General features: G+C 36.8%; 3 protein-coding genes, 1 non-coding gene and 1 pseudogene across 8 annotated transcripts; 4 read left to right on the top strand and 1 right to left on the bottom strand.

Moving 5' to 3' along the window:
* Nucleotides 1-22,475: 22,475 nt before the first annotated feature.
* LOC141675687 (small nucleolar RNA R71) lies at nucleotides 22,476-22,582 on the top strand. The gene has a single exon (XR_012556328.1). It is a non-coding gene; the product is annotated as a small nucleolar RNA R71 (small nucleolar RNA).
* Nucleotides 22,583-46,130: 23,548 nt separating this feature from the next.
* LOC141672327 (uncharacterized) lies at nucleotides 46,131-50,724 on the top strand. 5 transcript variants are annotated; one of them, XM_074478900.1, is made up of 6 exons: nucleotides 46,131-46,239; nucleotides 46,531-46,663; nucleotides 46,746-46,858; nucleotides 47,577-47,898; nucleotides 48,759-48,856; nucleotides 48,931-48,996. In XM_074478900.1, exons 1-5 carry the CDS (start codon nucleotides 46,207-46,209, stop codon nucleotides 48,776-48,778), a joined length of 621 nt encoding a protein of 206 aa, XP_074335001.1. In that variant the 5' UTR covers nucleotides 46,131-46,206; the 3' UTR covers nucleotides 48,779-48,856; nucleotides 48,931-48,996. The 5 variants fall into 5 exon arrangements, with proteins under 5 accessions (XP_074335001.1, XP_074335000.1, XP_074334999.1 ...); XM_074478899.1 differs by lacking the exon at nucleotides 48,931-48,996 and having other exon boundaries at nucleotides 47,577-47,960; XM_074478898.1 differs by lacking the exons at nucleotides 48,759-48,856; nucleotides 48,931-48,996 and having other exon boundaries at nucleotides 47,577-48,251.
* A 1,285-nt stretch (nucleotides 50,725-52,009) lies between these two features.
* Nucleotides 52,010-52,729, top strand: LOC141673946 (uncharacterized). Its single transcript, XM_074480673.1, has 2 exons — nucleotides 52,010-52,124; nucleotides 52,218-52,729. The coding sequence occupies exons 1-2, from the start codon at nucleotides 52,010-52,012 to the stop codon at nucleotides 52,727-52,729; spliced, it is 627 nt and encodes a 208-aa protein (XP_074336774.1).
* A 15-nt stretch (nucleotides 52,730-52,744) lies between these two features.
* On the top strand, nucleotides 52,745-68,840 carry LOC141673945 (uncharacterized). The gene is made up of 5 exons (XM_074480672.1): nucleotides 52,745-53,078; nucleotides 67,586-67,725; nucleotides 67,815-68,228; nucleotides 68,313-68,573; nucleotides 68,676-68,840. Exons 1-5 carry the CDS (start codon nucleotides 52,745-52,747, stop codon nucleotides 68,838-68,840), a joined length of 1,314 nt encoding a protein of 437 aa, XP_074336773.1.
* Nucleotides 68,841-69,428: 588 nt separating this feature from the next.
* On the bottom strand, nucleotides 69,429-71,254 carry LOC141673944 (uncharacterized; annotated as a pseudogene).
* Nucleotides 71,255-72,089: the final 835 nt, after the last annotated feature.

Below are 72,089 nucleotides of genomic sequence, written 5' to 3'. Positions count from 1 at the left end.
CGTACATGAACCTATGCTAGCATGGCAAGTTCTAAATCTCGAGATCCACCGTCGCTTCACAAGAGATTGACACCCTATCTTATATGTTCGCGACGTACATAAGACGAATACGCACAACCAATACTAGATATCATACAATCATCACACACTAAGGTATTAAACAAGTAACTAAAGAATTCTATAGTAAATCCGTTACGACCGCATGATCACAATTAGCCCATGTTAGCACTTATCGTCATCATGGGTTCATATGAAAACATGATAAATAAACACAAAAGAATAATAACTAAACTAATTATATTAAACCAGAGTACGTCACAAGAGTAAATAGGTCCAAAGTAAGAAAACTAGCATCCAACGTTACAACGAAATAAAGAATCACAAGAAAATATGCTTCCTCTTCATTGCGGTGTGCTAAAACGGTCTTCTTCCTTATCTCCTTTGCTCCTTGATTAATACAACGATCCAACACACGTGAAACATCTCTGAAATCTACTTATATAGGAGTCCCATAAAACTCAGATTACTCAGAAGTTGGAAGCCAAACAGAATTAGAAGTCTAAAATATTTATTCTGAATTCACGACCCTGCGCGGCCGCTCAGCATAGCTGAGCGGGCGCTCAGCTTCCTGCGCGGCCCGCTCAGCTCCCGCTCAGCATAGCTGAGCGGGCGCTCAGACCCCTACTGGAAAATGGTCTGTTTTTGCTCCGTTTCTTCGCTGTAATCTGCTCCTCTCTTCCTTCTTGCAATGCTAGACACATGCCAAGGCTGATTATTGATGAATTCTCCCCCGAAATGCAACTAATACCCTGAAATGCCAAACACTAGAAAAACGCATCAAATACACAAAATACTTGATTTCAAGACACCAATTTAAGCTATTATAAGACGTTCTAAGTGGTATAAAATGCCACTTATCACACCCCCAAACTTAAATCGATGTTTGTCCTCAAGCGTCACAGACTCAAAAACAAAATAAAAACATGCATGAATGCAATCTATATGAAATGCAGCGATCCCCCTTACTACGACCAAACCAACCAACTTACGACATCTCAACAAATGCAATTAAGCGACTAAAGATCAATCAAATCATGCAAACTAACATACAGCCATAAATGTGGTGTGTGCAGATGCTTAACAGATATACTTCGGAACTAGATCAATTATTATGACTCAACTATCATCAAGGCAATCACATGATTATACATAGAAAAAAAATTCTAGGCATAAAGTGACTTATAACACTACAAGAATCCTGGAGCTTATTACGGAATCATGCTTTTTATTCATAACAATAATACTTATTTGACCGTGCAATGAGTGAGGTCCACAAAAGACTTATACAATGGTATCCATGTAGCGAGCGTTAGGTTAGCGGATCCCAGACTCTAAAAGCCTTAGGTCACTAGGCACAAAGTCCCCTAAGAACTTAATAACTCGAATACCAAAGAGCCCACTCGTGATCAATTATGCATAAACACATACTTTTTTCTTTCTTTTTTTTTCTCTTTTTTCTCTTTTTTTTTTCTTTTTTTTTTCAAAACTTCTGAGCAAGTGCGTTTCGCTCCATCTTGCTCAACCCTAGACTACTCGCATAAACATACGAGCCGACTACTAGCAATTTGACGCCTAGCCACAATTAGCAACGAATTCCATTTTTTTACTCCATTTTTTTCCTTTTCATGCCTTTATCACTAAGAACCTATTATAAAATTCTAAGCATAATAAATAGATTGTCCTCGAAAACAATCAGGCCATAACAACAATCTAGTCCTTAAGCATTCTCTAAGATTTAGTGAAAATACAAGTGTTTCTAGCATGCATATCGACCTACACGACTCAACATCACTTTAATGCTATCACTACACTCGCATCAACATCACAAATCAGTCGGCAAATCATCACAAAAGGGATCATGACATATGCATGAGCTACATGACATGATAAACAAATAAAACTATAAAATAAAAAAAAAACTATATGGCAAAAATTATGCAATTATATGAACTAAACTATCATGAATATACAACTATATGACACACACACAAAATATTCCTTAACTACCACCCCCAAACTTAAAATCTTCACTGTCCCTAGTGAAGGTAGTAGAAAGGAACACATGGTATACCTACTCGGAGAGATCATCATCATCATCACCCTCAGTGGGTGGTGTATCAGGAGGCGGATATGCAGAGTCCTCACTAAAAACTGGCCACTGGATGTCGGCTCCAAGGCCTCGAAAAGCGGTCCTTAGCGCAAGGGTGAGCTCCTGAGCAAACCTGCTCTGCGTCTCGTACATCGCATCCATCCTCCGTGACAGCCTCCTATACTGGGTATCAGCCATCCCAGCACCCTCCTGAGCTCTAGAAGAACCAGCCTCATCACGCCTCGGTCTCGCCATAGTAGCTCCTCGTGCTGGACGCCCTCCTGGAAGACGATAACCCAGCCCATGCTCCTAAGGCTCACCACCGGTCCACTCCTGCATCGTATTCAGAGTCCCGGAATCAATAGGAGCGGCCGGCAACTGCAACTGCTCATGAGACGGCCACTGAACTCCCACCGCTCGATAAAGCTTAGTAACCGTGGATGCATAGGAGATGTTCATGTGCTTAGCTCCCCTCAAAAACTTCAGAATTCCTTGGTAGATGAACTCACCAAGGTCCACATAGTACTCCTCATTCAAAATTCCCCACAACAACTGTGCTCTCTCAACTGTGACCTCATGTGCATGCGAAGAAGGCAGAATATTAGCACAAATAAACGCATTCCATGCACGGGCATACATGTTCATCGCGATCGCCGGAAAGTTACGATACTCATTAGTTCCAGTCTTGAAAGTCCATACTGTGTCTGGCCTACAGAGAGTAGCACAAATCAAATCCAAGTCAAAATCCTCAGCAGTCTTCTCGTTCCAGTTCTCCTCCGTGGGCTTCCTCTGTCTCTGCCCAATCACTCGGCGAATCGCCGCTGGGTGATAATCAACCGTCATCCCCCGGACCACAGAAAACCCATTCTTCTCGGCCTTCGCGTTCGCATAGAACTTGCGAACCACGCTCATCGGCACTGCTTCAGGCGACTCACAAAAAGCTATCCACCCCTTCTCAGCAATCATAGGCAACAACTCACCATCCCTCCCTGATGGTAAAAATCCCCTCTCCTTCAGAATCGGCTTCCCCAGAAGCCTAGTGTATTCCTCCTCAGTAGCCCTATCATTCAAACGAGGCCTCGCAGCAGTACCCCTCGAAGAATCAGCAGTAGGGACAGTGCTGCTGCTATCAATAGTCCTTGCTCTCTTGGGTGCCATCGAATCTGAATAAAAGTGCTTGAGATTTGTGTTTTTGTGTTTGGGAGAGAGTTGAAGTGTAGAAAGTGTATGGGAGATATATGGGATATGTGTATGTATATATAGGGTATGGATTAGGGTAGAATTTGATTAGGAGTGGGTTTAAGGGTTGAAATCATGGGATAATGGGGAATAGGTCGTGGGTTTATGGGATGTATTTTGTTTTATATTTTTCTGATTTTTTTTTTTGGATTTTTATTGAACTAAAAAAAAAATTTCTCCCAGTCGACCCCTGAGCAGTCGCTCAGCAAAGCTGAGCGGGCGCTCAGCAGGCTACTGGAAAAAATAAATTTAGCCCGGTTTTTCTGATTTTTTTGTGGTTTTGGATAGGTTATTAACTTCTAAGGGTTCCTGTAACAACAAATCATGGGTTGCCTCCCACGAAGCGCTTCTTTTTTGTCATTAGCTTGACGTTGCGTACCTTCCTCAAGTTGACAATAAAACGGCACTAACCACTTCTCGGTTTGCCGTGTCCCTATAGTAGTGCTTCAAACGATGACCATTAACCTTGAATGCTTGGTCCGGATCATTCTCAAAAATCTCCACCGCTCCATGTGGAAACACAGTTTTGACAATAAAAGGTCCAGACCACCTTGATTTCAACTTCCCAGGAAAAAGTCGGAGACGAGAGTTGAATAAGAGAACTTGTTGCCCCGACACGAATAACTTAGGATGTAGCTTCCAATCGTGCCACCTTTTCACCTTTTCCTTGTACATTTTGTTGTTCTCGTACGCTTGGAGTCGAAATTCATCAAGTTCATTAAGCTGAAGCATTCGCTTCTTTCTAGCTGCATCTAGATCCAGGTTCAACTTTTTCAATGCCCAATAGGCCTTATGCTCAACCTCCACTGTAATAACCCCAATTTTTGAGAAATTTTGAAACCCTTATGAATAGTGTTTTTGCTGAACAAGAAAACTTTTCATGCCACGCTATGTAGGGGTTCTGTTATTGATCTTATGGGATATTATTAGTACTCTATGTGGTATATAAGTGTATGTAAAGATCGTCAGAATCCAATTCCGAACACTTTGATTTTTCCCGGAAATTCACAAGATACGGAGAGAATTGAGTATAAGGTAACAGGATAAAAAGGATTTAAATTAAAGGATTATAGGAGGGGATCATAGAAGGAATACAATATATTGAGAAAGGTTAAGGGAACCTAAGTAATAAGATCCCGGGTATGATCCCTCAAACGATAAACGAGAACGAAAGATAAGCGAACCGTAAAACAAATAAGTGACCAAGAGACAAGCTTGTACAAGAAGCCAGGGATTGTGACATCATCAAACCACAAGGTGTGGACAAGTGGGAGCATTATGACATGTGCAAGGTGACATAAGCATGACATGGGAAGGAAGGAGGTGTGGTGGCTTTGTAACCACACAAATTCAAGGGCAAGAAGGTAATTGACTAAAGCAAGCACAAAAACCAAGCAACCAAGCCAAGCAAAAATCATTTTCATCAAAAATCAAAAAGCAACCAAGGCTTTGTTCTTGAAGCTCTCGGCTTTTTACTATTCATAAGGCAAGAACAATTCAAAACTCAAGATCCAAGCTTCCTAAATTGGTAAGATAATTCCCTAATCATCTTCATGCTTAGTTAGGACTATATCATGAGTTTAAGCCATTAATTCCTTCTCAATCTTCTTCATTTAATCAAAGAAGAAGACTATGAATAGTGTTTTCAAGTTTTTTTAACTTGAAGTTTTCTTGTTTTTCTTGAAGATCCAAGCTTTCCTAAGACTTCTCAAAGCTTCTTAAGGCTTCCTAGCTCATCCCACCACTTCAAGGAAGGTATACCATCTCCAAACCCTAGATCCCTATGTATTATAAGATGATTTTAATTGGTAGGATGATATTGTAGCTTGTTGTTGTGATTTAGAGTTTGGGATTTGGAATGGTAGTGAAATGGAATGGTAAATGTTGTGGTTTTGATTAAAAGAACTTAATTATGATTAAAGTTAAGTTTAGGCATAAGTATGATGATTAAATTGAATTGGTTGGGGTTGTTATGATGTGATGAGGATGGATGTTGGTTGTATGTTGGATTTGAGGTTGGTTTGTGGTTGGTTTTGAATGGTTAAAAATTGGGAAATCGCGTAAACATAGCCGTCGTAACGTCCGATTTTCTTTGGACTGTTTTTGTGCATAGCATTAGGACCCGAGAACCCCCTGATAGATTATGACCACTGCCATGTTTAGATATCTCATGTTACGAGCTTCGTTTTGATATGTAGTTCGTTCGATTCCGATGCACGGTTTAGGAGAAACGACCGTTTCAAGTAACGGCGTTTCGCGAACGAAACTTTTCCCCTCGCCTTACTTTGAAACATAGGTTAAAGACCAAAAAGGGTTAATTAATGTATGAAACATTTATGGTAAGTGTGTTAGGTAGTTGGTAAGACACTCGCGAAGGAATCGCTTTAAAACTCGTAAAGGTTAAATTATTAAAAATGGTGGAGCCGAGGGTACCCGAGTGACTTAAGCGAATCAGTGAGCGCAAAACAAGCGTTAGAGTCTAAGTTAGTTAAAGTATAGATTTACAAGTGACTTTGGTTTAATTCCAACTTACTTGTTGCTTATAGGTTACCAGACTCGTCCTGAGCCATTCGTAACCCCCAGTCGCTCAGGCAAGTATTCTATCCGTTATACTGTTGTTGTGATGTATACACTTGTATATGCATTATCTTGCGATAGATGCATGTTGGTTATTTAGCAAATTCTTGCGATATATTGTAGCATGTGATATGGTATATATGCATGCCTGTTTCATATTCTTGAAATATATATCTGTTGGTTCAGTTGATAATACCTATGCTAGAGGATAGCGGTATCTTGCATATACCCTTAGTATAGGGACCCAAAGGTGAAAATATTTTCTAAAACCGGGAGTCGAGGATCCCGAGTAGATTTTGTATATATATGGATATGGATATATATATATATATATATATATTTATATATATATGGTTATAGTTTTCCAAACTATTAATCGAATAAGGTTTATTCGATAACTTTAAACTTTATTTATTATTGAATATTATTTCGAATATTATTCGAAGGCGTATGACTCCTTTTATTTATTTATTGAATATTATTTGAATATTCATTCGAGGGCTTATGACTCTTTTATATTATTAGTGAATATTATTGAATATTCATTTGAGGATCTATGACTCCGATTATTTGCTGAAATATATTCTTTATTTTATTAAAGAATAAGGTGTTAATAATCAAACTTATTTTCGATTATTCAAATAAAGATAATACTTTCATATAAGTATATCTTTGGTTATTTAATACTCGTTTCAAGTATAAATTTTAATACTTCTACTTCAATTATTTTTATAAAGACTATTCTTTATGGGAATATTATTTAAATAATAATATTCGGTCATTTTCTAAATATTCTGGGGACTGATTTACTTCATTAAATCAGCTTTACTCCAAACACTCTTTAAAGTGTTTTCGAGTCTTCAAAATGATTTTTAAAAGTCAGAGTGGATCCCAAAACTCTTTTTTTATATTTAAGATCTTCCTTTTAAGGGGATTTAAATACTCGCTCAAAACCTGGGGAATCCGGCTCTGTGGTGTATTTTATATTCGCAACGAGGTTGCAGTTTTGGTAAATGAATTGATTACTTGCCCAACGTTCGGGAAGTAAGCCCATCTAATTGAGTCGGCATAAGCGACAGGCCGGGGTACGGTCTATTATTGTGTAAGTGGCTGGGTGGCAGTCCATCAACGCGTGAGGGGCCGGGTAACGGTCTAGCGCGAGGTCCTAATGCGGCCAGGGTGATGACCGGTGAGGAATTCATCCATCTACAGTAGAAAAGGTTACTTATTGGTATCTTTGCCTGATCAGCAAGATATCTGGTTTATGCCAAAATTCTTTTCCTTTCCAAAATTCATTGGATGTTTCAAACTCTGTTCATACTTTACATAACAGAGGTTCCAGGAAATGTTTAAAGAGATATATATATGTGGATATATGTATATCGGGACTAAATAAAGTATCTCATAACTTTTTCATTCAATAATATTTCAAAGATTGAATCTATTCAAATCTTGTCTTGTAGTCTCATCTATGTGATGAACTTTTGAAACTGATTATAACTTGAACGGTGGTAGTTCAAGTAGTATTGGGAAAGATATAAGTATATTGGGGTATTTGGTAACCTCATCTTTTAAACTTATATCTAATTAATAATTATCTTATGTATGACAAAGATTTTCAGAAAAACGTTGAGACAAGGTTAGATATATTAGATCACCTTGCAACGATATTTTTATACAGTTATAAACTGGGACTTTGTGTATATTATGCATGGAAGAGGACTTCCAATATTTTGAAAAGTATATATGTATATATACTGAATATTTTGCGACTTCATCGCATTAAGATATCAAACTTGGTTCATTTCTTTTGACCAAGACTTTCATGAGTACTATGAGAAGGCTCATATATTGTTAATCAGTATACATATTATTTTGGTGGGCTTGCTGCTCACCCTTGCTTTCTTCTTTCATCACACAACATCAGATAGACAAGATGAACAGAACCAAGCTCCCGATTCGCAAGCGAGTAGGAGACGTTCCGCAGTTTTCTAGAAGCATTGATGCCGCCGTAGCCGGGGTAGGAACTACCAATAGGCTAGGCTTTCAACTTTTGATGTACCAGATTTATTTATATTTATGAATTGTAATAATGGCAAAGAAATGTAAATTTATTCAGAAAACCTTTTAAGGTGTATTGGCAGATAATTATGGAATAAAATGACTTGTGGTTATTTTTTTGGATGTTCATCTCTGAGACTATAACGTGTGGTGTGTGTGTTTATTGTGGGGTCACAGTACAGAGGAGTTGAGTAGTTATTAAGATTGGGTGTTATTAAGGGAAATGGAACTCGTGACGACCCGGATCCCCGACCCCGGATCTGGGGGTGTTACAGAAATGGTATCAGAGCCAAGCGTTATAAACCTCAGAGATGATGGGACGTTAAGATAATAAGTTCACTAAGATAATAAGAACTCTTGCCAAGTTCATAGTCGGGCTACCTAACGTAGCACTGACAGATAAAACCCTTACGGGAACCCTTATAAGTATCGTGATAGTAACATAGTTCGTTCTCGTATAGGGCAGCGGAGCACTAAACCTTGAGGTTCAGGAGCATCAGCATGAAGATGTTTTATTACAAGTTGGAGATCAAATTGTGAATCCGATGGAGTACCCTAATGAGGGACCGGATGAGGTTCAGATAGAGAATGCTGCGGTTGAGGATGTTATTCCGGAAAGGATTGTGGCTGAGGAGAATCTCATGGACGATCCTGATGAGAATGAAGAGAGGACCGTTGAGGAACGGATGACCGTAGTCAGGGCGACTACCAGAGCAAGAATGGCCGCGAGGGTGGCACTAGAGGATGAAGAGTTACCAAGGGCACAAAGGTTAATGAGGGCAGAAGGAGTGGGGCCTTCCGCGACCCCAATTATACCAGTATCAGACCCTCTTCCAGAGGCTCCTGTAGACATCCATGAGGTTCCACCAATTCCTGTTCCCCCCCCTATACAGAGCCCAACACATACTGAGGAAATGCCACCTTTATCCCCTGCACCATTCTCACCTGATACCGTGCTTGGTTATCCATTTGGATCTCCTGGGTCTGCACCACCTGCCCCCCATGGACTGCTAGATGCTACCACTCAGGCTTCTCTTATCGCTGATTATCATATGACTTTGGGTGGCCTGTCAGAGGCCCGAAATGTTAGGAGTGATCTGTTGGATCGACTTACTGCACCAAGGATTGAGGGTGAGATACTTCCGGCAGGATTAGCGTATAGCATGGAAAGGATTGAGGCTACCACCCGTGTTACAGCTAGGGGCCATCTTGAGGGTCAGGTTGATCCAGCTCTACTTGCGACTATCTTAGACCTCATCACCTCTGTGATGGAGCAGGTTAGGGATGTCGTGCGTGCTCGCATCTCTTAATCCATGGTAGTGTGTAGAGCCAGAGCAATCAAACAAGGGTCTCATGTAGCACCGCTTTTGGAGGATTAGCCTAAATTATGAATGATTAGTTTTAATGACGAGATGACTATCTATGGTAGTACTTTTGGGATAGGAGCGATAAGTTCATATGATGTAATCCTCTTTAATATGTTCAGTTGTTGTACCCTCGAACAAATGGTTATGTATATATTCGTTAATTTCAGTTCAGATCAGTTTGTTTGTGATAAAATCACATTGTTAATTGCTCTATTAACACTTAAGACAGTGTCATGAAGTTTATCGAACTTGAGAATTCACAATTTGCAATCGTGCAAGGACTAAACGAGGGGAAGACTTAAGCAAAGTAAGTGAGACAAATATCCGGAGATTCTCAAAATTTTCCAAGTAATATGCCCCCACAAGGAATAAGATTAGGGGCAAACCTTGAATGTGATAATCAGGGAGGTCGCGATTAAGATATAAAGAATCCGGAATATAATAAAGTGGAAAATGAAGATTTTAAATTAAAAGATGACCCCAGTTATGGGGAGTAGGAAGAAATATTTAGACTAAGACAACAGAAGTCGAGCGAGATAAGGAGACCCGAGACGGTACTCCTATACGGAAATCCATGAACCTGTCTAAACAGAATTTATATTTTATTCCCAACCACCACCTTGAGGAAACAATGTGGTGTGAAATTCTTTCAGGACCTTTAAGTCGCTAAGCTCTCAGAGTTCCATGGAACAAGCTGACCCAGCCGAGGCAAGAGCCTGGCTAAAGGAAATATAGGAATCATTTGAGATTCTAAATGATTGACGAATCTCAAAAGGACTGTTTTTGTCACTTACCCTCCCAAGAGAGAGACCACCCGTTGGTGAAAGACCAAGAAAGGCACGGAGCCAGAGGTTAGAATAAAACTGATTTAAGTCCAGTCAATTGTTTTCGGGAAAGTAATTCCCAAAGATAAGGAGATAGTGTAAAAGCTTTAGAGCCAGAACAAAGGCAGACAAGTATGATAAATTATGAATCTAAGTTGTAAAAGTTGTCAAGATTCGTTCTGAGGACACGAATCCAGAATGACGGGATGTTTGAAATCAATGCTTATATTGTGATTGGTTTGTGAAATAACGATAAGAGAAAGGAAAATAAAAAGAAACTGAAGTGGAAAGGAATATAAAGGCAATAGAGTTTGAGGAATGATAAAGGAATTGGGTATGAGGAAACCCTAAAGACTCTAGCAATAGAAATAGAAAAGTATGTAATCGTCAGGATGAGGGTGATTCACCATGAGTTAAAATTGCTGGGTGAAGGCATAAGAGATACATATATTTTATCCCTAGTAAGTTGGGAGGATTCGAGGAAACCTTGAGATAATTCGAAGGATAAATAATGAGACGCGGATAGACTAAGGGGATAAGGAAGTAAGAAATTAGGAAAAATTGGATGAAGGAAGTGACCTTCAAGAAGGTGAAATGTAAGACCGGTGGCTTGATACCCAGAAAGGGAGACGCCAGGTATGAAAGATATCCCAACATTGAGGTGACTGTTGAGATAAACAACAAAAGTAAACACGGAATTATTAAGAAGAAGTTCACGTTGAACACGACCAATATCTTCCAGAACATCCTTGTTATCGTTACCAAATTAGGCAAGAAAAGCGGATAACCGTTGTTATCTTTTGGGAGGCCATATTGATTGACCTCATGTTGTATACAGATGATATTGTGAAATTAGGCATATACTATCGAGGTGGGAATGATTGAATAAGATACCCATATCAGGGATATATGACTTTATTTATCCATGGAAGGATGCTTGTACCTTTTTAAAGGTGGAATTAAGGATAGAACATCGGTAACTTAAAACGAATCCTAGGGGAATGCATAAAGGTTGGCATTTCACCCTTGATAGGGATAGTATGAGTTTTGACAGTATGAATTGGAAAGCATTAAGGTAATAATAACCTTTAAGGATCAGTGGAGAAATTTTTCAGAAGTATATAGACAATGGTTCTAGTAATAGTGAATGGTATTTTGATATGCCCTGTATCTAGGGAATACAGGAGGAACGATTCAAGGATAACCTTAGAGGTTTTATAAGGAAAAAGGTAATATTCAAAATTTTCAAGAATAGAAATGTTGATAAAGGAAATATGACGTAATTATATTGATGCCAAGTGAGGCACGTGTTAAACCACGAGAAGGTATGGATCGAACCAGTAATGGTCAAAATTGTTCAGGGCAATTAGGACTTAAGGTAGAAGATGCTCCAAGTATAATTGAGAGTCAGTCATGACAGTGATTAACCTCTAAAGACTGAGGCAACAACTTATGGAAAAAAATGGTGATTTTTTTTTTACTTATCAGATGTTAAGGAAAACATCTTCACATAAGCTGTGATTGAAATGAGGTAGAAAATTTAGTTGAAGGTGGTTAAAAGACATTGATTATAAGGAACTATTACTATCAGGGAAGGCCAAAGAGGTGGCCAACACTTTAAAGGTAAGAGGATAATTATAGGCGCGTGTGCCAAAAGAATACAGTGATGATGGTTAAAAATGTGAAGGTTGAATTATGGTTAGGAAGATTGACATTCCTTCTGATGACCGTGCAATACCCAACCGTAATAGTAGTTGGTAAAGGTTTAATTCGTGTAATCGCCATGAACGGGCTATCTATCTTAGAAGGTCCTATCTTGAGATAAGCCAGAACCATGTTTCAAAAAGGACTAGATGAACCCTTGAGTTAATTCTTCTATTTAGGGCGTATGATTAAGAATGGTATTAACCTGCTATCGTTGCTTTGATTGAAACTCTTCTGCACTTTTATCTGCTTCATGTCATGAAAGTACGTCAGAGTTTGGAGTGTTCTTTATGAATTGTGATTGGTGGTTAAGTTAACTCCTTAGGAGAATTAGATACGAGATGTATGGACTCCGTATGGTTAGCTATTAAGACTTCATGGAAAATGAATGACTACAGTAGGTCAGTGGTGGACCATAGTAAGGCAGCAATGATTCTGCGAGTAATGAGCTGATTACAACCGTGAGAGTTGTATTGGAATGGGTGTTGAGATTGAGTACCACTAATCGGGTCGTGGTAGTGTATAAGTTATCATTGATAGACTAATTAAGTAGAGTATCTACCTAGTGAATTATTATTCTTTCTTATCAATAGAGAGTCGTATTATTATACGAGGAAGGTTGCGGTGCAAGCATAGAATTCTAGTAACGATGATGTATAGAATGAGATCCCAGATTCGATTTTCGATGTCGAGGGAGTTTCATAGGTGATTGTGTATAAGCTCGAGGAAGAGCATGGGTCCATAGAATGATGGACGGGATAGCGAAAATATTTAGGCACGTGAAATGCGATGCTATAATACTTGATGCTGATATAAATACGTATATGTTTTGTTCTCCTATGACAAACCTCTATAGTTCAGAGGTAGGTTCCAAGCCAGATATTTTGTGGCAGTATATTTTTTTTCATATATACAATTCTCTTCAATTCATTCTTTTCTCTTCTTTTCATTTCATGTAAGCTGAGAAGAACAACCCTTCCAGAAAGGGGAGGTATTGCCGAATGACTATCTATCTGTGTGATAGAAGCCTAGTAGGATACCAGCTATTGTTTAATTGCTTGTCAAGTGCTAAAGGCTGGCCACCTTCTGTACTAACTATGCGATATAACAAGTGTTCATGATCTTAGTGATCTCTCAACAAATTCCTTTACTTCTATTTGATTGATCAAATCTTGGAAAATAGGAACAACTGAAAAAGGAGTAATAAAGTGGTGGTAGTATGCGGAATGGGAACATATTCGTGATACTAAGGTTGACGTGGTTATTAAAAGGTTATAGAACGCTAACGAGCAAAAGTATAACCAGTATAATATTAGGAACGGAAGGTAGTAGCGATTACGAACTGGAAAAGAATGGGTATTGAGAAGCAGAAGCTCTAATGTTAAAAGCAATAATGAGAGTCTGTGCAATAGACTTGAAAGAATTTGGAATGATCATTTAACGCGGATTAAGTTATCTTACGACAATAGATCATATGTCAGTATTGAGGTATCGCCTTATGAGATCCTTGAGGGAAGACAATGTCGATCTCCCTTATGTTAGGATGAAGTTGTAGAGCGCAAGATGCTCGGACCCGCAGTAGTCCAAAGGACCAAGGATATGATAGATCTAATCAAAGGACGGCTGGTAGTAGCCCAAGATGGACATGATAAGTATGTTGATTTGACACGAAAGGATAAAGAGTATGAAATAGGGGACCTAGTAATGATATAGGTATCCCTTGGAAAGGATTGATGAGGTTCGGAAAGAAAGGAAAGCTAAGTCTACAATTTGTTGGACCCTTGGATATATTAAGACGTTTGGGAAGTTAGCATATGAGCTAGCCCTAACCCCGAACATGTAGCAGGTCGTAACGTGTTCCAAGTATCAATGTTAAGGAAGTGTAATTCGGATGCCAGTCAAATAGGGGCATATGAGCGCATAGACATGCAACCAGACGTAACCTATATGGACCAACCAGGAAGGGTATAGATTAAGAAGGAACGAGTGCTTAGGAGAAGGGTTATCAAACTAGTAAGAGTTTGATGGTAGAACCACAATGTGGGAAAATTTACTCGAGAGTTAGAAAGTGTAATGCTAAGAAAGTATCCCCATTTGTTTTCTATTTGATTCCGGAACGGAATCCTTTTAAGGAGGGGAGACTGTAATAACCCCAATTTTTGAGAAATTTTGAAACCCTTATGAATAGTGTTTTTGCTGAACGAGAAAACTTTTCATGCCACGCTATGTAGGGGTTCTGTTATTGATCTTATGGGATATTATTAGTACTCTATGTGGTATATAAGTGTATGTAAAGATCGTCAGAATCCAATTCCGAACACTTTGATTTTTCCCGGAAATTCACAAGATACAGAGAGAATTGAGTATAAGGTAACAGGATAAAAAGGATTTAAATTAAAGGATTATAGGAGGGGATCATAGAAGGAATACAATATATTGAGAAAGGTTAAGGGAACCTAAGTAATAAGATCTCGGGTATGATCCCTCAAACGATAAACGAGAACGAAAGATAAGCGAACCGTAAAACAAATAAGTGACCAAGAGACAAGCTTGTACAAGAAGCCAGGGATTGTGACATCATCAAACCACAAGGTGTGGACAAGTGGGAGCATTATGACATGTGCAAGGTGACATAAGCATGACATGGGAAGGAAGGAGGTGTGGTGGCTTTGTAACCACACAAATTCAAGGGCAAGAAGGTAATTGACTAAAGCAAGCACAAAAACCAAGCAACCAAGCCAAGCAAAAATCATTTTCATCAAAAATCAAAAAGCAACCAAGGCTTTGTTCTTGAAGCTCTCGGCTTTTTACTATTCATAAGGCAAGAACAATTCAAAACTCAAGATCCAAGCTTCCTAAATTGGTAAGATAATTCCCTAATCATCTTCATGCTTAGTTAGGACTATATCATGAGCTTAAGCCATTAATTCCTTCTCAATCTTCTTCATTTAATCAAAGAAGAAGACTATGAATAGTGTTTTCAAGTTTTTTTAACTTGAAGTTTTCTTGTTTTTCTTGAAGATCCAAGCTTTCCTAAGACTTCTCAAAGCTTCTTAAGGCTTCCTAGCTCATCCCACCACTTCAAGGAAGGTATACCATCTCCAAACCCTAGATCCCTATGTATTATAAGATGATTTTAATTGGTAGGATGATATTGTAGCTTGTTGTTATGATTTAGAGTTTGGGATTTGGAATGGTAGTGAAATGGAATGGTAAATGTTGTGGTTTTGATTAAAAGAACTTAATTATGATTAAAGTTAAGTTTAGGCATAAGTATGATGATTAAATTGAATTGGTTGGGGTTGTTATGATGTGATGAGGATGGATGTTGGTTGTATGTTGGATTTGAGGTTGGTTTGTAGTTGGTTTTGAATGGTTAAAAATTGGGAAATCGCGTAAACATAGCCGTCGTAACGTCCGATTTTCTTTGGACTGTTTTTGTGCATAGCATTAGGACCCGAGAACCCCCTGCTAGATTATGACCACTGCCATGTTTAGATAGCTCATGTTACGAGCTTCATTTTGATATGTAGTTCGTTCGATTCCGATGCACGGTTTAGGAGAAACGACCGTTTCAAGTAATGACGTTTCGCGAACGAAACTTTTCCCCTCGCCTTACTTTGAAACATAGGTTAAAGACCAAAAAGGGTTAATTAATGTATGAAACATTTATGGTAAGTGTGTTAGGCAGTTGGTAAGACACTCGCGAAGGAATCGCTTTAAAACTCGTAAAGGTTAAATTATTAAAAATGGTGGAGCCGAGGGTACCCGAGTGACTTAAGCGAATCAGTGAGCGCAAAACAAGCGTTAGAGTCTAAGTTAGTTAAAGTATAGATTTACAAGTGACTTTGGTTTAATTCCAACTTACTTGTTGCTTATAGGTTACCAGACTCGTCCCGAGCCATTCGTAACCCCCAGTCGCTCAGGCAAGTATTCTATCCGTTATACTGTTGTTGTGATGTATACACTTGTATATGCATTATCTTGCGATAGATGCATGTTGGTTATTTAGGAAATTCTTGCGATATATTGTAGCATGTGATATGGTATATATGCATGCCTGTTTCATATTCTTGAAATATATATCTGTTGGTTCAGTTGATAATACCTATGCTAGAGGATAGCGGTATCTTGCATATACCCTTAGTATAGGGACCCAAAGGTGAAAATATTTTCTAAAACCGGGAGTCGAGGATCCCGAGTAGATTTTGTATATATATGGATATGGATATATATATATATATTTATATATATATATGGTTATAGTTTTCCAAACTATTAATCGAATAAGGTTTATTCGATAACTTTAAACTTTATTTATTATTGAATATTATTTCGAATATTATTCGAAGGCGTATGACTCCTTTTATTTATTTATTGAATATTATTTGAATATTCATTCGAGGGCTTATGACTCTTTTATATTATTAGTGAATATTATTGAATATTCATTTGAGGATCTATGACTCCGATTATTTGCTGAAATATATTCTTTATTTTATTAAAGAATAAGGTGTTAATAATCAAACTTATTTTCGATTATTCAAATAAAGATAATACTTTCATATAAGTATATCTTTGGTTATTTAATACTCGTTTCAAGTATAAATTTTAATACTTCTACTTCAATTATTTTTATAAAGACTATTCTTTATGGGAATATTATTTAAATAATAATATTCGGTCATTTTCTAAATATTCTGGGGACTGATTTACTTCATTAAATCAGCTTTACTCCAAACACTCTTTAAAGTGTTTTCGAGTCTTCAAAATGATTTTTAAAAGTCAGAGTGGATCCCAAAACTCTTTTTTTTATATTTAAGATCTTCCTTTTAAGGGGATTTAAATACTCGCTCAAAACCTGGGGAATCCGGCTCTGTGGTGTATTTTATATTCGCAACGAGGTTGCAGTTTTGGTAAATGAATTGATTACTTGCCCAACGTTCGGGAAGTAAGCCCATCTAATTGAGTTGGCATAAGCGACAGGCCGGGGTACGGTCTATTATTGTGTAAGTGGCTGGGTGGCAGTCCATCAACGCGTGAGGGGCCGGGTAACGGTCTAGCGCGAGGTCCTAATGCGGCCAGGGTGATGACCGGTGAGGAATTCATCCATCTACAGTAGAAAAGGTTACTTATTGGTATCTTTGCCTGATCAGCAAGATATCTGGTTTATGCCAAAAAAATTTTCCTTTCCAAAATTCATTGGATGTTTCAAACTCTGTTCATACTTTACATAACAGAGGTTCCAGGAAATGTTTAAAGAGATATATATATGTGGATATATGTATATCGGGACTAAATAAAGTATCTCATAACTTTTTCATTCAATAATATTTCAAAGATTGAATCTATTCAAATCTTGTCTTGTAGTCTCATCTATGTGATGAACTTTTAAAACTGATTATAACTTGAACGGTGGTAGTTCAAGTAGTATTGGGAAAGATATAAGTATATTGGGGTATTTGGTAACCTCATCTTTTAAACTTATATCTAATTAATAATTGTCTTATGTATGACAAAGATTTTCAGAAAAACGTTGAGACAAGGTTAGATATATTAGATCACCTTGCAACGATATTTTTATACAGTTATAAACTGGGACTTTGTGTATATTATGCATGGAAGAGGACTTCCAATATTTTGAAAAGTATATATGTATATATACTGAATATTTTGCGACTTCATCGCATTAAGATATCAAACTTGGTTCATTTCTTTTGACCAAGACTTTCATGAGTACTATGAGAAGGCTCATATATTGTTAATCATTATACATATTATTTTGGTGGGCTTGCTGCTCACCCTTGCTTTCTTCTTTCATCACACAACATCAGATAGACAAGATGAACAGAACCAAGCTCCCGATTCGCAAGCGAGTAGGAGACGTTCCGCAGTTTTCTAGAAGCATTGATGCCGCCGTAGCCGGGGTAGGAACTACCAATAGGCTAGGCTTTCAACTTTTGATGTACCAGATTTATTTATATTTATGAATTGTAATAATGGCAAAGAAATGTAAATTTATTCAGAAAACCTTTTAAGGTGTATTGGCAGATAATTATGGAATAAAATGACTTGTGGTTATTTTTTTGGATGTTCATCTCTGAGACTATAACGTGTGGTGTGTGTGTTTATTGTGGGGTCACAGTACAGAGGAGTTGAGTAGTTATTAAGATTGGGTGTTATTAAGGGAAATGGAACTCGTGACGACCCGGATCCCCGACCCCGGATTTGGGGGTGTTACATCCACAGGTAAATGACATCCCTTACCATACACCAGTTAAAACGGGGACATACCAAGTGGAGTTTTGTATGCTGTTCTGTAAGCCCAAACAGCTTCATCGAGCTTTAAAGACCAATCCTTCCTTGACGGACAAACAACATTTTCTAGAATGCGCTTGATCTCTCTGTTAGACACTTCCGCTTGACCATTTGTTTGCGGATGATAGGCAGTAGCAACTCGATGATTCACATTATAACGCAGCATCATAGAAGTGAACTTACGGTTGCAGAAATGTGACCCTTCATCACTTATGATTACTCGTGGCATTCCAAACCTTGTGAAAATCTGCTTATGGAAAAAACTCAACACTACCTTTGCATCATTTGTCGGTAGAGCTTTGAACTCTACCCATTTTGAGATATAATCGACTACCAGCAAGATGTACTGATTGTTGCAGGATGAGACAAAAGGGCCCATGAAATCGATTCCCCAAACATCAAAGACCTCGACTTCAAGCATCACGTTTAACGACATCTCATCCTTTCTCGTCAAATTTCTCACTCTTTGGAAATGATCACACCTTAAAACAAACTGATGAGCATCCTTAAATAAGGTAGGCCAGAAAAAACCTGCTTGCAGAATACGAGCTGCCGTCTTCTCACCACCATAGTGTCCTCCATAAACTGTGGAGTGGCAGTCTCGTAATATCCCCTCCGTCTCACAGAATGGGATACATCTCCTGATGATCTGGTCAGCTCCCTGTCTAAACAAATACGGTTCATCCCACATATACCACTTCACCTCATACAAAAACTTCTTTTGAGCTGTGGTCAAATTAGGAGGCATTATATTGCTAACAAGATAATTCACAATATCTGTGAACCATGGCTCTTCCTCCTGTACTGCGAACAACTGCTCATCCGGAAAAGATTCGTTGATCAATGTCTTATCATGTGAAGTAGACTCGGGATTCTCCAATCTAGAGAGATGGTCAGCTACTTGATTCTCAGTACCTTTTCGATCCTTGATCTCTAACTCAAATTCCTATAGTAAGAGCACCCAACGAATGAGTCTCGGCTTCGAATCTTTCTTGGAAACCAAATAGCGAATGGCCGCATGATCAGTGAATACTATCCCTTTTGTCCCAAGCAGATAAGATCGAAATTTCTCGAAACCAAAGACTATAGGCAAGAGCTCCTTCTCAGTAGTGGTGTAGTTCATTTGGGCCCCATTTAAGGTCTTGCTCGCATAGTATACCACATGAAAGAGATTATTCTTGCGCTGCCCAAGAACTGCACCTACTGCATAATCACTCGCATCACACATCATCTCAAAAGGCTATGTCCAATCCGGTGTTGTAATAACTGGTGCAGTGATTAAACTCTTCTTAAGAGTCTCGAATGCCGTCAAACATTCATCATCAAATTTGAAAGGCACATCCTTCTCAAGCAAGTTGCACAACGGCTTAGATATCTTCGAAAAGTCATTGATGAAACGCCGATAAAAACCCGCATGACCAAGAAAACTACGGATTCCTTTCACAGAAATAGGTGGTGGAAGATTTTCAATGACTCCCACCTTGGCTTTGTCCACCTCAAGACCCTTGCTAGAGACCTTATGCCCAAGAATAATGCCTTCACGCACCATAAAATGACATTTTTCCCAATTGAGCACCAAATTAGTTTCCACACACCTTTTGAGCACAACACGAAGATTATTCAAACATTCATCATACGAGTGTCCAAAGACGGAGAAGTCATCCATGAACACCTCGACATTATTTCCAATCATGTCAGAGAATATAGCCATCATACATCTCTGAAAAGTGGCCGGTGCGCCACATAACCAAACGAAACTCTGCGAAAAGCAAACGTGCCAAATGGACAAGTGAAAGTAGTCTTTTTTTGATCCTCTGGTGCAATACAAATAAAATTATACCCCGAGTAGCCATCCAGAAGACAATAATACTGATGACCAGCCAACCTGTCAAGCATCTGATCAATAAACGGAAGAGGGAAGTGATCCTTCCTCGTGGCCTTGTTCAACTTTCGGTAGTCCATGCATACTCTCCATCCTGTGACTGTTCGAGTGGGGATGAGCTCGTTCTTCTCATTTTCTACCATGGTAATACCACCTTTCTTAGGCACACATTGCACGGGGCTCATCTAAGAACTGTCAGAAATAGGATAAATGATTCCTGCATCTAGCCACTTCAAAATTTCTTTCTTCACCACCTCTTTCATGATAGGATTAAGGCTGCGCTGTTGCTCAACAGTTGGCTTACTACCCTCCTCTAGCAGAATCTTATGCATGCAATATGAAGGGCTAATCCCCTTGATGTCTGCTATGGTCCATCCAATAGCCGATTTGAATTCTCTAAAAATCCTTAAGAGTTTGTCCTCCTCACTACCTGAAAGGTCAGATGCAATAATAACAGGTAAAGTAGATGCATCACCTAAAAAAGCATACCTCAAATATTCAGGCAATGGCTTAAACTCCAAGGTGGGTGCTTCCTCAATTGATGGTTTGAGCTTTCCTTCAGCATTTTTGAGGTCAGATGTACCAAGAGATTCAAACGGCATGTCCAGCTTTCGCCTCCAGGAAGAAGCATTAAGATATTGTAATTGCTCATTATCATCCTCATCATCACTGTCAAAATCCCCCACTAAGGCCTTTCCTAATGCATCAGACATTAGCATATGATCGAGTTCCGAAGTAACCGTAGAATCAATCAAATCCACTTTTAAGCACTCCTCATCTTTTGTAGGGAATTTCATTGCTTTGAATACATTGAAGGTCACATCCTGATCCTGCACCCGCATAGTAAGTTCACCTTTCTGCACATTTATCAAGGTACGGCCAGTAGCCAAGAAAGGTCTTCCCAAGATTATAGGAATCTTCTTATCTTCCTCGAAATCCAGAATAATAAAGTCTGCAGGAAAGAAGAGCTTATCCACCTTGACTAGCACATCCTCCACTATGCCTCTTGGGTAAGTAATAGAACGATCAGCCAATTATAGAGACATGTAAGTGGGCTTCAGATCAGGCAAATCCAACTTTTTAAAGATCGAAAACGGCATCAGATTTATGCTTGCTCCCAAATCGTAAAGGCACTTGTCAAAAGACAACTTGCCAATGGTGCAAGAAATGGTGAAGCTACCTGGATCTTTAAGTTTTGGAGGTAACTTTTGTTGCAGCACAACACTGCATTCTTCCGTTAGAGCAACGGTCTCAAGGTCATCCAGTTTCACCTTCCTTGAAAGAATACTCTTCATAAACTTCGCATAACAAGGAATTTGCTCCAGAGCCTCAACGAAAGGTATATTGATGTGAAGTTTCTTGAACACCTCCAGAAACTTACCGAACTGCTTATCCAACTTTTGTTGTTGCAATCTCTTAGGGAAAGGTGGTGGAGGATAAAGCTGTTTCTCCCCTGTATTACCCTCAGGCAGAGTGTGTTCAACAGTAGTCTTCCTTGGTTCCGCCGCTTTCTCCTTTTGCTTAGCTTCTTCATCTCGAACTTCAGCTTCTCCTTCTTTCGCCTTTTCAGCATCAACAACTTTCCCAGACCTTAAGGTAATAGCCTTTACTTGCTCTTTAGCTTCCTTCCTACCTGGCACTTCCGTGTCACTGGGAAGTGTGCCAGGTTGACGATTGAGCACTGCATTGGCTATTTGACCGATTTGATTTTCCAAGGTCTTGATCGACACCGCCTGACTCTTGCACAAAAGCTTAAGTTCCTCAAAATCAGCACTAGTGGGTGTAGCTGCACCTCTCTGTTGAGGATATGATTGCCTTTGAGGATACTGTTGTGGTTGCTGGAATCCAGGTGGATTGAACTGTTTACTCACACCTTGCTGATATGGTGGCTGAATAGCATTCTGATTATTACTTCAGCTGAAATTTGGATGATTTCTGTTGTTAGGATGATAAGTAGCTGGCACCGACTGCTGTTGTCGCTGATAATTGTTCACATACTGAACAGATTCGTTAATAAGAGAACACTGCTCTGTAGCATGAGAACCTGAACAAAGCTCACAGACCATAGCTATTTGATTGACTCCATAGGTAGCTAGAGAATCGACCTTCATAGACAGCGCTTGGAGCTGCGCTGCAATAGCGGTGGCTGCATCGACTTCCAGAATACCTGCTACCTTCCCATGCATCATCCTTTGAGTTAGGTTTTGATGCTCATTTGCAGCCATAGTCTCAATAAGATTATAAGCCTCAGTATAGCTTTTGGCCCATAAGGCGCCTCCAGCTGCTGCATCGAGCATGGGCCGAGATTGGGCCCCTAAACCATTATAGAAACCAGTGATCACATCCAATCGGGTATTCCATGATGTGAACACTTTCTCAACATTTCCTTGTAGCGCTCCCAAGCTTCGCACATAGATTCTATAGGTTGCTGCGCAAACTGAGTAAGAGCACTCCTCATAGCAGCAGTCTTTTCCATTGGATAAAACATCACCAGAAACTTTTGCGCAAGATCTTGCCAAGTAGTGATGGACCCAGCTGGTTCAGCATGTAACCAGTCCTTAGCTTTATCCCTCAGTGAGAATGGGAAAAGCCTCAGCTTGATAGCCTCATCAGTCACACCATTATATTTGAAAGTACTGCAGATCTCAACAAAATTCCTTATATGCATGTTGGGGTCTTCAGTCGCAGCTCCTCCGAAAGAAACAGAGTTCTGCACCATCTGAATAGTGCCCGGCTTGATTTCAAAGGTGTTAGCTTGGATAGCCGGATGAAGAATGCTTGACTGAATGCCATCAATTTTAGGCCGAGAAAAGTCCATAAGAGCTGGATCTGCCGGAACAATACGAGTACCCATGATTACTGGCTCTTTCTGATCACTTCCTGAATCCGAATCTTCAAAATCTATCTTCTCCGGAATATCAAGAACTTCGTATGTCTCCTCAGCTATATCTAAAGTCCTCTTGCGAGTACGAGAACGAGTTTGCATAAATTCTCGCTAAAGTACCTGAAACACAACCGAAAATAATAAGTAACACGTCTTAATCACTGAGTCCTAACGACCAATTATGGTAATTACATAAACTAAACAAATACGCCGAGTCCCCGGTAGCGGCGCCAAAAACTTGTTAGGGCGAAAACACGCGCTAATATTCACGCAAGTATACGCGTTCGCAAGTAATATAGAATACTTTCTAGTTCGTTCCCACAGAGACTCAGACTAATTATGTTCAATTAAACTCACTCACCAATGTATGATTACTTCTCAATGCTAAGACAATAACACTTAGATTTGATTAACTAATTATTAACTATAATTAACTACTAAAATTAACCACTTAATTAATACTTCGAATTAACAATATTAAAACACTCATGAGATCACAACTTCATTACTACTTCCTTCAATAGTCATTGTTATTACCCTTAGCATGCAACAGTGATGATATTAATCGAATAACACGAAACTGATAAAAGCCAACTTTCATTGTACTAATACCATTCTACCAAACATCCACAATTAAGATAGAAGTTGAATAGGCATCAATTATGTTGAGTCCCTATATATCTACAGAAATTGACAACATAATGATTTAAGAACAAGTTATTCCTTTTGATTACACAGGGCGAATAAAATGGTTAGAGTTACCCACTAATCATGCAGACTCGTACATGAACCTATGCTAGTATGGCAAGTTCTAAATCTCGAGATCCACCGTCGCTTCACAAGAGATTAACACCCTATCTTATATGTTCGCGATGCACATAAGACGAATACGCACAACCAATACTAGATATCATACAATCATCACATACTAAGGTATTAAACAACTAACTAAAGAATTCCATAGTAAATCCGTTACGACCCCATGATCACGATTAGCCCATGTTAGCACTTATCGTCATCATGGGTTCATATGAAAACATGATAAATAAACACAAAAGAATAATAACTAAACTAATTATATTAAACCAGAGTACGTCACAAGAGTAAATAGGTCCAAAGTAAGAAAACTAGCATCCAAAGTTACAACGAAATAAAGAATCACAAGAAATTATGCTTCCTCTTCGTTGCGGTGTGCTAAAACGGTCTTCTTCCTTATCTCCTTCGCTCCTTGATTAATACAACGATCCAACACACGTGAAACATCTCTGAAATCTACTTATATAGGAGTCCCATAAAACTCAGATTACTCAGAAGTTGGAAGCCAAACAGAATTAGAAGTCTAAAATATTTATTCTGAATTCACGACCCTGCGCGGCCGCTCAGCATAGCTGAGCGGGTGCTCAGCTTCCTGCGCGGCCGCTCAGCATAGCTGAGCGGGCGCTCAGACCCCTACTGGAAAATGGTCTGTTTTTGCTCCGTTTCTTCGCTGTAATCTGCTCCTCTCTTCCTTCTTGCAATGCTAGACACATGCCAAGGCTGATTATTGATGAATTCTCCCCCGAAATGTAACTAATACCCTGAAATGCACAAACACTAGAAAAACGCATCAAATACACAAAATACTTGATTTCAAGACACCAATTTAAGCTATTATAAGACGTTCTAAGTGGTATAAATTGCCATTTATCAATTAATCAATTACATTCTGTAAAGTTTATAAAACATTAGAAAATAACATATTCTAAAAAATAAAACGTACTCATGGCATTTGTATACATCTTCTCAATATTAGGACCACGTAATCTAAATTTCTTATCTGCAACAAAATACAACAATGGAAATTAATTGTTTTCCCATTAAAACAAACATAAAATCTTATAATTTTATTAATAGGTAACGCACACATGGTACTGTTAATATCTGAAGGCGTGGAAGATGGTGTAACACCCCCAGATCCGGGGTCGGGGATCCGGGTTGTCACGGTCTTTCTTTCCACAATATCACTTCACTTAATTAATAATAATAACCTTATGCTGTGACCCCACACTAACACACACCACAACCCGTTATAGTCTCAGAGATGAAATTTAAATAAGTACAAGTCTTTGAATCCACAATTTAAAAGTTATTACAACCCAAAATGATTACTTGATAAATTTACAGTTAATTGCCATTATCTGCCACAAGTTATAATTATACATAATTTGATTCTCAAAAATAGAATGCCTGATCTACCAATAGATCTACCTCTGCAGCTATAGCAGCCACAACATCATCGGGAAGACGCGGGACGCTTCCCACGCGCTTGCGCTGGGTCTGCTGGAGTCTGGCCATCTTTCCTAACTGTTGTTGTGTGATGAAGAAATAAAGCAAGAGTGAGCCTTACAGCTCGCAAGATAATATATAGTGATAACAATAATATAAGTATCTAAATGGATACTTACTAGAATCTTTTATCATGAGTAAGATAATTACTTACTAGATATAAGTAAAAACAAGGGATGAAGTTACCAAATACTTCACTATACTTATATCATTTATAAAGCTACTTGAACTACCACTGTTCAAAGTATAATGAGCTTTCAACAGTTCATCACATAGATGAGACTACAAGACAAGATTTGAATAGATTAAATCTTTGAAATATTATTAAAGGAAATGAAGTTATGATATACTTCATTAAGTTCTGATATATATATATATATATATCCACATATACATTTTCTTTATACATTTCCTGAAAACCTCTGTCATGTAAAGTATGAACAGAATTGCAATATCCAATAAATTTGGAAAGGAAAAGAATTTGGCATAAACCAGATATCTTGCTGATCAGGCAAAGATACCCATAAGTAACCTTTTCTACTAGTAGATGGACGAATTCCCCACTGGTCATCACCCTTGGTCGCAATAGGACCTTATGCTGGACTGCCACTCAGCCACTTATGCATTTGATGGACTCCCACTGAGCCACTTACACTATTATGGACGCCCACTGAGCCCATGTTGCTTATGCCGACTCAATAGATGGACTTACTTCCCGAACGTTGGGTAAGTAATCAAGTCATTTACCAAAACTGCAACCGTGTTGCGAATATAAAATACACCACAGAGCCGGATCCCTCAGATTTTGAGCGAGTATTTAAATCCCCTTAAAAAGGAAGATCTAAAATATAAAAATGAGTTTTGGGATCCGCTCTAACTTTTAAAAATCATTTTGAAGACTCGAAAACACTTTATAGAGTGTTTGGAGTAAAGCTGATTTAATGAAGTAAATCAGTCCCCAGAATATTTAGAAAATGACTGAATATTATTATTTAAATAATATTCCCATAAAGAATAATCTTTATAAAAATAATTGAAGTAGAAGTATTAAAACTTATACTTGAAACGAGTATTAAATAACCAAAGATATACTTATATGAAAGTACTATCTTTATTTGAATAATCGAAAATAAGTTTGATTATTTACACCTTATTCTTTAATAAAATAAAGAACAAATCTCAGCAAATAATCGGAGTCATAGATCCTCGAATGAATATTCAAATATATTCATTAAATAATATAAACTGAGTCATAAACCCTCGAATGAATATTCAAATAATATTCAATAAATAATATAAAAGAGTCATAAGCCCTCGAATGAATATTCAAATATATTCAATAAATAATATAAAAGAGTCATAAGCCCTCGAATGAATATTCAAATATATTCAATAAATAATATTCATTAATAAAACAAAGTTAAAGTTATCGAATAAACCTTATTCGATTAATAGTTTTGAAAACTATGACCATATATATATATAAGTATATATATATATATATTTATATCCATATATACAAAATCTACTCGGGATCCTCGACTCCCGGTTTTAGAAAATATTTTCACCTTTGGGTCCCTGTACTAAGGGTATATGCAAATTACCGCTATCCTCTAGCATAGGTATTATCAACTGAATCAACAGATATATATGGAAAGAATACGAAACAGGCATGCACATATATATACCATAGAAGCATGCTTCAATATATTGCAACATTTGCTAATTAACCAACATGCATCTATCGCAAGATAATGCAAATACATATATTCATCACAACAACAGTTATAACGGGTAGAAAACTTGCCTGAGCGACTTGGGGTGATAAAAGGCTCGGGACGAGTCTGGTAACCTATAAACAACAAGTAAGTTGGAATTAAACCAAAGTCACTTGTAAATCTATACTTTAACTAACTTAGACTCTAACGCTTGTTTTGCGCTTACTGACTCGCTTAAGTCACTCGGGTACCCTCGGCTCCACCATTTTTAATAATTTAACCTTTACGAGTTTTAAGGCGATTCCTTCGCGAGTGTCTTACCAACTGCCTAACACACTTACCATAAATGTTTCATGCATTAATTAACCCTTTTTGGTCTTTAACCTATGTTTCAAAGTAAGGCGAGGGGAAAAGTTTCGTTCGCGAAACACCGTTACTTGAAACGGTCGTTTCTCCTAAACCGTGCATCGGAATCGAACGAACTACATATCAAAACGAAGCTCGTAACATGAGCTATCTAAACATGGCAATGGTCAAAATCTAGCAGGGGGTTCTCGGGTCCTAATGTTATGTACAAAAACAGTCTACAGAAAATCGGACGTTACGACGGCTATGTTTACGCGATTTTCCAATTTAAACCATTCAAAACCAACCACAATTCAACCCCAAATCAATCATACAACCAACACCCATCCAAACCACATCATAACAGCCCCAACAAATCCACATTAACCATTTATACTTATTTCCCCACATGAACTAAAAGCTTTACTTAGGTTCTTTAACTAATTATGAAGATTTACAACTCCAACAATACCACAAAACCAACTAATCTCTACAAACTCAACCAAACTTCAAACAATCAAGCACCATGCTTCACATATACTATATCAATCATATTCAATCCTAATTACTCAAAACTAAAGCTAGGGTTAGTAGTTTATACCTTCCTTGGAGAGTGGAGAATCAAGAGAATGGCTTGGAATCACCCTTAAAGTCCTTATCCAAGCTTAATCTAAACAAAACTTCAAGAACACAAATTTTATTTCTTGAAAAAAACTATTCACCATCTTCTTCCATGATTTATAGGAAAAGATTGGCTTGGAATTAGAAGCTTAAACTTATAGGAAGTATGTAACTATCCATGGGGAAGCTTAGATAATTACCTTGCTAAATAGTAAGTGGTGGAGCTTGGATCTTCAATTTCTAAGAAAAGAGCCGAGAGCATGAAGAAGAAGAAGAGAGATTTTTGTGTTTTGCCTTGTTTTGCTTTTGGTTGGTTGATTTTTGTTGTTTGTTTTAGTAAATTACCTAGTTGCCCTTGATTTTGTGTGGTTAAAAAGTCACCACATTTCCTTCCTTCTTATGTCATGCTTGCATCACTTTGTGATGTCATCACCCCTCCTTTGTCCTCTTTCTATTGGTTGGATGACATCATCCCCACTAATCCCTTTGATTAGCTTTTAATTGTTTGCCTAATGACCGCTGATCTGTTATACGGTTCGCTTAACTTTCGTTTTCGTTTATCGTTTGAAGGATCATACCCGGGATCTTATTACTTAGGTTCCCTTAACCTTTCTCAATACATTATATTCCTTTTTTATGATCCTCTATTATAATCCTTTAATTTAAATCCTTTTTATCCTGTTACCTTATACTCAATTCTCTTCGTATCTAGTGGGTTTCCGGGAAAAATCAAAGTGTTCGGATTTGGATTCTGACGATCTTTACATACACTTATATCCCATATAAAGTACTAATAAAATCTCAGAATATCCATATCAGAACCCCTACATAGTGTGGCATGAAAAGTTTTCTCATTCAGCAAAAACACTATTCATAAGGGTTTCAAAATTTCCCAAAAATTGGGGTTATTACAGTCTCCCCTCCTTAAAAGGATTCCGTCCCGGAATCAGATAGAAATGAATAGGGATACCTTCTTAGTATTGCACTTTCTAACTCTCAAGTCAATTTTCCCACATTGTGGTTCTACCATCAAACTCTTACTAGTTTGATAACCCTTCTCCTAAGCACTCGTTCCTTCTAAATCTATACCCTTCCTGGTTGCTCCATATAGGTTACGTCTGGTTGCATGTCTATGCGCTCCTATGCCCCTATTTATCTGGCATCCGAATTACACTTTCTTAACATTGATACGTGAAACACGTTATGACTTGCTACATGTTCTGGGGTAAGGCTAGCTCATATGCTAACTTCCCAATACTTCTTAATATATCCAAGGGTCCAACAAATTGTAGACTTAGCTTTCCTTTCTTTCTGAATCTCATTAATTCTTTTCAAGGGAATACTTTTAACAATACAAGGTTGCCTCCTTCCTATTCTTTGTCCTTTCGTGTCAAATCGACATACTTCTTATGTCCTTCCTGGCTACTACCAGTCGTCCTCTGATTATATCTATTATATCCCTGGTCCTTTGGACTACTGCGGGTCTGAGCATCTTGCGCTCTACAACTTCATCCTAACATAAGGGAGATCGACATTGTCTTCCCTCAAGGATCTCATAAGGCGATACCTCAATACTGACATATGATCTATTATCGTAAGATAACTTAATCCGCGTTAAGTGATCATTCCAAATTCTTTCAAGTCTATTACACAGACTCTCATCATAGCTTCTAATCATTATAGCTTTTGCTTCTCACTACCCATCCTTTTTCCCAGTTCGTAGTCGCTACTACCTTCCGTTCCTAATATTATACTAGTTATACTTTTGCTCGCTAGCGTTCTATAACTTTTTAATAACCACGTCAACCTTAGTATCACGAATGTGTTTCCATTCCGCATACTACCACCACTTTATTACTCCTTTTTCAGTTGTTTCTATTTTCCAAAATTTGATCAATCAAATAGAAGTAAAGGAATTTGTTGAGAGATCACTATGATCATGAACACTTGTTATATCGCATAGTTAGTACAGAAGGTGGCCAGCCTTTAGTACTTGACAAGCAACTAAACAATAGATGGTATCCTACTAGGCTTCTATCACAAAGATAGATAGTCATTCGGCAATACCTCCCCTTCTGGAAGGGTTGTTCTTCTCAGCTTACTTGAAATGAAAAGAAGAGAAAAGAACGAACTGAAGAGAATTGTATATATGTAAAAAAATATTGCCATAAAATATCTGGCTTGGAATCTACCTCTGAACTATAGAGGTTTGTCATAGGAGAACAAAACATATATGTATTTATATCAACATCAAGTATTATAGCATCGTATTTCACATGCCTAAATATTTTCGCTATCTCGTCCATCATTCTATGGACCCATGCTCTTCCTCGAGCTTATACACAATCACCTTTGAAACTCCCTCGACATTGAAAATCGAATCTGGGATCTCATTCTAGACATCATCGTTACTAGAATTCTATGCTTGCATCGCAACCTTCCTCGTATAGTCATACGACCCTCAATTGATAAGGAGGAATAAATATTCAATAGGTAAATAATCTACTTAATTAGTCTATTCAATGATAACTTATACATCACCACGACCCGATTAGTGGTACTTAATCTCAACATCCATTCCAATACAACTCTCATGGTTGTAACCAGCTCCTTACTCGCAGAATCATTGCTGCATTACTATGGTCCACCACTGACCTACTGTCGTCATTCACTTTCCATGAAATCTTAATATCTAACCATACGGAGTCCATACATGTCGTATAGAATACTTCTAAGGAGTTAACATAACCCCCATTCATAATTCATGAAGAACACTCCAGATCCTGACGTACTTTCATGACATGAAGCAGATAAAATTGCAGAAGAGTTTCAATCAAAGCAACGATAGCAGGTTAATACCATTCTTAATCATATGCCTTAAATAGAAGACTTAACTCAAAGGTTCGTCTAGTCCTTTTTGAAACATGGTCCTGGCTTATCTCAAGATAGGACCTCCTAAGATAGATAGCCCGCTCATGGCGATTACACGGATTAAACCTTTACCAACTACTATTACGGTTGGGTATTGCACAGTCATCAGAAGGAATGTCAATCTTTCAAACCATAATACAACCTTCACAGTTTTAACCATCCTCACTGTATTATTTTGGCACAAGCGCCTATAATTATCCTCTTACCTTTAAAGTGTCGGCCACCTCTTTGGCCTTTCCTGATAGTAAAATTTCCTTACAGTCAATTTCATTTTAACCACTTTCACAAATTTTCTACCCTATTTCCGATCACTGCTTGAGTGAAGATGTTTTCCTTAAAATCTGATAAGTAAAAAAAAAATCACCATTTTTCCATAAGTTATTGCCTCAGTCTTTAGAGGTTAATCACTGTCATGACTGACTCTCAATCATAATTAGAACATCTTTTATCTTAAGTCCTAATTGCCCTGAATAATTTCGACCATTACTGGTTCGATCCATACTTTTTCGTGGTTTAACACGTGCCCCACTTGGCAACACTATAATTACGTCATATTTCCTTTATCCACATTTCTATTCTTGAGAATTTTGAATATTACCTTTCTCCTTGTAAAACCTCTAAGGTTATCCTTGAATCGTTCCTCCTGTATTCCCTAGATACAGGGCATATCAAAATACCATATACTAATACTAGAATCATTGTCTATATACTTTTGAAAAAAAAAAATTCCACTGATTCTTTAAAGGTTGTTATTACCTTAATCCTTTCCAATTCATACTGTCAAATTTCATACTATCCCTATTAAGGGTGAAATGCCAACCTTTATGCATTCCCCTAGGATTCATTTTAAGTTACCGATGTTCAATCCTTAATTCTACCTTTGAAAAGGTACATGCATCCATCCATGGATAAACCAAGTCATGTATCCTTGATAGATTATCTTCTTCATCATTCCCACCTCGATAGTCTATACCTAACTTCATAATAGCATCCTTATTCAAATTGAGGTCAATCCATATGGCCTCCAAAAGATAACAATGGTCATCCGCTTTTCTTTCCTGATTTGGTAATGATAACATGGATGTTCTGGAAGATATTGGTCATGTTCAACGTGAACTTCTTCTTAATAATTCCTTATTTACTTTTGTTGTTTATCTCAACAGTCACCTCAATGTTGGGATACCTCTCATACCTGGCGTCTCCCTTTCTGAGTATCGAGCCACCGGTCTTACATTTCACATTATTGAAGGTCACTTCCTTCATCCAATTTTCCTACTTTCTTACTTTCTTATCTCCTTAGTCTATCCGCGTCTTATTATTTATCCTTCGAACTATCTAAAGGTTTCCTTGAATCCTCCCAACTTAAAGGGGATAAAATGTACATAACTCGTATGCCTTCAACCATCAACTTTAACTCATGGTAAATCACCCTCATCCTGACTATTACATACTTTTCTATGTCTATTGCTACGAGTCTTTAGGGTTTCCTCATACCCAACTCCCTTATCATACCTCAAACTCTATTGCCTTTATATTCCTTTCCACTTCAGTTTCTTTTTATTTTCCTTTCTCTTATCATTATTTCATGAACTAACACAACATAAGTATTGATTCCAAACATCCCGTCATTCTGGATTCGTGTCCTCAGAACGAATCTTGATAACTTTTATAACTTAGATTCATAATTCATCATACTCATCCACTTTTGTTCTAGCTCCAAAGCTTTTACACTATCTCCTTATCTTTGGGAATTACTTTCCCGAAAACAATTGACTAAACTTAAATCATTTTATTCTAACCTCTGGCTCCATGCCTTTCTTGGTCTTTCACCAACGGGTGGTCTCTCTCTTAGGAGGGTAAGTGACAAAAACAGTCTTTTGTGGTTCGTCAATCATTCAGAATCTCAAATGATTCCTCTATTTCCTTTAGCCAGGCTCTTGCCTCGACTAGGTCAACCTGTTCCTTGGAACTCTGAGAGCTTAGAGACTTAAAGGTCCTGAAAGAATTTCCTATCGCATTGTTTCCTCAAGGTGGTGGTTGGGGATAATAGTCTAAGTTCTGTCTAGACAGGTCCATGAATTGCCGTATAGGAGTACCGTCTCGGGTCTCCTTTCCTTACTCGACTTTCTGTTTCCTTAGTATGAAATGTTTCATCCTACTCCCCATAATTGGGGTCATCTTTTAATTTAAAATCCTCATTTTCCACTCCATTATGTCATGGGTTCCTTCTATCTTGATGGCGACCTCCCTGACTATCACGTTCAGGGTTTGCTCTAAATCTTATTCCTCAAACTATGGCTCTCATCTAAGTTCTCATCCTTATGCTCTTGAACTTTCGAAACCCAAATTCTATAGGAATACCTCATTATTCCCTTATCATCTTTCTCTGGCACCGTATGCTCTTTTCCAATAATTTGGTCTCTATTGCAATCTCAAACAGCTTTTCGGTACCGGCTCTGGTTACCTTCACTACTATTTCCAAAATCTCTTATAAACTCTCCCAAAGACATTATCATCTTGAGTCTCTCCTTTTTACTAAGGGCATCAGCCACCACATTGGCTTTCCCCGAATGATAAAGAATCTCCCAATCATTATTCTTGATTAGCTCTAACTGCCTCCTATGGCATATGTTGAGCTCTTTCTACGTGAAAATGTACTAGAGCACTTATGGCTTAGGTAATTCTCGCACTTCTCTCCATACAAGTAGTGCCTCCAATCTTTAGGGTAAAACTATTGCCACGAGCCTAAGCTCATGGGCGGGGATATCGAATTTCATATTACCTTAATTGTCTTGACATGTACGCGATTACCTTACCGTGCTGCATAAGCACGCACCCTAATGCCCTTGTGCGAAGCGTCACTACACTTCACAAAATCTCCTTTTCCATCCGGCAATGCCAGCATAGGGGCCATCACCAACCTCTGCTTCAGTTCTTGAAAGCTGTTCTCGCATTTCTCTGTCCATTCGAACTTCTCAGTCTTACGAGTAAGCCGCGTTAAAGGGGCTACTATCTTTACAAACTTGAACGAACCTCCGGTAGTCGACCTAACCATGGTCATCAATTCATCAGTGGTCCTTTATCCAATCTTGTCAGGATCCTCCATGGGATCCTCCTCAACAACTATCCCTTCTAGGACAACATCCTCAACCGCTACATCCTCAATATCAACATCATCCGGTCCTGCATTAGGACACTCTATCGGATCCACAATCCGATCTCCAATTAGTAATAAAACATCATCGTGATGTTGCTCCTCAACCTCAGGGTTCGGAGTCCCACTACTCTATACGATAACGAACTACGCTTCTATAGCTACATTTTAAGGGTTCCCATAAGGGTTTTAACTGTCAGTACTACGTTAGGTAGTCCGACTATGAACTTGGCAAGAGTTCTTATTATCTTAGTGAACTTATTATCTTAACGTCCCATCATCTCTGAGGTTTATAACGCTTAGCTCTGATACCATTTCTGTAACACCCCCAGATCCGGGGTCGGGGATCCGGGTCGTCACGGTCTTTCTTTCCACAATATCACTTCACTTAATTAATAATAATAACCTTATGCTGTGACCCCACACTAACACACACCACAACCCGTTATAGTCTCAGAGATGAAATTTAAATAAGCACAAGTCTTTGAATCCACAATTTAAAAGTTATTACAACCCAAAATGATTACTTGATAAATTTACAGTTAATTGCCATTATCTGCCACAAGTTATAATTATACATAATTTGATTCTCAAAAATAGAATGCCTGATCTACCAATAGATCTACCTCTGCAGCTATAGCAGCCACAACATCATCGGGAAGACGCGGGACGCTTCCCACGCGCTTGCGCTGGGTCTGCTGGAGTCTGGCCATCTTTTCTAACTGTTGTTGTGTGATGAAGAAATAAAGCAAGAGTGAGCCTTACAGCTCGCAAGATAATATATAGTGATAACAATAATATAAGTATCTAAATGGATACTTACTAGAATCTTTTATCATGAGTAAGATAATTACTTACTAGATATAAGTAAAAACAAGGGATGAAGTTACCAAATACTTCACTATACTTATATCATTTATAAAGCTACTTGAACTACCATTGTTCAAAGTATAATGAGCTTTTAACAGTTCATCACATAGATGAGACTACAAGACAAGATTTGAATAGATTAAATCTTTGAAATATTATTAAAGGAAATGAAGTTATGATATACTTCATTAAGTTATGATATATATATATATATATATATATATCCACATATACATTTTATTTATACATTTCCTGAAAACCTCTGTCATGTAAAGTATGAACAGAATTGCAATATCCAATAAATTTGGAAAGGAAAAGAATTTGGCATAAACCAGATATCTTGCTGATCAGGCAAAGATACCCATAAGTAACCTTTTCTACTAGTAGATGGACGAATTCCCCACTGGTCATCACCCTTGGTCGCAATAGGACCTTATGCTGGACTGCCACTCAGCCACTTATGCATTTGATGGACTCCCACTGAGCCACTTACACTATTATGGACGCCCACTGAGCCCATGTTGCTTATGCCGACTCAATAGATGGACTTACTTCCCGAACGTTGGGTAAGTAATCAAGTCATTTACCAAAACTGCAACCGTGTTGCGAATATAAAATACACCACAGAGCCGGATCCCTCAGGTTTTGAGCGAGTATTTAAATCCCCTTAAAAAGGAAGATCTAAAATATAAAAATGAGTTTTGGGATCCGCTCTAACTTTTAAAAATCATTTTGAAGACTCGAAAACACTTTATAGAGTGTTTGGAGTAAAGCTGATTTAATGAAGTAAATCAGTCCCCAGAATATTTAGAAAATGACTGAATATTATTATTTAAATAATATTCCCATAAAGAATAATCTTTATAAAAATAATTGAAGTAGAAGTATTAAAACTTATACTTGAAACGAGTATTAAATAACCAAAGATATACTTATATGAAAGTACTATCTTTATTTGAATAATCGAAAATAAGTTTGATTATTTACACCTTATTCTTTAATAAAATAAAGAAAAAATCTCAGCAAATAATCGGAGTCATAGATCCTCGAATGAATATTCAAATATATTCATTAAATAATATAAACTGAGTCATAAACCCTCGAATGAATATTCAAATAATATTCAATAAATAATATAAAAGAGTCATAAGCCCTCGAATGAATATTCAAATATATTCAATAAATAATATAAAAGAGTCATAAGCCCTCGAATGAATATTCAAATATATTCAATAAATAATATTCATTAATAAAACAAAGTTAAAGTTATCGAATAAACCTTATTCGATTAATAGTTTTGAAAACTATGACCATATATATATATATTTATATCCATATATACAAAATCTACTCGGGATCCTCGACTCCCGGTTTTAGAAAATATTTTCACCTTTGGGTCCCTGTACTAAGGGTATATGCAAATTACCGCTATCCTCTAGCATAGGTATTATCAACTGAATCAACAGATATATATGGAAAGAATACGAAACAGGCATGCACATATATATACCATAGCAGCATGCTTCAATATATTGCAACATTTGCTAATTAACCAACATGCATCTATCGCAAGATAATGCAAATACATATATTCATCACAACAACAGTTATAACGGGTAGAAAACTTGCCTGAGCGACTTGGGGTGATAAAAGGCTCGGGACGAGTCTGGTAACCTATAAACAACAAGTAAGTTGGAATTAAACCAAAGTCACTTGTAAATCTATACTTTAACTAACTTAGACTCTAACGCTTGTTTTGCGCTTACTGACTCGCTTAAGTCACTCGGGTACCCTCGGCTCCACCATTTTTAATAATTTAACCTTTACGAGTTTTAAGGCGATTCCTTCGCGAGTGTCTTACCAACTGCCTAACACACTTACCATAAATGTTTCATGCATTAATTAACCCTTTTTGGTCTTTAACCTACGTTTCAAAGTAAGGCGAGGGGAAAAGTTTCGTTCGCGAAACGCCGTTACTTGAAACGGTCGTTTCTCCTAAACCGTGCATCGGAATCGAACGAACTACATATCAAAATGAAGCTCGTAACATGAGCTATCTAAACATGGCAATGGTCAAAATCTAGCAGGGGGTTCTCGGGTCCTAATGTTATGCACAAAAACAGTCTACAGAAAATCGGACGTTACGACGGCTATGTTTACGCGATTTCCCAATTTAAACCATTCAAAACCAACCACAATTCAACCCCAAATCAATCATACAACCAACACCCATCCAAACCACATCATAACAGCCCCAACAAATCCACATTAACCATTTATACTTATTTCCCCACATGAACTAAAAACTTTACTTAGGTTCTTTAGCTAATTATCAAGATTTACAACTCCAACAATACCACAAAACCAACTAATCTCTACAAACTCAACCAAACTTCAAACAATCAAGCACCATGCTTCACATATACTATATCAATCATATTCAATCCTAATTACTCAAAACTAAAGCTAGTGTTAGTAGTTTATACCTTCCTTGGAGAGTGGAGAATCAAGAGAATGGCTTGGAATCACCCTTAAAGTCCTTATCCAAGCTTAATCTAAACAAAACTTCAAGAACACAAATTTTATTTCTTGAAAAACACTATTCACCATCTTCTTCCATGATTTATAGGAAAAGATTGGCTTGGAATTAGAATCTTAAACTTATAGGAAGTATGTAACTATCCATGGGGAAGCTTAGATAATTATCTTGCTAAATAGTAAGTGGTGGAGCTTGGATCTTCAATTTCTAAGAAAAGAGCCGAGAGCATGAAGAAGAAGAGAGATTTTTGTGTTTTGCCTTGTTTTGCTTTTGGTTGGTTGATTTTTGTTGTTTGTTTTAGTAAATTACCTAGTTGCCCTTGATTTTGTGTGGTTAAAAAGTCACCACATTTCCTTCCCTCTTATGTCATGCTTGCATCACTTTGTGATGTCATCACCCCTCCTTTGTCCTCTTTCTATTGGTTGGATGACATCATCCCCACTAATCCCTTTGATTAGCTTTTAATTGTTTGCCTAATGACCGCTGATCTGTTATACGGTTCGCTTAACTTTCGTTTTCGTTTATCGTTTGAAGGATCATACGCGGGATCTTATTACTTAGGTTCCCTTAACCTTTCTCAATACATTATATTCCTTTTTTATGATCCTCTATTATAATCCTTTAATTTAAATCCTTTTTATCCTGTTACCTTATACTCAATTCTCTTCGTATCTAGTGGGTTTCCGGGAAAAATCAAAGTGTTCGGATTTGGATTCTGACGATCTTTACATACACTTATATCCCATATAAAGTACTAATAAAATCTCAGAATATCCATATCAGAACCCCTACATAGTGTGGCATGAAAAGTTTTCTCATTCAGCAAAAACACTATTCATAAGGGTTTCAAAATTTCCCAAAAATTGTGGTTATTACAGATGGTTTTGTGTTCTTCACCGCTACACTGTTATTTTCTACGCTTGTAATTCCCGATAAAGATGATTGATGAACAAAAATAAAATAAAATACAGAGTTATTAATATACATTGTTGGTAATGGAAGAAAATGATTAGGGTCAATAATGAAATAGGAAATCATAACAACTTATTTAAAACATAATTATTAAAAGACAACATACAGATGGGGTTTGTAAAAATCTTCTCAATATTGTGACCAAGTATTTTACGTTTCACGGTTGCAACCAATAACACAATGTAATGTTAAACATATAGCAAAGGCAACAGAACATACAAACTTCGTAATTTCAGTATCAAGTTATAATATAACGTACACGACGCATTGAAAATATCTGACAATGCAGCAGCTCCTTCCATGTTCTTGGCTGTTGGAGTGTTATTTTCTTCAAGTGTAATACCCGAAATAGGTGAAATTGATACACTACAAGGAGTTTTATTTGATCCACCAACATGTCTCAATCCGAAACTTCTGCTCATACGTTTCCAATCTAGCAATCAACAAATATCACAGACAATAAAATTATACACAACAACATACATCTGCAAGGAACATTGGTATAGAAAGTGAACATCCGCACAAATATTTGTAAAGAAACTACACATACATGTGAAGGAATATCTGTTGCTTCTATTAGACGATACATCAACAACAAAGTTAGAAGGCTTATGGGGGGGGAATCATGCAATACATTTTTCTCATTTGATAAAGGCTGTAAAGGAGACCTAATTCCCACTACAAAATGCATATGTTACACATGAGTTTCAAAATTAATTTATGTAACAGATAAGATATGTATGATATGGAAAACTTACCAGACGATACTACAGAACCTGGTGTCTCTTGATTTTGAAACTGTAATATTGGGACTGAGATTTTATTGACCAACACAAAAATTTCTACGCTTCACAACTAAGTTCATGAAACGAATATAAGAACATGATTTATATTCAAATCTACATACGAACAGAAAGACTAAGAAAGATACAATACCAGAAGAGTCATGAACATTCAAACTTGGGATGAGATGCAACACAGAAGATTGATTTGCGTCCTGATTTGATGAATCTCGGCTATGAATCAAACATTTCAAACCTATGGATAAAGACACAAACCAATCAAATCAGATAACAGTTAACGTACATAATGATTAACAAGACTTCATAATGAAAATAAACCTATAAGTGAAGTCCTTGACGAGGTTGTCTGAGAGCGTGGATCCATGATTAACAACAGATCAACGGAGCATAGAACGAATAAAAAGATCAGAGGAGGATGGAGTTATGCAGCAGCCTGAGAGAAATAATTCAAAAAAATTTAAATGTACTATTCAGTTGCTACAATCAGGGAGTGGGTTAAGTGTATATTAGGGTAGTTTCTAAAATGGGTTATAATTATTTTAAATATGAAAGATCCATGGATATGTGTATAATATAAAATTTTATGTGTAAAAAAATAAAATGGGTCATGGGTAAATTTATGGTAAAATTTTAGACGAGCAATAGTAACCTTAAAGATTACTAGCCTATAACTTGTACTATGCACAGACTGATTATAACATTTGTGTGTATTATATTATTGAAAAATTCAAAATTTAGATAGTTAAAATCTTAAGAAGTCCTTCGAATAATACCAGGGAGCCTATAGGAAAGTTGGGGGTGTTGAATAGCGGTGAACCTGTCGTGTGATTTAGTATTTTTCTTTTTAATATTGTTTTTTGGAATAATTTCATAAAATTGGAGTTTTATAATTTTTTTGCAAAAAATTATCACTTTTTAAAAATACTTGTAAAAATACGTTCTCCAAAAATATTATAATGTTTTGCAAATCTTTTCAGAAGTTGGTAAAATAACAAATAATTTTATAGAAAGTTGCATTTTTGGTAAATTCCTTTTTTATTAATTATTTTGTTATATTATAATTTGAATTACTAATATTGATTTTAAAAGTGTTTGATTCCCTACAAAAGTGGTAATAAAGAAGTTGATGCGATCAAAAATTAGGTTGAATAATAATTCATAGAATTTGTAGGTATATTAGATACATGATTTAATTTTTTTGTTAAATTATTTATATAAAACTGTTTTGGAAGGTGTAAATATACTTTTTAGGAATATGTTAACCAACCGACCAAAGAAAACCATGTTTCGCTTATAATAGTATAGCATACGGGGCATATGAGAATAAAACCCTTTTTAATTTAAGAGTTGCGTAGACTTGCAAACTCTCTATGTTAGGGCTGAGCAGAAAACCGAAAAAATCCGAATCCGAAACCGAAATCGTTAAAACACGTTAAAATCCGAACCGTAAAAATCCGATCCGAAACCGAAACCGCAAAACTAAAAACCAAAACCGAAATCGATTTTCCGGGTTCGATTATGGGTGAAAATCGAACCGAATAAATCCGATCCGAACCGATATTAAAAATAAATAAATAAATAAAATATATTTAATATATTTATATATGTTTTAAAAATTAATAGTCACGCCTCTTGTGTAATGCAGTAACAGTAATCAGATAACCTATATACAAATATGAAACTGTTCCCATTTTCTCCTTCTTCAGTCTATGACTACTCCAGTTGTTTTCAATTTTCAGTCCCTTTCTTTTCTTACACTTGGAACACACATTACAGTAATATATACAAATTGTGACAATTATTATGTGAATTATAGGTTGCACTAGTTCTGAATGTAATATGTGTAGAATTTAGTTCTTCGGATTACTTTATTCCTAGAGCCTAGACCATAGTTTTGTGTACCAACAATTGGATTGAGTGTTTTTTCTTTAAGCGGTTTTATAACCGAACCCGATCCGATAAAAAACAAACCGAGGTTTTTAAAACCGAAACGGAACCGGTGGCTTCGGTTGCGGTTTTAAATTTTAAAAACTGACGGTATGCAGTTTCGGTTTCGATTTTATCCAAAACCCGCCCCGATCCGCATAAACTGGTCTAGAAATCAGTGTTGTGATTTTGAACATAGGCTTGTAATCGTTGAGAAACCCGATGAGAATATGACCCGAGATGACATCATTGCTAGAGATATCAGAACCCTAGCTTCAGTTGTCGGAAGGTATATCGTAAAACCTTATGTTTGTTATTTTTCGCAAATTTTCTTATCGTTTTCGACGTTTTAGTATGTTAAGAGATTTACGTAGGTGATTGTTTACAGAATGTAGGTATATCTAATTGAAGTTAAGCCTTAAAAAATAACTAAGTGTTGTTATAAAGTTTGGTTTTTATTATTTTCGGTCCGACATTGAATTTTTTATGTAATTAACTTTTCTTTAGTTCTTCTTTCTTTACTTATTTTTGAGTGAAGTGAAATATTTGGTGAATTTCAAGTGTCTATTACGAGATGTTATCGTGTTTTTTATGTTTCTTTCTGTTTTTTTTGTGGGGTGTACTGTTGTTCCTTTAATTGATCAAGTCAAATTAAACAGTGACCAGTTTTTGTTTTATATATGTGGTTATTTATTGATTTAAATTGCTTTATTACTAAACATATGCTTGTTGTGGTTATTTATTTTGTAATATCACTACAAGAATTTTGGTTAATGCCAACAAAAATTAACAACGGATAACAGTCCGTTGGTAGTTACTAACAGATTACCAACGAAATTTAAGATTTTAAAAAGCCAATCGAATAATAACGGAAGCCCAACTGAATACCAACAAATATTTACTAACAGAAATTTTAGTTGGCAAAAATGGGCGCCAAAACAAAATCTGCCAACAGAATTGCCAACAGATTAAAATCAGAATTTTCTCTACGAACTAGTAACAGAATAGCAACTAAATAGTAACGGAAGCTTAATGTTTTGCCAACGGAAATGATAAATTGTATTCCGTTAGTATTCCGTTACTAATTTGTTATAAATGTAGATCGGTCAACTTTATATCCGTTAGCGTTCCCTCAGTAAATATAATAACTAAATTTAATATGGGCACCTTCTTCTCAACCAACCATACGTCCCAAAAATTGTTTTCAGATTTAGTTAGACTTTATTCATTTTCTTCTACTTAGCTCATCTGAAAGGCACCTCCGATCTTGTCCATATATATTCTTAAAAAATCAAGCTAAGGATTGAAGAAAGATTTATTTACAATTATATTAAGGTCAGTCTTTTTGTTTAACTTCAAGATTAAACTGTGTTTTGCATTATGTTTTTTGAGTAGCTGATTTGCAAATTTTATTGCATTATATTATTTGAGTAGCTGATTTGCAAATTTTATTGTATTATGTTTTTTGAGTAGCTGACTTGCAAATTTTATTGATGTTGCTATATGTGCATTGTAATTATTAGCTTGCAAAACTCCTTCAAATCTGTGGACAAAGTTTACACCAACGTAGCAATTCTGTGGTCATTCCGTTACTAATATGTTTTACCAACCGAATTTTAACTCGCCAACGGAATATGTTGTTGGCAATAATGAAATGATGTATGATGAATTATACTGTATATGTCGATTAGTGCTCATTTATGAATTTCTTATTTTCTTATTAGGGTCGATTATAATTTTTATTCTGATATTATATTTTTATCTTGCTAATTACCAATACATTAAGTTTGTTTGTTTAAATATGGTATGCTATGTTTTTTTAAAATTATTTGATATTTTTTGCAGGTTACTATAACATTTAATATGAATAATAATCGGTCTTGATGTATCAAAGAAATGATAGTCGGGGATTTTTAACTCGAGATTTTATAAATGGATTGGAAAATTTTATGCAATATGTTATATCTCGAGAACAGTCCCTGAATGGGACAAATATTTAGTGTCCATGTTCCAAGTGAGAGAATCGCAAATTCTGGAATGCGGAGACGGTGAAATTACACTTATTGAAGAAAGGGTTTGTAAGAGATTATTATGTGTGGGATCGACATGGAGAGCCATATGTTGCTAGACAAAGTGGAGAAAAATCATCCACACATTACTCCAATACCCAAGGTAATGACAACCTAATGTACAACATGGTGATGGATGATGCGGGCCCACATTTTGATCCGGAGATTCCAAATGCAGAGGCACAAAAATTGTATGATATTTTATAGTCATCTGAGAGAGAGTTATATGAAGGTTGTGAAACTTCTCAGTTGTCTGTCATGGCTCAAATGTTGAGTTTGAAATCTGATCATCATTGGTCAGAGACATGTTATGATCAGACGTCACAATTTTTCAAAGATATCTTGCCTCAAGATAATACATTCCTTGATAGCTTTTATAGCACGAAGAAGTATATGGAAGAATTGGGGCTTCCTTCTGAACAGATTGATTGTTGTGTTAATGGATGCATGATATACTGGGGTGAAGATGTCAACATGGAGTCGTGTAAATTTTGTTCACAGGCGAGATACAAAACAAGACATAACAGATCTAAGAAGGAGAGAAAAAAAGTGCCTGTTAGAAGGATGATCTATTTTCCATTAGCGCCGAGATTGCAAAGGTTGTATGCCTCATCTACAACAGTAACCCATATGAGATGGCATGCTGAACATGATCAAGAAGAAAGTGTGATGCATCATTGTTCAGACTCGGAGGAGTGGAAACAGTTTGATAGAACACATCCCTTATTTTCCTCAGAGACGAGAAATGTTAGACTGGGACTTTCTGCTGATGGGTTTCAACATTTGGTGCAACGGGTAAATCATATTCTTCTTGGCCAATTGTAGTGACTCCATATAATTTGCCTCCATGGATGTGTTCAAAAGAACAATACTTGTTTATGTCTGTACTTGTGCCTGGCCCAAAAAATCCAAAGCAAAAGATAGATATTTTTCTTTAACCATTGATTGCTGAGTTGAAAATGTTGTGGGATGTTGGCGTGGAGACATGGGATAATTCTTTAAAACAAAAGTTTCGTATACGAGCTGCATTGATGTGGACTGTTAGTGACTTGCCTGCTTATTCAATGTTGTCTGGATGGAAAACTGCTGGCCATTTAGCTTGTCCTCATTGTGCTCATGATCATGATGCATATAATCTTTCCCATGGTTGAAAGACTACATGGTTTGATAATCATCAAAATTTTTTACCTGCTAATCATCCATTTCGAAAGAATAAAAAATGGTTTACAAAGGGAAAGACAGTGACCGAATCTGCCCCACCAGTCCGAACAGGTGAAGATGTGTTTCAAGAAATTGAGTCACTTGGTTTGATGAAAGTTACTGAATTGGGAAGTGAGGAGCACAATGCTAGAGTCATTAAAACTTACAACTGTGGATGGAAAAAAAGAAGCATCTTTTAAGCAACATGTTCAAACAAAACAGAGAAAAGTTCCCAGAAACGATCCTAGTGGAGGTGAGGAGAGTTTTGGGGGGAACATTTCTATATTTTCTCATCCTAGACGTGCACATGGTAGTGTCAATACATGTTATCTTGATGATCGAGAATACATGGCAGCTCACAATTATATCTTATTTAATTGTCCAGAGGTTGCACCATATATCGAGTAAGTTAATTACAATTATTACGTACTTGTATGTCCATGCCATTAAAAAAAATATGTCATGTGATCTAATTACTTTATTTTTGTTTAATCAGGATATTCATAAATCAACTTCGGGAACATAATCCACATCTAACTAGTGTTGAAGTTGATCGGTGCTTAGAAAGTGATTTTGCGATGTGGTTAAAAAATTATGTAAGTTAGTTAATACTTTCATAATTAATATTACATAACTGTGAAATATTTTCTATATTCTAATAGTCACCACTAACAATTTCAGGCTCAAGATCTATCATTGGTTCCGAATGAATATATTCGGGATATTTCATTTGGACCTCTACGTTCGGTAAAGTCAGTACCAATTTACTACGTGAATGGGTACAAATTTCACACACGGGAATATGGGGCTGACAGGTCAACGTTCAACAGTGGAGTATGTATCAAAGGATCAAATTATAGCGAGACTTTTAATGATTACTTTGGAATAGTTGTAGAGATTTTGATTGTCGAGTATCCACGTTTTCCAGCGAAGAAAACAGTTTTATTTAAGTGTGAATGGTTCGATCCTACAGCTAATGTTGGAACAAGAATTCATCCACGGTATAACATTGTTGAGGTTAATAAAAAAAGAGATTGCGTGTGTACGAACCGTTTATACTAGCAATGCAGGTCATGCAAGTCTACTTTTGTAATTATCCAAGTCTTAAACGAGACAAAATGGATTGGGTAGTTGCGTGCAAAGTAAAGGCTCGATCACTTGTTGAACTTCCTCAAACCCCAACATCAAATCAAAAACCGTTTCAAGATAATATTCCTACACATCTAAATCATATTAGTACGGATGATATTCCCACACATCTAAATGATGAAAGCGGAATTGGAGTAGATTTAGATGATGGTGATGAAACTCCGGAGGAAGAAATGGAACATGAATCCGAATATGACGGATCTTCAAAAACCGAAGATAGTGATAATTGTGAAGATGCATATATTGATTCCTCCGTATAATTTTTTTAGCTATCAAAGTATGCACTTTTTTAGATAAATATATTTAATTATTTTTAAATATATATACATATATACTATATATATATTTAAAAAATAGATATAAATATAAATATTATAAATGTTGTTATATTATTGTAAGTTTAAGTTATTTCGTATAAGCGGTACAATATACCGAGTTTAATATTTTAATTGTATTTTTTATAAAAATTATAAATACAGGGACAACAGAGGATTGGGGCTGAAACACAAGAAAACTAGGGTTTTTTTCTCTATAAAAAGGCGCCGACAACAATCTCAATCGAGCTGTGAATGACACCAAATGAATATGAAAAAATTGGCAACTCTTTTATCTGTATGTGCTTATTCATTTTCTTCTCTATATCTGTATGGGTATAAAGTGTTCATTATCTATCTGTTTCTCTATCTCTATTTATGGATGAAATGGTGATGTTCACTATTTTCTTCAATTAATTGAGTTTTGTGTATGTGTAACCCCTTAAAACTAGTTATTTTAAGGACCAGGGGTTGTTTTTATGTAACCCCTTAAAACCCCTATTTAATCTGCAAATTTAGATGTAAGAACAACCTAACTTGTAATGTATTGGTTGGATATATGATTCAATTAACTTGTTTCTTTTTTCAGCCCATGACTAAAGATGGAAGTCTCGATGAAGACAAGGGTATTAGGGATAAAGGTGTTGGATTTGCTCATTATGCGAGTCCAAAGAAACGCAGAGGAGGTGAAACTGATGGAAGTGCAGATGATATCCATGACGGTTTTGCTAAGTTGAACTTTAAATTCAATTAAAATTTTAGGTTATTTCTATGTATAGCCATAATGTTATTGTTATATTTCAGATTGTAAAAAAAAGAAAGCCAATCGGAGTGCAAATATTGGCAAGAAGGATGGTCTTGCTCATAATAGTCAGGTCTCTAAGATGACAACTATGAAAGCTGGTTATAGTGACCATGTAAGTCCTTAGTGTATAGTTTTTTAATGTAGTTTTATTCAAAGTTGTGGTCAGTGTCTGAGGTGTCTGTCTTCTGCGTTCCTGTTATATATTTCGATTGTTTGTCTGAGGTGTCTGTCTTGTTGGTGTTTTTTTGATATTTTTTAATGTTTGCTGCATTTTAAACTTGATATCATTACTATTCCTATAGAAGAGCTGGCAGAAGTATACCAACGCAACAAGACAGTACTAGAGATTGTTCAAGGAGTTGTATCTCTTGTTAAGATAGTTTTGTTGTATTGTGTGTCAATTATATTTATAAACAACTCTTAATGGTACTATTTTCATTTTCTTAATGGTACTAGAGCATTAAATAATTACTGGAGTGATGCTACTAGTAGAAATACGTAATTATAATAGAGTTAAACTAACATAATAAGGCTAGTCTGACGTATATATTAAATGGAAGAGTTTGCTCTGAGCAGATGAAAAAAATTAATGCAACATAATTTTTTTTGGAAAAGTAAGCTAATGTCAGCCGGATATTGCATTGACCTTCAGAAGTGTTTGTTCTTTATTACTTCAAGTCTCCTGTTTATATTTGTAATCATATATTTTGTAGTCACTGGTTGATGTTGTTACTTGTACCCATATATTTGTAGTCATTAGTTGATGTTGAAATAAATTTTATGGGATTGATGTTATAAATTTGGTTGGTAACTACTGTTGGTGTGTATAGGAAATATTCCTGAAGCTTTGTGAGTTATATGAGAATGCTGGAGAACCAATTGACAAAAATGCTATATTTCTTGAGGCAGTAGGAGGGGTTGACAAGAGAAAGAGGGTGTATGGCGTTGGTTCATCGCAAACTCTGTTTTATAAGCCGGAGACAATTCCCAGCAGTTCATCACCCGATGCAGAAAATCAGAAATTGCAGGAAGAGCTAAAAATTATGAAGGATAAGATGAAAGTAATGGAGGATAAAATAGCCAAAATTCTGGAGGTTACTTCTGCCCAAGTTACTCAAACCCCTGCCACTGATTTAGATAGTGAGAATGATGGTGAGGATAGTGAAAATGGCGGTGACCACTAAAGTAACTAGTTTAGTACGTTGATGTGAATGGTAATGTTGGATACTAGTAGTGCTACTAATATTTATAGTTATGGCCAGTATTCCACTGCTTTTGGATTTAAGACAGCTTACTGTATATTATGTTTGTGTACTGGGTTTGAGTGTAGTGCAACTCTTACCCCATTTTGGACAGTGTGTTGCGTTATGATATGAAACAAATTAGATTTTGTTAATTTTTAATTTAATTGCAAAATGTCAACAATTCTGAAAATTGAAATCTTTGCACCATTTAAGCATGTTTACCGATTTCAGATTTGTTATAACGAAATGATGTCGGACTTTTTTGTTAGCAACTTTTAAACTTACCATTGTCTTTCTAGATCTACTACCAAAAATTCAGTTACAGGTTCGTTACTAAATTTAACAACAATAATCCGTTAGTAGTTTTTTAGCAAAATTCTGTTAGAAGTTTGTTACTAAATTTAACGACGAATTATTTGTTGGTAGTTTGTTACTTTTGATGACAAGACGTGTGTTATTAGTTTGTTAGTATTTTGTTACTAACTTAGCTACAGACCCTTAATCCGTTAGCTAGATGCTTCCCAACGGCGTTTACACTAACCATCTAGATCGGTTGTTATTCTGTTAGGAAGTGCTCTTGCCAACGGTTTTTCTTGATTTACCAACCGAATATTTCATTGGCGATACTGAAATTTCTTGTAGTAAATTTGGTTTAGTATGTTTATGTTAGCATATTTGTACTATAATTTGTTGATGTTGAAAAGTACTTTTGTCCATTTTCTGCGTGTACTTGTGTACGATTTGATCATGTTTAAATATGATTTGTAGTGAGAATGAAGCGAGAATGAAAATATACTCTGTATCAACCAAGTATTATTATGCATTTGGAGCCCTGGTCTCAGAAGAACTTTCCTACAAGTTGAAAGGTACGACGATTCAATTTTGTAGCATTATCAATCATATAATTTTTTTTCCACTCATGGTCTTTTCTTTTTTCTAGAATTGCCACATGTTCGGTGGGTGCTTCCCGACTCTTACTTGGATGTCAAAAACAAGGATTATGGAGGTAGGAAATCCTGAGATTAAAATATGGTAGATTTTATGTAAAAACTTGTTTCCGCGTCTATCATCTGAATTTAAGATTTATCTTGTTTCAGATGTTTGTATGTTTTATTCCCTGGTTTATGGTTCTCAGTTTTATAAAATGAGGGACCTTGAATAACATAACATATTTTATTTTGTCATTTGTTGATGCCATGTAACTGTTCTAATCAATGTTGCCATTTCCACACTCGATAAATAGTAATATCCAAGTGCAAATTTGATTATTTGGGTAATTTATAAGTTGACTAGATGTTTATATTATTGTTTTTAACCTTCTTTTGGTTTTATTGAGTACAGTTATGTCATTGTTTAAGTCATCATATTGACTAGGATGTATATTATCTCCCGGACAATAACTTTCCCATAACAGATATATCTTGTGTGCCCATGTCCAAATCTAATTAAGATGCTGCTTTCTTTTAAGAATGAACCCTTGAAAAGGCTCTTGCTTGGCAGTCACATATAGATTACCATTTACTTATTGTAGATGTTTGAGTATTTATTAGTGAATCTTGTCCATGATAATCAGCCTTCTATTTGTTATAGCCTTTGATACACTTTACTAGTACTTGCACATAATTTGTTGTCTTATGTTCTTTTTGGTTTCTTTGGTAATAGGAGAGCCATTTATTAATGGCCAGGCTGTACCCTATGATCCCAAGTACCACGAGGAGTGGGTGAGAAACAATGCCCGGGCTAATGACAGAAATAGGCGCAATGATAGACCTCGTAACTCCGATAGATCAAGAAACTTTGAGAGAAGACCACAAAGAGGCGGCCCACCTGGCAACATGGGAGGTGGCCCACCTGGTAACATGGGAGGCGGCTCAGTTGGCAGGGGAGGTGTACCAAATATGGGTGCAGTGCCGCAGAATAATGTGGGAGCAAAGCAACAGTCTACTGTCGGAGGTGTGCCGAACATGGGGCAGATGCAGAATGGGAACATAGGGCAGATGCAACATGGCAACATGGAACAAATGGAAGGTCCATCACAAAACATGGAAGGAATGGCTCCCAATAACATGAGAGGAGATAACATGAAAGGAGGTGCACCACACAGGGAAACAGAAAATTTTGAGCCGAGAGTCGTGCTAAACAATGGGGGCTATCCGTACCAATCTGGACCAGGGCTAGAAAGAGGTTATCAGAATAGTTACTCTACAAACACAGCTGGTGGTAACTCTTATCAAACCCAAGATATCCCAGAAAGAAATATGCCTCTTTCCAACTATCAATAAATTTTATTACTAGCATATGCTGAAACCAAGTGTAGGCTGAATGACCCTTTTTGTAAATGATCTTTTACTGTTGGATTAAGTGTTCATTTTAATCGCAATGTATCCTGGAGCCTGGATTCTTATCTTTGAAACTCAATTGTTAAGTTTGGTGCATTTGTAGATTTGTAACTCTGGCTGCTGATTGTTTTATCTTTTGATCCTTTGAGGAGAAATGAAAACTAGGGGTACAATTGTACACGGCCACTCAAAGATCTGTTTATCTTTAGATACTCTGGGGAGTGCTGACTGCTGATTAGTATGTATTGTAATCAGGACTCCCCACGAGTATCTAAAGATAAACACCGGAAAGCATTAGTGTTGTAACGAAGGGTGGCAAACCATGTGATTTGGTTGATATATGTTTTTAATCCCGGTGCAACGTCTGTGATATGTCTAGTGAATCTAATAGTGCGGTACTGGTGCATTCAATATCTACTATGCTGCATTCGACGGAAGAGATCTACTACGATTTTACTATGCATGTAGAATTTTCTGACGGAAGCGATCTACTACGATGTTATTATGCATGTAGAGTTGATACAAGTCCAATTAGATACAGTATTTCCCAGTTGAGAATGCCCCACTAGTCATTGAACAAAATTCTACTTTTGGATCAATAAACATGTCATATAGATTAGAGGTCTATATATCGAAAAGAAAGACAAAGAAGAAGATTTTAAGCCTTAAATAAAGGAGGCTTTCTGAACTTAGTTGCTTGCTCAAAACCATATGCGATTTTGATCAGTTTAGGCTCCGATCCCTTTAATCCCCCAAAACAAATACCAAGAGGCACTCCATTACTATCATATCCAGCAGGGACATTTGTTCCTGGATATCCTCCTATTGCAAGAACATGAGAACAATTCGGGCTAGCAGTCACAAATGCAAGCTTATTGTTCCGCATCATCTTCTCATATCCTTTATTAAGTTTCTCTAAATTCCTTATCGTCTTCATTTAAGTAATATCAGTGCCATTTGTTTCTTCTGAAGTCAGGACCAACGATTTTCCAAATTCTTTTTAACATTTTCCGGAAAGAAAATATCATCATACTTTATTAGCCTTTGAAAATTTGAAAACAAATGGAGTGTGTATACTCTTAGTACTTACCAAATCAGAGAACTTGTGATTAAAGTTTATTAGATCTTGCAGGGTATGAAATGGGGAGACCACAAGTTTCTTTAGGTAAGTATTTATCGCTGGTTTGAATTCGACTGACATTGTCGTCTCTTCACCTGATGGAACTATGCCAGCAAAGCAGCTTACTGGTACCAGCTCAGATGCACAATGTGACAAATAGACTAGTGCTTCTATATAGAAGAAAAGTTTGTTAGGTTGCTTTGTCAATTAGTTAGAATCAGGACCTGTAAATGATGTAGCTACACTGTCTCTCTCTAAGAGAGATATATCAAAACAGTTTTATTGTCTTCTTCTTCTCACATGAGTGTTCTTAGCTTGATTATACTCCATTAATGGAGCTGCCATGGTATCAAAGCATTAGATCCCTGTAACACCAATTCTTCCACTGTTTTATATACATTTTGTTAACCTTTCTCTGTTTTCATCTCTCTCGTTATCTCTAATTGTCTTTCTTATCTCTCTCAATCTCTCTCTCAATCTCTTCTAAATCTGCTATCTACATAACTACACAATTTTTATACGATAATACATCAGAATTATTATCCTATATCGAAGAATCAATGACGTCTTCTACATCATCCTATCGTAATGCTGCTACTGGATCTACGTCTTCAACATTACCTGCACAGTTTGATGCTAATCATCCCTATTTTTTGCATCCGTCAGATCATCCAGGTTTGGTCTTGCTTACGATCACGTTGAATGAGCAAAATTATAATTAGTGGTCTAGGTCAATGAAAAATGCATTATCTTCTAAATTGAAGCTAGGTTTCGTTGATGGAACTTATGTTAAACCTGTGTATAATGCTACCCTACTTATACATTGGAATCGTTGTAACGATATTGTGATTTCATGGATCCTAAACACTATTTCATCAAAAATTCGTCAAACTATGTTGTACATGAGTGTAGCCAAGGATTTTTGGGATGATCTTGTCATCAGATTTGCTCAAACTAATGTGCCAAAATTGTTCAATTTGAAGAAAGAACTTGCGTACTTAAGTCAGGGAAATATGTCAATCTCTGCGTATTTTACAAAATTTAGGTCACTCAATGATGAGTTAGATGCTTTATCTTCTGTACCACACTATGACTGTGGTAAATGCTCTTGCAATGTCAATGCTAAGTTGGATAATTTCAGCAAAACTGCAAAATTGTCCCAATTTCTCATGGGTTTGAGCGAACAATACACTACTATTAGAGGTCATCTGCTCTTAATGACTCAAGTTCCTACCTTGAGTGCTGCTTATAGCCTATTGATGCAAAAGGAGAATCAATGAGAAATTGGTAGTAATATGTCTGATTCTGTGGCTTTATCTGTTAAGAGTCATGATCATCAAGTGAACAATACATGGCAGTTTGTCAATAAGACTGGTAGACAAAGCAATATTAAGAAATCTGCTTCTGATAACTCAGTTATTTGTGAATTCTACCAAATGTCTGGTCATACTAAAGACAAGTATTTCTGTGTCCATGGATATCCACCTTGGCATCGTCTTCATGGCAAGCCGAAGCCACGACCTAAAAGTCAGATCAGGACATCTCATGCTTATAATGTTAGCACTAATACTTTTGATGTAGTGCAGACCCCTAAAGTTGCTGAAGCTACATGTTTCACTTCTGCACAATGTCTGTTAGTCCCTTAACAATATAGCAAGAATTACAGAAGGGGGGTTGAATGGAATTCTTGAACCTTTTTCTTGAAATAAAAATGTTCAACTCGATTATAGATATATTTTTTTTGATTAGCACAATGCGGAATGTAAACTTGAATGAATCAAAACATAAATAATTAAAAACAAGAGTCTTTAAAAACTTTCTGGTGGATTTAAACAATTCCACAAGAGATATATATATAATATATCGAGAGGACTCTGTGTGCAGAAATGCTCACAGCTGCTTACAAAATGGAAATACTGAGAATACAGGAAATGCTAAAGATTATGCATACAAAGATTTCTCTGTTTGTGTATTTCTCAGCTATCTCAGTCATTTTTCTATTTGCTACTCTCTTGGTTTATATATTACCAAGATTACAAAGTCAAAAAGACTGAACAAATATAAAATCTAACAGTCTTGATCTTTGCTGATTTTCGTCCTCTATTACCCAGTTAATGGGCTTCCACAGTGTGTTTGTATCCAACTCGACGGCTGTGTGTCAGCTTTCACTGTTCAACTGATGTTTGAATTCTTGATATGATCATCCGTCGACTTTCAGATCATCCGTCGATGACATGATTGATCATCCGTCGACTGCTATGTTAAACATCCGTTGATAGTCAATTGATCATCCGTCGAAGGCTTTGTTAATCATCCGTCGGTAGCTATTTTGGCACTTGACTTCATTTCACTTATACAGAATTACAAGACATTGCTTATGTACAATTAATCAACCTATTCTGCATATCTAGTTAAAGTCAACATGACTTATATGCTACTACAGATTCTATACAAAGGTGCATACATCGCTGTGCTACAAACTTATTATTACATAAGCTACTCACTCGATGGATAATAAGTTAATCATCCGTCGGGACTATAATGAGTTATCCGTCGGGACTATAATTCTTATCCGTCGAGAGCTACATAATTTCACTAAGTAAAATCTACTTAGACATTTTGTTTAAGTGATCATCAAGTACACAACATATTCATAACAATCTCCCCCAATTTATGTCTACTGGAATTGTAGCCATAAATTTAGAGACACTTGATGATTTCAAAACATCCTAAACATATATCTTGAAAGATAAGTAGATAAAACTGAAAGTGCTTCAATTTAAACAAAATGTACAAGGTTTGGCTAACAGTCAGTTCAAGATGCTCCTCTAGCCTGAGCAGATTTTTCTAGTTTCTTGAAGGTCTGGATCTTCTTCCAAGCTTTCTGTTGTTTTCTTCAATTTGATTCTGGAGCTGCCTGTGGAATTCTAATTCATCAGATTCTGAGAGATCTAGCATTTCTTGCATCTCCAAGAGAGTCTTATTGCTAGAGATACTCAATTGGTTTTCTAGTCTGAAGAATCATCTCACACCCTTGTCATCCATGAATTCCATCAGCCAGTAGGGCCTTAGATGCACTATTCTCCCTGTGTATGGGATGATAAGAGTCTTGGGAAGTGCATCTTTGGCTCTAACACTCCTTAGCTCTTCAATCTTCTTTAATACTAATCTTCTTGCAGTTACATTGAACCCAAAGTTTTTCTTGAAGGATGAATAGACTTTGATCAACACAGCTTGGCTTTCTTGAAGTATCCTGTGAAGAGGCCACTGAATCTCCCTTCCTCCTTTGTACTTGAACACCAACCTTTCAGGTAGGTTTCTGTATGCATCAATTGCCCTTACTTCATCCAGCTCCTCCAGATAAAGGTTTAGATCTGAGAATTCTTTGATGTCACACAAGTATAAGTAGTCTCTCATGTTGACCTTGGGTTGAGCTTTGACTACTAACTTGGATTTGAGAGGTGACAACTTCACTTTCTTGACTGCCCTTGATTTTGTCCTTTTTGGCTTAGTAAGGATTGGCAAGTTGAAATCAGGAATTGGTAATTTATCCCACTCTATTGGCTCATCCTTTGGCACAATAGGCTCTCCATGTATGTTCCTGTAGGGGTCCACCACCCTTATGTCTTCAAATACCACAGAGGGCTTTGATGCTTGAGTTTTAGCTTGAGTGGATTCCTTAGGAAATTGATCTTCCAATTCCTTGTCAACAACATCTAGTTTCCTTTTTGTTCTTCTAGCCAGTTCTTTCTTTCTTGGGGATTTCTTCTGTTCTTCAATCTTCTTCTTTGATTCAGCAGCTTGAGATGGTTGAGAGGGAATTTGTTGAGAAGAATTCACAGCCTGTAGCTTGGCCAAGATAGCAAATTGTTCTTTCTTTTGTTTAGACTTCTTTGCATCTAGAGCAGCTTGCCTCTTTTCCTGCTTCAATCTGGCTTTTTCTTCTTTCTTTGCATGAGCAAATTGTGGATGTCCAGCTACCACACAAATTTCCTTTCTATTTCTGAATATCTTTGCAATTCTCTTTCTTGAGGCTGAATCAGCTGGATCTTTGTAGAAGACAATAGATCTTGACAGAAGCTTCTTTTTATCAGGCTTGGGTGTCTCATACATAGTATCCATAGGGTTCTTCAAAGATGACTTTGGATAGTTTGCCCTTGGTTTAAGAATTATCTCAGCCTTTGTAGTCTTGATGCAGGAAGATTGTCCTTTCTCCAGATAGTTCATGCTCATCTCATTCACACTGATTGGCTTGACATGAGAGTGATGGATGGCTGACTGAACTGGTTCCTTGACTAATTCAAACTTTTTCTGTATTTCCTCATCAATCTTTTTCCAGTTGATCAGAGTCAACTTTCCTTTATCAGCATCTTTCAAATTTTCTGCTGCTGCATTGATAAGATCTATACCATCTGCAACTGGTGGCTTGGAGATAGTAATTGAAGGTACAATTACTTTGCTGATTTGAACTAGAAGTGTCTTCCCCTCAGTTGGTCCTTTCTCCCCCTTACTTGATTCTCTCTCCCCCTTTTTGTTATCATCAAGTGGAGGAGTTAGGCCTTGTGCTTTAGCCAGTTGCATAAGAAGATTTTTCTGAGTCTGTTGATTTTGAAGAAGTAGAGCCACTCAATTCTCAATAACTTGAACTCTGTTCTCCAGCTTGGCTATCTTCTTGTCAGAATCTGATTCTCTCCTTAATCTCAGTAATAGATCTTGCATGGTACCATATAGTATTACTGAATCCAGCTTCTCAGAGTTATAGGTCTTCAAGTCAGCTATATCCCTTTTCAATTCATCCACACTGAGATTCTGTCTTAAGTGCTGGATCTTCATTAGATGTAGAGAGTCCAGGTGAGCTTGAAGAACAGCCTTGGTACCAGCATCTGAAGTTTCCTGAAGAGCCTGTTGTATAGCTATTACTTGCTTGACCAAGGACACCTCAAATTGTCCTGGTGTAGATTCCTTTGCCCATGCCCATTCAGGTAAACTTAAAGCAGAACTTGGGCCTTCAGCTCCCCCTAAGTTCATGCTTCCATCCAAGGAACCAGAGTCATCATCATCAGAATTTACTCCAAATTCTTCAGATGGCTCTCCAGCTTGAGAAGGCATCCTGTTAACAGCAACTTTATCTCTTTGAAGAGATTCTCTGGTGTGCACTAAATTCAAAGTCTGCTCTGCCTCCACATTGCCCTGAGCAGCCAACAATTGATAGGCTGAAACAGGGTGAGTAAAAGTGTCAGCATCCAAGGAAATGTTATCAATTACAGCTTTGTAATGTTGCTGAAATTATCTTTCCTTTTCAGCATCATCCACAATCATTTACTCACTAGCAATGGCTGGTTCCATCCTTATTTCTCCTGTACCTGCCTTTCTCTCATATTCTCTCTTTTGTTGCATCAGGGTCTCACCCTGGCTCCCCACCCTCACACCCTCACCTTCACCTACTAAGGTGGGACTCCTCTCACTCACTTTTTCCAATCCTGAATGAATGGATTGCTGAGATTCACTCTTTTCCTCTCCTTTTGCCTGGGAGCAACCCAGCCTCTCACTCAATGCACTCTCCTCTCTCAGTCCTAAGAGTGATTGTATTACCACTAAGTCTTCTGCACTTGAAATTATTGAAGTTTGAAGTTGTGCAGAGACACTCGACGGATAAGTGATATCCGTCGGGTGAGTGGTAAAGCTATCCGACGGATAACTGCTGTTAAGCTTATGCGTCGGGATACAATCACTACTCGATGGATGAGCAATATCCATCGAGAGAGTAGAAGTGAATGAGGTGGGAAGAGAAACTATTGTAGACTCTGTGTTGATTGAAGTTATTTGAGGCACAGATGTCACAATAGAATCTGAAAGAATTGGCAAGTGAGCCAACAAATCATCTAAAAGATGATGCTCGCTTGCACTAGATTTTGGCTTCCCCAACAGAGTTAAAGAAGGGGAATTAGGAATTGAAGTGTTTATCATGTCCACTTTCAGTGAGTTAGTTGGTGAGTATAGTGTTTCAGTGGCTTCTATAATGAGAGATTTTGGATGTGACTCCACATTTATTGGAGCCACATCAAACTGAATTTGAGAAGGTGCAGAGACTGTGTCTTTAGCACCAGTTTGCACTAAGTGTGTGCCCTGTGCATCCCCAGTTGTTTTGGATTTCTTCTTTCTAGTGTAAGTTTGGGGTGAGCTTGTGTCCCTAACCCTCTTGGCCTGTGCTCTTGGATGAGAGCTTTGTTCAATAGCTACATCCTTTTGGGAGGATGCAGCTAGAAGAGAGCTTTTATCCTTTTTAAGCACTGCAGTTTGTTGGGAAACTGCAGTGTGGCTAGGCTGGGATTCACTCAACCCTCCAACCTTATCCTTGGGGTTTCTTTGATGTTCACCCCTTCCCTCACCTATCTTACCCTCCTTCACACTCCCCTCTTTGGCTTTGGTAGATTTTTCAACTGGTACCTTTTGAGAGATACCGGAGGGGGTTTTCTTTGATTTGGATTTGGAAATTACAGTTGTTTTGGCAGCTTTGGTAGGCAACTGTTTGGTCATTGTTACAGTTGCCATAGCTATGCCTGAAGTCAAAGAAATAGAGGAGATTGGAATAGTTGAGGGTATGGATGAACTTACCTCACTTACCTGAGGTGTCAGCATTACAGGAAAATAGAACATTGGCACATCCCTGTGATGGTTGGCTCTGTTCAAGTCTGCAATGATTCTTCTCTCTTGAACCCAACAAGCCAATTTGTTGTCTGGGTTCTCAAGTACAATCTCTTGACAAAGATGGTTAGCCAAAAGCATAAAAAATCTAGCATAGTAAACATTCTTTCCTCTTTTGGCTAAGTCACCTAGTTTAAAACCTAACTCATACACCACAAGGTCACTGAAATTGTAAAATTTGTCTGTAACTAGCATGTATAGCATGTTAAGCATGGAAATATTCACAGAATCAAAATTACTGATTTTTTCAGAAAAGACTTTAGTTACAACATCACACAAATAACTCCATTCCTTCCTAAGACCTAGTCTTCTAATCTCACTTAGCTTATTAGTAGGAAGTGCATATTGCATGGAATTAAGCATATTGATCAAATCAGTGTCAGGTTGTGGTGAAGTTACATTATCATCAGGAATCTTGAAACATGCTTTTATCACATCACTATTGATACAGAATTCATTACCTTTGATGGTCAGAGTGATGGTTTTGTCAGTAGAGTTGTAGATTGCTGTTGTCCACATCTCCTCAACATTTTCACAATAAATTGTGGGTGATTCCAGCATGGCAAAACTTAACTTGCAGTTCTTCACGAAGTCCATCATCTTGTGATAGTCCTCTGATTGCTGAATACCCTTATTGATCAAAGTAGTGAAGTTGTTCTTCTCATAGATGAACCCAGTCTGTGACATGATCTTTACTACGGGTGACATTGTTAGAGAAGAAAAGCTTGAAGAGAAAGAGGATTTTTGCTTGAGAGAGAATGAAATAAACACAGTTGAATTTGAGAATGATAAAAGAAAATGATTAGAATGAAATAAGCTTTTATACTTTGCACAAAAACAACGGATAAAAATAATAAAGAGAAGTAAATTATCCAATAGAAATTGCCTAAATTAGCCGTTTTAAAATAAACTGTAAAAATTCCACCCATTATCCGTCGTGTAATGCTTACAAACTGTAAGTATACTCGATGGATAATGTTCAGGGAATTAACGGTTAAGATTTAGACACTTCGACGGATGAGGATAAACTGTTATCCGTCGAGTTTTAAAAGATTCCAGAAAAATAATTGATTTTATTATTTACAATTTGTATATCGACGGATGACTCAACCCGATGGATAATGGTCATCCGTCGAAATGCAAATTTTGACTTAGCCAAAATTTCATTCAAGACTAAAAATCAGCTAAATTTCTGTCTACTTTTTAACTTGCAAAATAATTCAGATAAATTCAAGAGTAATTAAGCATACCTAACTCACTTACCAACCTAGAAAAGGTGGATTCATCCAGTGGCTTGGTAAAAATATCTGCAAGTTGCTTCTCACTTGGAACAAAATGTAACTCTATAGTACCATTCATTACATGTTCCCTTATGAAATGGTACTTGATGTCTATGTGTTTTGTCCTTGAATGTTGCACTGGATTTTCAGTGATGGCAATTGTACTTGTGTTATCACAGAAAATAGGAATCCTTTCAACTTGCAAGCCATAGTCTAGCAATTGATTTTTCATCCATAAAATCTGTGCACAGCAACTGCAAGCAGCAATATATTCAGCTTCAGCTGTAGAGGTAGAAACTGAATTTTGCTTTTTACTGAACCAGGACACAAGCTTGTCTCCTAAAAATTGACAGGTTCCTGTTGTGCTTTTTCTATCAATTCTGCAACCTGTATAATCTGCATCTGAATAACCAGTTAGATCAAAACCAGAATCTCTAGGATACCAAATGCCAAGTTTTGGTGTTCCTTTGAGATATCTGAAAATTCTCTTAATAGCTATCAAGTGAGACTCTCTAGGATCAGCTTGAAATCTAGCATACAAACATGTAGCAAACATTATATCTGGCCTACTAGCTGTTAAGTATAGAAGTGAGCCAACCATGCCTCTATAGCTTGGAATATCCACAGACTTTTCAGTAGTGTTTAGTTCAAGCTTAGTTGCAGTAGCCATGGGAGTTTTTGCAGATGTGCAATCCATTAGATCAAACTTCTTTAAAAGGTCAAAAATATATTTAGTTTGACTAATGAATATTCCATCACTGACTTGCTTAACTTGTAAACCAAGAAAGTAAGTTAGTTCTCCCATCATACTCATTTCATACTTACTTTGCATCAGTTTGGCAAACTTTTTACAAAGTTTCTCATCTGTAGATCCAAAAATAATATCATCTACATAAATTTGAACAAGTATGTTAGAGCCATTAACATTTCTGAAAAATAAAGTTTTATCTACAGTGCTCTTGTGAAGTGATTTTTCAAAAGAAACTTTGATAAAGTATCATACCAGGCTCTAGGTGCTTGCTTCTGTCCATAAAGTGCTTTCAGTAGATAATAGACATACTCTGGAAAATTTGGATCTTCAAAGCCAGGAGGTTGACTAACATACACTTCTTCCTCCAAATATCCATTCAGAAAGGAACATTTGACATCCATTTGATAGACCTTGAAATTGGCATAGGCTGCATAGGCTAAGAAGATTCTGATGGCTTCAAGTCTTGCAACAGGAGCAAATGTTTCATCAAAATCTATTCCTTCTTGCTGGCAATAGCCTTTAACAACCAATCTTGCTTTATTCCTTACTACTATGCCATTTTCATCCATCTTGTTTCTGAATACCCATTTGGTGTCTATTGGATTCTTTCCTTTAGGCTTGGGTACCAGCTTCCATACTTTATTTCTTTCAAATTGGTTTAGCTCCTCTTGCATAGCTAAAATCCAAGCAGGATCTAACAAGGCTTCTTCTACCTTCTTTGGTTCTTCCTTTGACAGAAAGCTACTGTATAGACATTCTTCTTGAGTTGCTCTCCTGGTTTGAACTCTGGAAGAAACATCACAAATAATCAGTTCAAAAGGGTGATCTTTTGTCCATTTCCTTGGTTGAGGTAGATTAGCCCTAGATGAAGAGACCTCAATGTTGTCTTGATGTGTGATTGAGTTTTGATTGCTAGAAACTCCCCCTGAGTTTGTGGATCTTTGATTTGAGATAGGGGTACTTTCTATGGGTGATCTGCCTTGACTTCCTGCTCCTTTTGATAACCCGACGGATGGTGAATTTTGAGTACCGACGGATGATGTAGGTTGTCTTCCGACGGATAATACAGATTGCCTTCCGACAGATGAAGCATTATGTAACTCGACGGATGTTGAGTTTTATGTTTCATTTGTGGTAGATTTGTCTGCATTATCCTTAGACACTGTTTCTTGATCACTCTCATCATCACTTTCATCACTGACCATCTCAACATTGTCGAATTTGAGGCTCTCATGGTAATCTCCATCTTTTAGTCCTTCAATCTTTTTATCATCAAACACAACATGTATAGATTCAACAACAATGTTGGTTCTTAGATTGTAGACTCTATATGCTTTACCAACAGCATATTCAACAAAAATTCCTTCATCTGCTTTAGCATCAAACTTCCCATTTTGATCAGTTTGATTTCTCAGAATATAGCATTTACAGCCAAAGACATGAAGAAAGTTTAGAGTTGGCTTCTTGTTCTTGAACAATTGATAAGGTGTCATGCATCTTGCTTGATTAATCAGAGAGATGTTCTGAGTGTAGCATGCAGTGTTTACAGCTTCAGCCCAGAAATATGTTGGTAATTTTGATTCTTCAAGCATTGTCCTTACAGCTTCAATAAGAGATCTATTCTTTCTTTACACTACTCCATTCTGTTGTGGAGTCCTTGCTGCTAAAAACTCATGCAAGATCCCATTTTCCTCACAAAATGCTCTCATGACATAGTTCTTGAACTCAGTTCCATTGTCACTCCTGATTCTTCTAACTTTGAAATCAGGATGATTGTTAACTTGCCTTATGTGATTGATGATAATTTCACTAGCTTCATCTTTAGACTTTAGGAAATATGTCCAAGAGAACTTTGATAAATCATCTACAATTACTAGGCAAAATCTTTTCTTAGAAATTGACAATACATTGACTGGTCCAAACAAATCCATGTGAAGTAGTTACAGAGGCTCTTCAATTGCTGAATCAAGTTTCTTCCTGAATGATGCTTTAATCTGCTTCCCTTTTTGGCAGGCATCACACAGTCCATCCTTTGTAAACTCCACTAGAGGAATGCCTCTAACTATCTCTTTCCTTACCAACTCATTCATAGTCTTGAAGTTTAAATGAGATAGCTTCTTGTGCCATAGCCAATTTTCATCTTGACTTGCTTTGCTGAGAAGACAAGTTACAGATTCTGTTTTAGTTGAGTTGAAGTCAGCTAGATACACATTTCCTCTTCTCACACCAGTGAGAACCACTTTGTTGTTTTGATTATTGGTCACAACACAGGCTTCTTTGTTGAAGGTTACTGAGTTGCCTTTGTCACAAAGCTGGCTGATACTCAACAGATTGTGTCTGAGACCATCCACTAAGGCAACCTCTTTAATGATGACATTGTCCTTTGAAATCAAGCCATATCCCACAGTGTAACCTTTGCTGTCATCTCCAAAAGTGATACTTGGGCCAGCTCTCTCTTCAAACTCTGTGAGCAGGGTAGAATCACCAGTCATGTGTCTTGAACAGCCACTATCCAAGTACCAAAGATTCTTTCTGTTTTCCTGCACACATCAAAATCAAATCAAGTTGATTTTGGTACCCAAGTTTCCTTGGGTCCTGCCTTGTTAGCTTTCTTCTTCTGTTTCTTAGGTTTTAACTCATTTGACTTAGAAATTTCAGATTCTTCCTTAGTCATTTGGGTTGGGCCTTTGAAACCACTAGATGCAACAGAATTATCATGCATGTTATGGCTAACAGGAAATGGCATGCTTGGTGCAAATATGTTATTCCAGTAAGGCATGCTAAATGGTATTTGAGGCATATTGTATGCATCATAATATGGATTAGGTGCAAATGGCATATTAGCAAACTGTGCATTCATATTCTGTGTAGGCATAGCATTAACAGGCATGAGAGGCATGGCATTTATGTTAGGAAATTGAGGTTGAACAGACATGGGAGATTTGCAATTAACAGACAAATGATTTATACTACCACACTTGACACAGATCTTTCTAGGAGCATATTTGTCAGGTGTGTAGTTATTGTGTTTGTTAATCCCTACTTTCCCATTCCTATTGTTTTTTTTAGTCTCTGTTTTTACCTCTATTTTCTCAAGTCTGTCACTTAACTGTTTGACAGTCATGTGACTGACATTACCCTTTTTCCCTTTCTTAGCTTGACTTGATTCTCCTGAAACAAAGTTCTTGGAAACAGACCCATACTTATCATTTAGCTTGGTTAATTTGGCTTTGCTGATGGGTTTGCTTACAGCCGACGGATGAGGATTTTTATCATTCGACGGATAACACTTTTTATTATCCGACGGATAGTCCTCATCATCCGTCGAGTCTACATCTGTTAGCAACCCATCTACCAAAATAGGTTCTAGTTTCTCCTTATTCTTTTTCCAGGCTTCATCACAAAAGGACTCAATTCCTTGAACCTTGGTGATTTGAGCATGAACATCTCTGGATGTTTTCCATGCTTTAATCACCTCTTGTTCACGATCGAGCTGCTTCTTTAAAATTTCTTCCTTTTTCAAGGACTCAGTTAATTCCTCCTTGGCAATCCTACACTCAATTTTTAGTTTCTCAAACTCAACAAACTAAGACTCAAGTACATTATTCCTCTCACTCAAAAACAAGTTGTTTTCTTTGATTTTAGCATTTTCTTTAGTGAGGGACTTAAGTGTAACACGCAAATGATACAATTCTGTAGACATGTCATTTATGGTATCATTACACTCAGCTTTAGATAAATGTGCAAGGTTTGTAGTGATTACCTGATTGCTTGAGGAGCTTGTCTCTGTTTCATCAGACTTGGCCATTAGGGCTAGATTGACATAGCTGACATCTTCATCTTCATCCAAGCCATCAGCTGCCCAATCATTCTCTTGTGTAATAAAAGCCCTTTCCTTTTGTTTGAGTAGATCAAAGTATTTTTGCTTGTAATCTACAGACTCAAATATTTTCTTACTGGAATCTGACTTTCTACACTCATTTACAAAATGCCCTGCCAAGCCACATTTGAAACACTTGAATTTTGATTTATCCACCATGTTTCTATTTGGCTTGGCAGCTCCAAAGTTCTTCTTGAACTTGAGCTTGGAAAATCTTCTTGAAAGGAATGTTAGGTGCTCATCAATGTCCTCCATGTCATCTTGGCTCAATGAATCTTCATTTTCTGCAGCTAGTCCCTTACCCTTGCTTTCACAGACCTTTGAAGTTGATTCCACAGCCTCCATCTTCACTTCCTTCTCCTTTTCCAGATCAGCAACTAGTGCAATGGATCCTCCTTTCTTCTTTCCTCTCTCCATTCTTTCATCCTGCTCTATCTCAAGCTCATAGGTCTTTAGAATGCCATACAGTCTTTCCAAAGTAAACTCCTTATAATCTTGTGAGTTTCTCAATGAGACTGTCATTGGTTTCCATTCCTTTGGAAGAGATCTGAGAAATTTCAGATTGGAGTCTTTATTCTGATAGACTTTTCCATGCAACTTAAGAGCATTTAGTAGTTTTTGGAATCTACTAAAAATGTCAGTGAGTGATTCACTTTCCTCATTGTGAAAATGCTCATATTGCTGAATTATGAGCTGCATTTTATTTTCTCTTACTTGTTCAGTACCATCACAGATTATCTGTATTGTGTCCCAAACTTTCTTGGCAGTCTTGCAGTTGATGATGTTATCAAACATGTCTGCATCCACACCATTGAACAGAATGTTCATGGCCTTTTTATCTTTCCTGACTTGTTCAATGTCAGGATCAGACCATTCATGCCTTGGCTTTGGAACATATGGCTCATTTCCTGTTGCAGCTCTCATTGGAACATGAGGGCCTCTTTCTATGCAGTCCACATAGGCCTCATCTTGAGAAAGCATATGAAGATGCATCTTTACCTTCCAATGATGGTAATTATCTTTATGAAGAAAAGGAATCTTGACTCCAACATCTTTCTTGTTCATCTTGATGAATTGTTTTGATCTCTAAACTCTTTGTAGATTAAGAGCTTGCTCTAATACCAATTGTTAGTCCCTTAACAATATAGCAAGAATTACAGAAGGGGGGTTGAATGGATTCTTGAACCTTTTTCTTGAAATAAAAATGTTCAACTCGATTATAGATATATTTGTTTTGATTAGCACAATGCGGAATGTAAACTTGAATGAATCAAAACATAAGTAATTAAAAATAAGAGTCTTTAAAAACTTTCCGGTGGATTTAAACAATTCCACCAGAGATATATATATATATATATATATATATATATATATATATATATATATATATATATATATATATATATCGAGAGGACTCTGTGTGCAGAAATGCTCACAGCTGCTTACAAAATGGAACTACTGAGAATACATGAAATGCTAAAGATTATGCTTACAAAGATTTCTCTATTTGTGTGTTTCTCAGCTATCTCAGTCATTTTTCTATTTGCTACTCTCTTGGTTTATATATTACCAAGATTACAAAGTTAAAAAGACTGAACAAATATAAAATCTAACAGTCTTGATCTTTGCTGCTTTTCGTACTCTATTACCCAGTTAATGGGCTTCCACAGTGTGTTTGTATCCAACTCGACGGCTGTGTGTCAGCTTTCACTGTTCAACTGATGTTTGAATTCTTGATATGATCATCCGTTGACTTTCAGATCATCCTTCGATGACATGATTGATCATCCGTCGACTGCTATGTTAAACATCCGTTGATAGTAATTTGATCATCTGTTGAAGGCTTTGTTAATCATCCGTCGGTAGCTATTTTGGCACTTGACTTCATTTCACTTATACAGAATTACAAGACATTGCTTATGTACAATTAATCAACCTATTCTGCATATCTAGTTAAAGTCAACATGATTTATATGCTACTACAGATTCTATACAAAGGTGCATACATCACTGTGCTACAAACTTAATATTACATAAGCTACTCACTCGATGGATAATAAGTTAATCATCCGTCGGGACTATAATGAGTTATCCGTCGGGACTATAATTCTTATCCGTCGAGAGCTACATAATTTCACTAAGTAAAATCTACTTAGACATTTTGTTTAAGTGATCATCAAGTACACAACATATTCACAATAATGTCAACAGTTAATATCTATAATCTAAAGTGGTTTCAAAGAGCTAACTGCAGCTACTAGCTCAGCACCTTCAACTAGCATGTCTTGGCCTTCTGCTTCTACTAATCAACCACATATGGCTGGTAATGTCACTCATTTTGTCTGTCATATACATAGTAAACATGCTTTAGATGCTACTACGTGGATTATTGATTCTGCTGCCACGAATCATATCACACCTCATTTACATTTATTATCTAATATACACACAATCAATTCTATGTTGCATCTACCAAATGGACATCATACCATAGTCACACATGTTGGTTCTTTGATCTTACACACTAATATTGTTTTGACTGATGTCTTGTATGTGCCTAGTTTTCATTACAATCTACTCTCTATACCAAAACTCACATCTTCCAGTTCATGTGCTGTCTTTTTTAATAAGGATGCTTGTTATATTCAGGACCATGTCTTAAAGAGGACCATCAAGATTGGTGAACTTCATGAGGGACTCTATCTTTTGCATTATCATATGTCTAATTCTGAAAATCTATCAGTTGTACCTAAATCTGTTCAATGTTCTTCTAGTTGTCATTATGTACAAACTATAAACAGTTGTAATAGTGTTAACTCTGCCACTATTTCAAATTTGTGGCATACTCGTTTAGGACACCCTTCTGTATCTTCTATGAAATTTCTACTAGCTGCAATGTTTAATCAATATGTTACTTTTGCTGATTGTGACACATGTCATTTAGCTAAGCAGATTAGATAACAATTTTCTGATAGTGTTACCTCTAGCTCATCTTTATTTGAGCTTATTCATGTTGATGTTTGGGGCCCCTACAAATACAAGACACATGGTAATTGCAGCTATTTCTTGACTATTGTTGAAGACTTATCTAGAGCTACTTGGGTGTTCTTGTTTGCTGATAAAAGTCAGGTATCTAATCTTCTAAAAAGCTTTATTGCTTATGTTCTTAAATAGTTCTCCTGTTCTGTCAAAATCATCCGTACAGATAATGGTACCGAATTTTTACATTCCAATTTTCAGTCTCATTTAACCTCTCTTGGTATAATTCATCAAAAGAGCTGCACTTACACTCCACAACAGAATGGTGTTGTGTAGAGAAAACATAAATCTCTTCTTAATACAGCTCGAGCTCTTAGAGTTCAAGCTTGTCTCCCAATTTATTTTTGGGGAGATTGTATTTTAACAGCAACATCTCTGCTTAATCGAACTCATGTTTTCAGTCTTAAGGGTTTGACTCATTACCATGTGTTGTTCTCAAAATCACCTGTGTATGATCATCTTATAACTTTTGGTACACTAGGTTATGCTACAAATACTCTGCCTCATAAGGATAAATTTAGTAATCGAGCTATTAGATGCATCTTTCTGGGCTATCCTTTTGCACAAAAGGCTTATAAAATCATGAATCTTGCAACTCGAAAGGTTTTTGTGTCCAGGGATGTATTATTTCATGAAACAGTCTTTCCTTTTGCTACTATGACTCGTTCACCTACTCCTGCTCATTTATTTTTAACTCACATATATCTCAGCCTGAGGATCCATTCTACACTGATATACTAGTTCCAAGTCCTACTGTATCACTTCACGATATTCTTGTTCCTCCTATAGTTCAGCCGACTACTTTTCCATCTGCCTCCCATATGGTTGACATAGCTCCTGTTGACCTTGTTCCTGTTATCAGTACTAGACAGAGTACTCGTTTGAAGTATGTTCCTAACAAGTTTCAGGATTTTGTGTGTCTTCCTTCCACTTTGGCACCCAAAGTAAACAACTTCTATGTCCTTTCACCTACAACTAACTTCACATCTCAGTATCAAGCTTTTATTGCCAATATTACTCATGTCTCTGAACCTACATTGTATAAAATTGCTTGTCAACATGATGTATGGTGTGCAGCCATGACTACTGAGCTTGCTGCTCATGAAGCTAATAACACATGGCAGGTCATGCCCCTTCCTCTTGGAAAAATGGTGGTTAGTTGTAAGTGGTTGTACAAAGTTAAATTTCATCAAGATGGTACTGTATAGCGGTATAAAGCACGTCTGGTAGCCAGGGGTTTTACCCAAATAGAAGGGTTAGATTACTTTGAGACGTTCGCTCATGTTGCTAAAATGTCCACAGTTCGTGTCTTATTATCCTTGGCTGTTGTTCACAATTGGTCTGTCACCCAAATGGATGTTACAAACGTATTTCTTTATGGTGATTTACACGAAGAAGTGTATATGTCCATTCCACAAGGTTATTGTCTGCCAGTTGAGTTTGCTACTTATGATGTTAAAGTCCCTTTGGTCTGTAAACTGATCAAGTCACTTTATGGTTTAAAGCAATCCCCTCATGAATGGTTTTCAAAATTTCGTTTTGTGGTTCTTTATTATGAATAAACTGTGAAGTCTGATCACAGTTTATTCATTTTGGCTACTTCAGCTTGTTTCATTGTTGTGTTAGTTTATGTAGACGATATTCTTGTGGTTGGTAATGTGCAATCAGCCATTGCTACTTTCAAACTTCACCTTGATGGTCATTTCAAAATTAAAGATTTGGTAATCCGACCATAGCGAAGTATTTCAAAATTATAACAATGATAGTGAAGAGAGCCACTATTTCTTAATTACACGTTACTTCTGTAATTAATTAAGTAGAATTAAATATTGTATTTCCCAATAGCATGAAAAGTTAGAGACTTGAACTAGCCACAAGCAAATGTGAGGCTCTCATAACTTATTCCTTTCTTGTCATGTTTTTTGGGGCCAAATACTCATCATATCAACTTATAATGTCTGAGTGTTCTAGGTAGTTAGTGTGCTAATCAAGTGTTGTTTCATATAAAATAGGGCTTTCGCGGAAGAAACTAATGTCTCATCCACTTGATTTAATTTATGGATATCTTAGAACTGAAAGTATGGATGAACTATATACCATAGAGTAATTTGATTGTAAAGACCACTGGGGTACTTGAAACATTTAAACTGTACTGTTACTGTGATAATTTTAGTACTTCACACTTGTAGACAGAATTTTAGACAGATGCAATCCAACTATGGGCTATTGCTTTAGATTTCGATTAATACATCCAGTTAATTAATTTTGAAGTCTTAAATTATCTCAAGTTTTTCAGAAATAAAATAGAGGATCATGAGTTGTTTAAAGAAGCTTTAATATCTCAAGTACCAGATCTTTAATTCACCAACATAGAGTTTCCTAACAATAATATTATTTCTGCACAACAACATTTAGATGATTATTAAAAAGTTGGGGTAGAATGGGAATTATTACAAAGCAAGAACAATAATCTAATCAGAGGGAAGAGAAGATGGGAACACCAACAAGACTGTTGCCAATATCTACCACGAAAACATTACCGGTGACATATTTGGAAGAGTCATGGATCAAGTATCGAATCAATTCTGTGATTCCCGGTTCCACAAAGCCTCCGGGAATAATTGGCCGCAATGGACTACACTTCTCCAACACGCCTATTTGCCACTTTTGTTTGAACAGGTCCTTTGTAATCTCTGAGGGGAAGATTGTTGGCGCTATTGCATTCACTATGATATTGTACGTGCCATTGCTGTGGTCAAGGAATGCATTGCTGCTTTCGAGGATCCTTAAGCAAGACTTCCTTTGCTCTGCACCCTGTTTAATCCGGATATGCTTGTTATGTTAATGATGGATCCTCCTCCTTTATCTGCATCACGCATTCGCAAACCTACGTATTTTGAACATAGCCACGCTCCTTCTAGGTTTGTTTTAAACACACCGTCCCATTCCTCCTTGCTTAAGTTCATAGCAGAACTTGTGCCTCCTGCACATTATGCTAATTCATCAAAACCAGGTGAAATCACATTCATAAACATAGCGTTTACAGTACAGTTCCAAGAAATTGAACTCTAATTCGAATTACAAGTGCAACATGACTTGATTTCAATATGTGTTCATTCTTCTTCATATGATTCTAAATGTGCATACATATAATTGTATATACGCATGGTATTTCAAATGCAAGAAAGTATCCAAATTTGCACAAATTGAAAACTCAAAATATCTAAATTGATTACATAAAAGTATCAAAATTTATAGGCATCGAACCATCAAAATATCTAAATACACGAGATTATTCTACTTTTATCCTCAATGTATTTGAATTCATACACATCGCACCCTCAAAATATGTGGGCAAATTGTAATACGTACGTACACTCCAATGCGTTTTCTTATTTTTATTTCAAAAATATCCAAATAATTGTACTTCGTTATATGTTCTAGTTCTAGTAATATAGATTTTCATACACCTTGATATCTATTCTAGGCTCATGTATTTGTATCGACTGAATCGATACTCTATTGCTTCATGTCGTATTTTTTAGGAGGGAGAAAACCTACACATTTATATGTGCATGATATATCTGTTTCTACTTGTAAAAGTGACATGCATCTTCTGTTACTTCAAATTGGCGGTTTGATATTTTGTTTTTGAAATTTATGTTGGAACTAATTAATATGTATGTTTAATTATAAATATCCTGCATGAATAAGTGCATGCATGTGTTTATTTAATTACAAGTAAACTGAGAAAATGGAATGCATGTGACCTCGTATGCCGGCATTGTTTATTAGAACATGAATATGGCCAAAAGCTGCCCAAGCATTTTGTATAGCTGCCTCAATGGCTGGAGGGTCAGCTGTGATATCAAACTCAAGAGCAACGGCCCGAGGATCAGTAGAGGAGGGGTTTCCATGAAGGTTAATGAGGTGACAAAGTGACTTGAGTCTGTCCACTCTTCGGGCTGCTGCAATCACCTTGCAGCCAGCCTTTGCAAGGTTGATGCTTAAATCCCACCTTGCAGCCAGCCTTTGCAAGGTTGATGCTTAAATCCCAGCCCAGCCCTGATGATGCACCTGTAATAAGCACCACTTTACCATTTAGATTCGACCATGGCACCGACACTTTGATGGGCTTATTATCAGCCATCAGTTTTCCTTTATATTATTTTTTTATGTGGAAACTGTGTGTGGAGGATTTATGGTGATGATGATATTGCTTCGCCTGAAGAGATTATCTACTTATACAACATGTCCACGCACCCTTTGGAGTATGTATGGCTATTTAATGTATGGTTGAGAACTGTATATGAAATGAGTTCGAACAGAGACAGTCATCCGTAAACTAATCCCTCATCATTGATTTCTGAATGTTCTGGTAGCTGAACTGCTGATCAAATGTCTTGTAGACTTTAATTCAGAGGGTAAAGTAAGTCATGTCTCAACCACTCAGATCTAGCATATCTGTAATAGTCTCTAAAACTGCAAATCAAGCTCGCACCAGCAGCCTCCCGTCGTAGACGTAGTGTAGTCCATGATTAATGGTTAAAGAGATGAACCACTCACCAAAGAGCAAAACAATTTTACATTAAGTTAATTTAACAGTTGTCATCATTTGGTTTGATGAAATCTCCGTCGTGAATCACATATACAGCTCTTACGCTTCTACGTGTAAATTGCTTTCTAAACTCTTCATTTTAAAATGGGTACACCAAAATCGTCCCCCAGTTTTTTTCCTGCATTAAAAGTTTGGTAATTGTTAGGTCGGTACCTGTATTCTAATTCTAATTATTGGGTCCATCATTTATCACTACTGGAAAAGGGGGCAAAATTCAACCGATTAAAATCAACCGGCGATAAATTCAACCGGATCCTGTTTAATTTACAGTCAACAGCGTAACCACTTTGACCGAGCCCTAGTTTCAACCGAATAAATTCAACCGACTTTAAATTCAACCGCTTAAATTCAACCGATATTAAATTCA

This window comes from Apium graveolens, chromosome 7 (genome assembly GCF_009905375.1).
Source record: "Apium graveolens cultivar Ventura chromosome 7, ASM990537v1, whole genome shotgun sequence".
In the NCBI taxonomy this organism is placed as follows: Eukaryota; Viridiplantae; Streptophyta; class Magnoliopsida; order Apiales; family Apiaceae; genus Apium; species Apium graveolens.
This window is presented reverse-complemented; position numbering and strand designations above follow the sequence as displayed.

What these genes read in the sequence shown, in the direction of transcription:
- LOC141672327 (XM_074478897.1), top strand. Translation starts at nt 48,775, where the DNA reads ATGAAAATATACTCTGTATCAACCAAGTATTATTATGCATTTGGAGCC. An exon ending in ACTTTCCTACAAGTTGAAAG is followed by an intron (nt 48,857 to 48,930) that starts GTACGACGATTC and finishes TCTTTTTTCTAG; the next exon opens with AATTGCCACATGTTCGGTGG. An exon ending in CAAAAACAAGGATTATGGAG is followed by an intron (nt 48,997 to 49,652) that starts GTAGGAAATCCT and finishes CTTTGGTAATAG; the next exon opens with GAGAGCCATTTATTAATGGC.
- LOC141673946 (XM_074480673.1), top strand. Translation starts at nt 52,010, where the DNA reads ATGACGTCTTCTACATCATCCTATCGTAATGCTGCTACTGGATCTACG. An exon ending in GCATCCGTCAGATCATCCAG is followed by an intron (nt 52,125 to 52,217) that starts GTTTGGTCTTGC and finishes AATTGAAGCTAG; the next exon opens with GTTTCGTTGATGGAACTTAT.
- LOC141673945 (XM_074480672.1), top strand. Translation starts at nt 52,745, where the DNA reads ATGTCTGATTCTGTGGCTTTATCTGTTAAGAGTCATGATCATCAAGTG. An exon ending in ATGTTTCACTTCTGCACAAT is followed by an intron (nt 53,079 to 67,585) that starts GTCTGTTAGTCC and finishes TTGGTACACTAG; the next exon opens with GTTATGCTACAAATACTCTG. An exon ending in AAGCTAATAACACATGGCAG is followed by an intron (nt 68,229 to 68,312) that starts GTCATGCCCCTT and finishes GGTACTGTATAG; the next exon opens with CGGTATAAAGCACGTCTGGT.